At 42.4% G+C, this 62,741-nt stretch overlaps 2 protein-coding genes across 4 annotated transcripts; both read left to right on the top strand.

Moving 5' to 3' along the window:
* Positions 1-14,022: 14,022 nt before the first annotated feature.
* Positions 14,023-29,740, top strand: LOC311138374 (zinc finger protein 362-like). 3 transcript variants are annotated; one of them, XM_084173038.1, is made up of 9 exons: positions 14,023-14,076; positions 20,094-20,157; positions 20,717-20,969; positions 22,980-23,105; positions 24,682-25,018; positions 25,136-25,360; positions 28,007-28,085; positions 28,657-28,815; positions 29,074-29,740. In XM_084173038.1, the coding sequence occupies exons 2-9, from the start codon at positions 20,095-20,097 to the stop codon at positions 29,188-29,190; spliced, it is 1,359 nt and encodes a 452-aa protein (XP_084029164.1). In that variant the 5' UTR covers positions 14,023-14,076; position 20,094; the 3' UTR covers positions 29,191-29,740. The 3 variants fall into 3 exon arrangements, with proteins under 3 accessions (XP_084029164.1, XP_084029166.1, XP_084029165.1); XM_084173040.1 differs by having other exon boundaries at positions 14,027-14,076; positions 20,717-20,846; XM_084173039.1 differs by having other exon boundaries at positions 14,044-14,131.
* Positions 29,741-41,279: 11,539 nt separating this feature from the next.
* Positions 41,280-52,506, top strand: LOC311138700 (alpha-1,3-galactosyltransferase 2-like). Its single transcript, XM_084173489.1, has 6 exons — positions 41,280-41,359; positions 41,658-41,714; positions 42,148-42,240; positions 42,520-42,615; positions 51,075-51,212; positions 51,327-52,506. Exons 2-6 carry the CDS (start codon positions 41,710-41,712, stop codon positions 52,012-52,014), a joined length of 1,020 nt encoding a protein of 339 aa, XP_084029615.1. The 5' UTR covers positions 41,280-41,359; positions 41,658-41,709; the 3' UTR covers positions 52,015-52,506.
* Positions 52,507-62,741: the final 10,235 nt, after the last annotated feature.

The following is a 62,741-nucleotide window of genomic DNA, read 5'->3' as shown; positions in this document are numbered from 1 at the left end:
TCATTTACAACTGCGACCTGGCCAAGATAAAGCAAAGCAGTGCGATAAAAACAACAACACAGAGTTACATATGGGGTAAAACAAAACAAAGTCAAAAATACAACAGAAATACATATATATACAGTGTGTGCAAATGTAGCAAGTTATGGAGGTAAGGCAATAAATAGGCTATAGTGCAAAATAATTACAATTAGTATTAACACTGGAATGATAGATGTGCAAGAGATGATGTGCAAATAGAGATACTGGGGTACAAATGAGCAAAATAAATAACAATATAGGGATGAGGTAGTTGGGCGGGCTAATTTCAGATGGGCTGTGTACAGGTGCAGTGATCGGTAAGGTGCTCTGACAACTGATGCTTAAACTGATGCTTAACTAGAGAGCAGCTAGAAGATATCAGTATGAGAGATTTGCCAATGCTTGTTAGCATACATTCTGTGTCAAGGTGCATATTTCAGCTGAGATGTGCCAGCTCTGTGAAATCCTCCCCGGCACGGCAAGCCAGAGACTATGTACTCCCTTTGTTCTCTGTTCATCTCATTCTCATGCTGAGGCATTTCTCAACTAGATGAATACAAATCTGAGAGTAACCCTGTGATGGATCACACTGTCTGTCTGAACACAATACAACCTCACTGCACGGGAGAGCCTTACTGTGCTGTCTGCCGGGAGTTATCCCTCACTCACTGTCTCTGCTGTCTGTCCACTGTATCTAGTGAGAATGCCTGGAGATCTAAGAATGCCTTCAAAAAAAATTAAGAGATTTGAGTTATCATACTATTTTTATGAAGCCGTTTAAAGTGAACATCGGAAGTAAGAAGCAACGGTTAGCCAGATATTTGATATCAATGCTGTTGTTGGAGGCAAGGTTATGATGGCAGAGCTGCTTGTAGTGTGATGGCCTCATGCACAATTATTAATGCTAATTTAGGGCAGATTGATCCCAGTTGCATCATTATTACAGGGGAACTGTTGACCTGGCAACAGAGCAGTCAACAACAGAGAGCCTTTGTTCATGTCAGTCAGTCAGACCACCAGGACGACATCTCAGTCATCTACATTACAGATTTCTCCCCTCACTTACACTCCTGTAATGAAGCTAACTATTTAACTTCATGTCAGGAGAAGTTGTCCATTAAATTGAAAGAGATCTTTTGCCATGGGGAGATCTTTATGAAATCCTCACCACATACAGTTGAAGTCGGAAGTTTACATACACCTTAGCCAAATACATTTAACTCTGTTTTTCACAATTCCTGACATTTAATCCTAGTAAAAATTCCCTGTCTTAGGTCAGTTGGGATCACCACTTTATTTTAAGAATGTGAAATGTCAGAATAATTGGAGAGAGAATGATTTATTTCAGCTTTTATTTCTTTCATCACATTCCTAGTGGGTCAGAAATGTACATGCACTCAATTAGTATTTGGTGTAGCATTGCCTTTTAAAATGTTTAACTTGGGTCAAACGTTTTGGGTAGCCTTCCACAAGCTTCCCACAATAAATTGGGTGAATTTTGGCCCATTCCTCCTGACAGAGCTGGTGTAACTGAGTCAGGTTTGTAGGCCTCCTTGCTCGCACACGCTTTTTCAGTTCTGCTCACACATTTTCTATAGGATTGAGGTCAGGGCTTTGTGATGGCCACTCCAATACCTTGACTTTGTTGTCCTTAAGCCATTTTACCACAACTTTGGAAGTATGCTTGGGGTCATTGTCCATTTGCGACCAAGCTTTAACTTCCTGACTGATGTCTTGAGATGTTGCTTCAATATATCCACATCATTTTCCTTCCTCATGATGCCATCTATTTTGTGAAGTGCACCAGACCCTCCTGCAGCAAAGCACCCCCACAGCATGATGCTGCTACCCCCGTGCTTCACGGTTGGGATGGTGTTCTTCGGCTTGCAAGTTCCCCCTTTTTCATCCAACATAACGATGGTCATTATGGCCAAACAGTTCTGTTTTTGTTTCCTGAGCGGTATGACGGCTGCGTGGTCCCATGGTGTTTATACTTGCGTACCATTGTTTGTACAGATGAACATGGTACCTTCAGGCATTTGGAAATTGCTCCCAAGGATTAACCAGACCTGTGGAGGTCTACAATTATTTTTCTGAGGTCTTGGCTGATTTCTTTTGATTTTCCCATGATGTCCAGCAAAGAGGCACTGAGTTTGAAGGTAGGCCTTGAAATACATCCACAGGTACACCCCCCAATTGACTCAAACGATGTCAATTAGCCTATCAGAAGCTTCTACAGCCATGACATCATTTTCTGGAATTTTCCAAGCTGTTTAAAGGCACAGTCAATTTAGTGTATGTAAACTTCTGAAGTGAAATAATCTGTAAACAATTGTTGGAAAAATTACTTGTGTCATGTACAAAGTAAATGTCCGAAACCAACATGCCAAAACAATAGTTTGTTAACAAGAAATGTGTGGAGTGGTTGAAAAACGAGTTTTAATGACTCCAACCTAAGTGTATGTAAACTTCCGACTTCAACTGTAGGTAACATGTGGCTCAGGTGGGAGTGTAGTGAGTGCTGTTTGTCTTCAGACTGCCCTACAAAGGAAGGGTGAGTGAATGGTAAAGTTGGGCTGTTCTCTTACAGGTACAATAACTGTAGTGACTCTGATTGAGCTGGAGAGAGCGCCTTCACTCAATCAAATCATGCCTTAGACATTATTAGTAGACCAGATACAGTGTTTGCCCAGAGTTTAGATCAGGGAGTACATGAATACAAGTAAACACAGTGACCTTGAGCAAGATGACGAATGGAACTCTGCTTACAATGATAATATTTTGTTGAGTGTAATCAGCATGCTCTCATGGTTTGAACAAAGGCACGGTCTGAACATAAGCTAATTATTCAGACGATTATTGGAATAAATGTAGAGCCTGCAGGGCATATTCAGTCCTTATACAGCAGTAATGGTTGTGTGAGATGTTTTCCGTGGGAGTGATTCTGCCTTAGAGGGGAACATTTGAGAAGGTAGTGTATTGAGAATGAACCACACAGAGATTAAGTATATTTTAATAACATCCCTGATAGCAGTGTTGTGCATTTCCACATTAGCATAATGTTTTGGAAGTTGGCGTACTGTCAAATGAAAGCTGCATTTCCCACCTGGAATGCCTTACTTCAGTCTGTGGACTTCATATTCCTTATAAGTGTTTTGATTTGACATTCATTTGAATACATAATTTATGACACAGTATTGATATTCTGTTCTTGATTGAGTCAACCTGCCCTGTGTTAGTAGTAGCAGCCAAGACATTTCATCATTTCATCAGCTCCTTTGTTCTTCACAGTATGTCAGAGCCACACACACACTCACTCACAAGTACATATACAGTATAATAGTTACATATTTATGTATTCATATACAGTACCAGTCAAAAGTTTGGACACCTACTCATTCAAGGGTTTTTCTTTATTTTTACTATTTTCTACATTGTAGAATAATAGTGAAGACATAAAAACTATGTCATGTAGTAACCAAAAAAGTGTTAAACAAATCAAAATATATTTTATATTTGAGATCCTTCAAAGTAGCAACCCTTTGCCTTGATGACAGCTTTGCACACTCTTGGCATTCTCTTAACTTTTGACTGGTACTGTACATAAATATGTAACTACTATACTGTATATGTACTTGTGAGTGTGATTGTGGCTACACTGAGTGTACAAAACATTAAGAACCCCTGCTCTTTCCATGACATAGACTGACCAGGTGAATCCAGGCGAAGGCTATGATCCCTTATTGATGTCACTTGTTAAATCCACTTCTATCATTGTAGATGAAGGAGAGGAGACCGGTTAAAGAAGGGTTTTGAAGCCTCGAGACAATTGATACATGGATCGTGTATGTGTGTCATTCAGAGGTTGAATGGGCAAGACAAAATATTTAAGTACCTTTGAACAGGGTATGGTAGTAGGTGCCAGGCGCACCGGTTTTGAGTGTGTCAAGAACTGCAACGCTGCTGGGGTTTTCACACTCAACAGTTTCCCATGTGTTTCAAGAATGGTCCACCACCCAAAGGACATCCAGCCAACTTGACACAACTGTGGGAAGCATTGGAGTCAACATGGGCTAGCATCCCTGTGAAACTCTTTCGACACCTTGTAGAGTCCATACCCCGGTGAATTGAGGCTGTTTGAGGGGAGGGGTGCAACTCAATATTAGGAAGGTGTTCCTAATGTTTGGTATACTCAGTGTATATTCAGTCATTGTTTATAATATTGAGTTGCACCCCCTTTTGCCATTCCCAAGCCACACCTCAGTATCTAACATTACCACCATCCAGGTTTATTGTCCAGTACACTGACTTTATGCTGGTGTTACATTGACTGGGAGACCCCTCTGTTTGGCTTCTTTGGGTGCGGCCAGTTCAATCGAGGACAGGCTAACTGAATGAACAACAGAGACAGTGGAATATGAAAATGTATTAAAATAGTTTTGGGGATAGTCTCGTCTCTGAGGAATGATCTTCGGAGATATGATGGCAGGTTGCCAGCCCTGTTGGAGGAAACTGGCATGGAGACCCTCCTGCTGGGAGAAAATAGTTTGATGACAGGCCTTAAGCTACCAACAATGCCCATAGAGAGGAAACAATATGATATTCAGACCGCCTTACTGATTGAACTTACTATATCAACTACATTAAGAGCTTCAAACTCCACTCCAGCATTGTCTCTATGTGCCTGATAAGTAGGATGTTCACACTGAGGTTTAGAGGTAACACACAGACAGTGAGCAGACACACTAACCATGTCATTATATTCACCCCCGGGCAGGAAAAGCCCCACTGCCCCAGCCCACGCTGGCTCCTGTAGGTAGAGTCTGTGTGTTCCTCCACAATACCAGTGAGAGGTATGTCTCCTAGTCCTTTTGTCTCTTTGTGTCCCTCTAGTCTGTCTGCTGACAAAAACTCTAGGGATAAGAGGACAGAGTTTCCATGGTGACCCAGTGACAGCTGCATGTTGTTCCCAGAACATGGGCTGTGAACGGAGCATCTGGACCATGTTGTCTCTGGGTCAACAAACCGTGGGGATGACGCCGCTGACATCGCAGGGTTCACAGCCTTGCATGGTGCAGAGAGTGTTTGAACAGGCAGTTGAATGTCAGAGTCATGTTCCTCCTTTTGTGTCGGTGTGGTTGTGGGTGTGTGTTGGTCCGTCTCTGTGTGTGCCAGGTGTCGTCTGAGCAGGCCCCAGCCCACCGTCAGCACCAGCAGTAGAGCCAAGGCCACAGTGGCCAGGCCCAAGCTGGGCTCATCCAGAGCAAGCAGGACAGTGTTGCGGAGGCTGGGGAGGCACAGAGTGAGGGAGCTGGTCCTCTCCAGGCAGACCTCCACCCACAGCTCCTCTAGTTTCCAGCCCTGACCCCCACAGACGCCACAGAGAGCCCACACCAGCAGACAGCAGAGGAAGCCAAGTATGTGGGACAGACACCTTCCCTGGTCCTGGTCCTCTCTCCCTCCTCTCTGCGTGTCTGTGTCCCTGCTCTGCCAGTTCTCTACCTCCACTGTCACACCGCCGTGAGGTGCAGGATTTTTACTCTGTTCGTCCACATCTCCGTCCACTGCTCCACCACCACAGACCTGGGGCCACTGCAACCTCACGGCGGTCTCCACAACAACCAGAGGTGTGGTCATCAGCAGCACCGCCCAGTAGATGTAGCTGAGGAAGAGCAGGAAGCGCAGAGCGATGACATCAGTGGACGTGGAAAATGGAGGTAGCCAGGGCTCTGCAAACCAGAGGACAACCAGGAAGGCTGGGGGACAACAAAGACCAATCAATCAAATTGAGAAATGCGGAGGATGGGACTGGCAGCATGAGGATTGGGACACTGAAGTAGCCTATAGATATTTTACATTTAAGTCATTTAGCAGACGCTCTTATACAGAGCAACTTATAGTAGTGAGTGCATACATTTTCATACTTTTTCGTACTGATCCCCCGTGGGAATTTAACCCACAATCCTTGCGTTGCAAGTGCCATGCTCTACCAACTGAGTCACACAGGACACTATAGGAGTGTAATGGGGAAATTTAAGATCACAAAAGTTCATATTTAGTTTAGAGTGATTAACACAATGTTTAGCATGTTAATATATTTGCCCTTTCTGTAATACATGATTTCCAGTGTTTGTGACACTCAAGGTGCCAGTTGATGGCCACTAGACTTGATACTGAATCATATGGATGATTCTCATATCTGTTGATAGTAATTGACACCAGACTGAATGTACAAGGACCGAGGACACTGATTATTCACTGTTGTATTGTACTGATGACATCCTGTGAACACTGTGTGATTCTATAGCAGCTGACAAGGTCACTCACTGCCTTTTGTTTTGACTTTCTACAAAGGGCCTGTCTCCAAGGGCATTCTTTCTGCTTCTGTGCTGTGTACGCAGGGTGCTTCTGTTCCCTGTTACCAGATTGGGATTACTTAAATGCCAATAAAGTGACATTTAAGTAACAGGGTTGAGGTTTTCATCTTAAAACAGCCATAAATCCCCTTGTGACAGGGGGAATGGAAGTGTGTGTGCAACAGATGCAAGCTTCACAAAACAAATTTAAATTGTTCAAATATGCTCGACATGCTCAGTTTTCCACCACAAAAAACTTTAATAATCTTTAGAAATGACTGTAAAAGCAATAACATAACTAGGGCTTTACAATGATAGTGAAAACGTTGAGACATTTTGGGGTTAAGTGGGTTAAAACCTTTCTAGAAGTCAGAAAAACATGACGAGGGGCATGTCAAAATGCTGATTTTAGCAAGTCTTTATTCATATTTAAAATCTGATTCATTGAATGTTCCATGTGGTCTATATTAAAGGGCACTTCATTTAATATAACAGGCTTTTAAAATTCAATATTGGTGCACAATTTCTACTTAAAATATCAAAGGGGCGCAAAATGTACTCTATTCATGGAACGACCTATTGATTTTTGATTGACTTAAAGTCTGCTGTCCTTTTTGTTAAACTGGAAATTCCTATTACAAGGAGTAACAGGTAGTTGTAGCTCTGATGTACACAGCAAAAATAGGGTTAGAGATGGACACTTACTTGTGACTGCGAGGTCTGTGAAGAGCAGCAGGCAGCTGCAGCAGAAGCTGACCGCACTGAGAGAAGCAGTGACCATGGGCAGGAAGAGAAGACTGCAGGCCAGTTTACACACACACACCACAGCTGCTCCCTCTAACACACCATCCATGGCTAAGACAAAACAACACAGACAGAGGACTATATTACAAACCATTATTGGATTATGACTGGATTATTACTCTGACTCTTCCCCTTGGAACATACACTTATCATCACCCAGGTCTTATCACTATATAGGACCTGGGTGTTTGGACTCTAGGATGCCTTTCAAAATAGAGTTCCAAGGTCAACATTCACTGTATGAGACAGCATATGTATAAAACATAGCAGCTAAACCCAATGTATTAGGCCACTGGAATGACTTAAAGGCCCATTGCAGCTGTTTTTATCTCAATATAAAATCTGTTTATCCACTTGTCCTTCAGACACGGAGGTGACTGAAAATGTTGTTGTGTTGTTTGATGCAAGAAAACACTTTACAAAATAAAATGCATTATTATTCCCATACCATTATTACAGAGAATCAGACAAGTTATGCTACCTTCTGCCTATTGGCTACTTAGCTTATTCAAGCCTGTCTCAAAATACAACACTGCCCCTTTAAGACAAAAAAAAAGCTCTTTACCTGACTTGCTTTTCAAAGATGTCTAGAAATGTACATGTTTTGTGCTCTTGTAGGGAGCAATCACTCCCCTATTGCTGACTACATATGATCTATAACTGGGCTAATAACTCACTAACTAGCAAAGAATATGAACTAAATGTGCTCATGTGGCTACATGCAGCTCTCGCTTTGATCTAAAAACTAGCACATCTACTCACGACCACTCATGGTGAAAAACAAAAGTTCACTTCAAGGTAAATGGCACAGATCCATATATGACAATGGCTATTTGCAGCTCTGATTGTTTATGCCGCACTGGCTTGTGTAGAGTATGGGCTCATTAGTGTGTGTCAATCACAGGAGGTTGGTGGCACCTTAATTGGGGAGGATGTGCTCGTGGTAATGGCTGGAGCGGAACAGGTGGAATGGTATCAAATACATCAAAAACATGGTTTCCACGTGTTTGATGCCATTCCATTTGCTCCGTTCCAGCCGTTATTATGAGCCGTCCTCCCCTCAGCAGCCGCCACTGGTGCAATAGAATCCTACTCTGATGCGTTCTGCATACAACAAAATCTCTTGCATAGTTTGTTTTGTTTCAGTATGTTGCATTGAAAGTGGATAATATTGCGTTGATTCGATCACAATTGCCACAGTAAAGCGAAACGTTGATAGTGTTAACAGGGAAAACTCTAGAACAGTGGTCACCAACCTTTTCTGAGTCAAGATCACCTTGAGTCAAAACGGAAGCCGAGATCTACCGCTCAGATTTTTTTAACATGACTTAAAAAACATAAGCCTGTGCAACATTAACCAATTAAAAACAGTACTGTAGCAGTGAGGTTTGTTCAGTAGGCTATAGGCCCAATACATTATCACCACATATTGGCTTTGCTTAAATTGCCCTGCCAATGCATTGATGTTCGGGCCATTTTTAAAAATTATATTTCAAAATTTGAGGTAGGCTATATGATCACACCGGTAATAGATCCATTGTTGTATTACTTGTGAAGCACAGCTGAGTGATCAGACATTTAAATAATTTGCTTTTTATTTTTATTTTACTGGGCTGATGGTGCCTGCATCTGATGGTCAGTCTCAGCAGAGGGAGAGGGCAGCAGACTGATGGTCCGCCTCTCACCATCCCTCCGCTCTTCCTTTCCTCCACCGACACTGACCAAAAAGGGACACCGTCTTCCAGCTAATGGCAAAAAACTTGAGTCACACCGCATTATTTCTGCCTCATGCACAAATTCATGTTGTTACTCCTATGAACAGAGAAAGTGAAATATTCCTCGATATTAAAAAAGACACAAGCTGCTGATAATAACAACGCAAGCCTATTGATACACTTTCCTCCTCATTCATTACTGCTGCAGTGCGTGTTGTAGCGCTCAGTGGAAGTAGAAAGAACACGCATTTTATGGCTTATAAAAGTGTTGACAGTGCTGAGTAAGAACTTTGCTGTATTCGTTGACAATCTCTCTAGTCATGGTTTTAAACGTTTTGAAATCTCACAGTATCAACTTTGCTGTAGCTTTCTTTTATGCCTGGTACGTTACTGCAGACACCGTCGTCTGAGCCATACAATTGGCCAGCGGTAGTCCTATAGTGCACTTGATTTGCTCTCTGGGCCCGCAGGGAAAGCAGAGTTTATACCTTCAGACACATGAAATGGTTCAAAAAGCAACAATTCGCCTACCCGGTGCGCAGGGTAGCTGAATCGGGTGCACCTACCGCCAACAGCCCGAGACGAATAAAAATAAATAGGAACACAATGCTTTATTGTTGGGTTTTTTACAGAAATGTTTGGCGATCGACAAGGAATGCCTTGGAGATCACCAGTGGATCGTGATCGAGCGGTTGGTGACCACTGCTCTAGAAAGTTGAGTGAAATTCAATCTCGTGCTTCTCTATGTGGGCTGATATTTCTGCGCGGCAGTCCCGGCAGAGCTGCGCGGCAGTCTCAGTTTAGAGGGAACATTGGCTAGGAGTGGTCTGAGTGGGGAGGGGAAAACTGAAAAATAGCTGTTATTGGCAGAGAGGTTTGGAACTCTCTTTGTTATTGGTCAATTAAAACTTACAGTGGGGAAAAAAAGTATTTAGTCAGCCACCAATTGTGCAAGTTCTCCCACTTAAAAAGATGAGAGAGGCCTGTAATTTTCATCATAGGTACACGTCAACTATGACAGACAAATTGAGAAAAAAAAATCCAGAAAATCACATTGTAGGATTTTTAATGAATTTATTTGCAAATGATGGTGGAAAATAAGTATTTGGTCACCTACAAACAAGCAAGATTTCTGGCTCTCACAGACCTGTAACTTCTTCTTTAAGAGGCTCATCTGTCCTCCACTCGTTACCTGTATTAATGGCACCTGTTTGAACTTGTTATCAGTATAAAAGACACCTGTCCACAACCTCAAACAGTCACACTCCAAACTCCACTATGGCCAAGACCAAAGAGCTGTCAAAGGACACCAGAAACAAAATTGTAGACCTGCACCAGGCTGGGAAGACTGAATCTGCAATAGGAAAGCAGCTTGGTTTGAAGAAATCAACAGTGGGAGCAATTATTAGGAAATGGAAGACATACAAGACCACTGATAATCTCCCTCGATCTGGGGCTCCACGCAACATCTTACCCCGTGGGGTCAAAATGATCACAAGAACGGTGAGCAAAAATCCCAGAACCACACGTGGGGACCTAGTGAATGACCTACAGAGAGCTGGGACCAAAGTAACAAAGCCTACCATCAGTAACACACTACGCCGCCAGGGACTCAAATCCTGCAGTGCCAGACGTGTCCCCCTTCTTAAGCCAGTACATGTCCAGGCCCGTCTGAAGTTTGCTAGAGTGCATTTGGATGATCCAGAAGAGGATTGGGAGAATGTCATATGGTCAGATGAAACCAAAATATAACTTTTTGGTCAAAACTCAAAGAATGCTGAGTTGCATCCAAAGAACACCATACCTACTGTGAAGCATGGGGGTGGAAACATCATGCTTTGGGGCTGTTTTTCTGCAAAGGGACCAGGACGACTGATCCATGTAAAGGAAAGAATGAATGGGGCCATGTATCGTGAGAATTTGAGTGAAAACCTCCTTCCATCAGCAAAGGCATTGAAGATGAAACGTGGCTGGGTCTTTCAGCATGACAATGATCCCAAACACACCGCCCGGGCAACGAAGGAGTGGCTTCGTAAGAAGCATTTCAAGGTCCTGGAGTGGCCTAGCCAGTCTCCAGATCTCAACCCCATAGAAAATCTTTGGAGGGAGTTGAAAGTCCGTGTTGCCCAGCGACAGCCCCAAAACATCACTGCTCTAGAGGAGATCTGCATGGAGGAATGGGCCAAAAAAACAGCAACAGTGTGTGAAAACCTTGTGAAGACTTACAGAAATCGTTTGACCTGTGTCATTGCCAACAAAGGGTATATGACAAAGTATTGAGAAACTTTTGTTATTGACCAAATACTTATTTTCCACCATCATTTGCAAATAAATTCATAAAAAATCCTACAATGTGATTTTCTGGATTTTATTTCTAATTTTGTCTGTCATAGTTGACGTGTACCTATGATGAAAATTACAGGCCTCTCTCATCTTTTTAAGTGGGAAAACTTGCACAATTGGTGGCTGACTAAATACTTTTTTTCCCCACTGTATATGGCCTGGTGATGCAACCAGGCAAGACAAAACTCCACCCATGCAAAACCTGCTGATTAGAAGGTCCTGTGTAGATTGTATTTTTCAACTAGCAACTATCAGAAAATAACACTGATCATTTTTTTCACACTTTTACAGTGTTAGTTTCATCAGCTGTTGTACAACAATATGATACAAAACACAGGAAAAAATATATATTTTTTTTACTGTACTGGGCCTTTAAACTAACTCAAGACCCATCATGTGAAATACTGTAGCAGATATGTTGTATTATGCAAGCAATACTTTTAAGATACTAATATGTTGTCATCCAAATGATGTTGATCAATATATCTCGTTGTGTACATCAGCATTGGACCATGGCCTTCTCAGCCACCCATTACTGTTTTTGGTCACTGAAATGTCAATAGAGAGAAATTAGATCAGTGTATGATTTTTTGGGTATTTTGTTGGCCTTTCATCTTTTGAGAAACATAGCAAACTTAAAGAATGATCATCCACCATGCAAATGTCATGACAACTCTTGCACACAAACCGACACTCCTCCCTGATGTCTGACTTGTTTGGAGTTATGCTTTACTGCCAGATTCTGTCTTCATGCAAACTAACAGTCAAGCCCATCTCCACCGCCCTACTGTAAATCCTGATAACAACAGAACATATCTAATTTACAGCCCACGGCATTGCATAGAGGTGGTGGGTCAATGAGACCATTTCAATCAAGGAGTGAGTTTATGTTAAAATAGTTGTGAAGTTTGAGTTAGCGCCTTACCTGTGCACACAAGAGCCTCCAGCAGAACAGCACATCAGTGTGAGCCAAACAGCTCTCATCCTTCCTGTACACCTCCCCTCACCCCTCCCCCCGTGGGATTGGTTCAGGCACTCACTCCTCTCCTCACCTGGCCTGGGTAAGTGTGAGGGCATGTGTGCATTTAGATAGAGGGTGTGGCAGTGTTTGCACAGACAACAGGGAATCCAGTTTGACAACCTCTGTAATGGGGGGGGGGGGGGTCTTTCTGGCCGTGTATCTGTGTGTCAAATCAAATCAAATCAAATTGTATTTGTCACATGTGCCGAATACAACAGGTGAAATGCTTACTTACAAGCCCTTAACCAACAATGCCGTTTTAAGAAAAATATGTGTTAAGTAAAAATTAGATAAGTAAAAAATAATAATAATTAAAGAGCAGCAGTAAAATAACAGTAGCGAGGCTATATACAGGGGGTACCGTCAAAGTGCGGGGGCACAGGTTAGTCAAGGTGATTGAGGTAATATGTACATGTAGGTAGAGTTAAAGTGACTATGCATAGATAATAAACAGAGAGTATCAGCAGCATAAAAGAGGGGGTGGCCAATAGTCCGGGTAGCCATTTGATTAGCTGTTCAGGAGTCTTATGGCTTGGGGGGTAGAAGCTGTTAAGAAGCCTTTTGGACCTAGTCTTGGCGCTCCGGTACCGCTTGCCGTGCAGTAGCAGAGAGAACAGTCTATGACTAGGGTGTCTTTGACAATTTTTAGGGCCTTCCTCTTCCTCTGTGTCCCTCTGTCTCTGCATCTGTTTGTCTAGTGTCAGCTGGCACCATGGGGTGTCCTTTGTAGATGGATGTGTTCTGTTGGGAAATGACAGCTTGTTGTTGGGCAACATTGCCATTGATAGTAGGCTACTGTCTGTATCAGGCGTTCATCACTCAGATACTGTTATCTAATAGTGCAGTGCTGCCATCTCTTGCTGAAGCATGCACAGAGGATTCAAGTTACACTACATCTCCGCAGCCCCCAGTATTAGTTGGAAAATATAGTTTTAAGAGTTAGTCTGCCATATCTTGTGCTTGACCAGCTTGAGGGGGTTTATGGAATGAAAAGTGGCTAAATGTATGGTTCACCATAAAAAGTTATTACAGCTCGGAAACTAATGGTAATATCATGGTATAATACTTATATTATATCTATTTAGGCCTGTTCAACATTTTAAAAATACATTATTATATCCCTTCTTCGTTGTGGTATAATTATTATTATTTCAGGGTAAAACACCAAATAGGCTACTCTGTCCCATAGAGGTATAACATGAACAGTCTAACAGAGACCCCCATTTTCAACCCTCATCCTCAAACCTTTTATATTTGAGAAGTAGCCTATTGATGAGAGATAAAGACACTATGTGAGCGTCAAGCAATGAGGATGTTTGCTACCTGAAACCTCCAATGACTGATTTTGTTTTCCACTCACACAGACCAATAGGATATGCAGCCCCCCTGACAAGGGCCTTCAAAGAGCAGGACCTGTACAATTTACAATGTATACATCTGCGATAATTCAGGGAAGGATGGGCATTGTTGCAAAATTAGTTGAGAATTGTTTCATTGTATCCATTAAATGCAGCTTCTTTCTTTCCACTCCTGATCACATACTGTAAATATGTGCCTTGAAATGATGGTGCAGACAGTTTACTTCCTGTCACACCAAAGGCTTGTCAATTATGTCACTACAATTACGCATAATCTCCTGAACCAAGTTTATGTCGCGCCAATATGTTAATTCTGAATATCTATATTTGTACTTTTGTAGGCCTATTTCCGAAAATCTGTTTAAAACTGACTGCTTCAGTGAAAACAATTCCTCGCTTGCAGCACCCAGAAGTGAACAGAAGGGGAACCGGAAGGTCTGAAGTAACCCCGACTGAAGGCAAGCAAAAACAACCTTTTATCAAATATAATAAAATCTACCATCGAGGTGTCAGGTTTGTATGCATTTTTTCTCCGATTATATTCTGTGTGGCATTCTAAAAACGTTCGGCTGCCTCAATGCTATTTTGAAAGCAGTTATTACTACCATTTAAGTCGTCAAAAAGTTTTAAAAATAAATAAAAATACTAGTCTATTACAAATGCATGTTTGAAAATGGCAACATTCTAGTCCTATTGTGCATGTAGCACAAATAATGCGGTAGATGAAATGCAGTTACGCTAGCTACTTCGGGAATAAATTGTGGATTTGGATAGCGAGCAGTTGCCATAACGCATTGCATTTTGCATGGCATGCTTTGTTTGGGGAAGTGTCTTCTTTTTTTTCTTCTTCCTCGAGCCGGGCTATTCAAACCTGTAAATCTAAGTAAACAATCATTCGAACACTTAATGCAAATAAACGGATGACAAATTTGCGTGCATCGAGACTCGTCTCGTTTTTAAGGCGAATTATGACTGTAAATGTGGGATCTGCAGAATATGGCGTCCTGACCTTATAAAAATAATACAGGCTGCCATTTTTGTTTTCCTTTTGTCTGAAATGTTTTAATAAAACTGTCTGAGAATGTGGGAGAGGCTGTGGAGCGAGGCATCAGCTAGTGGGATCGGAGTTGCTCTGCAGTCAAAATGCACCTTATTGGTTGTTTTTATGTGTTTGCATTTTAGGATCTAAAGGTATTTTTTTATCTGGAAATAAACGCTGACTTCCCGATAGAATAAAGGACAAGTTAAGTAACTTTTGTTTTAGTTTACAAGTCTGGACCACCCTCAAGTGATTTGTCATCCCTTGTTATAGCCTAATAATTGATCACTTTGTTTTTGAGAAAATGATTTATAGAGCAAATAATAGCCTATATTATTCTTACTGCAAATGTGACGTTGGGCTAATGTTGCACGATTCATTTACTAATTTGCCGCTAATTGTCTGTAGCTAGCCTGCAGCCTATTCTTTTTAATTTCCTTAAAAACACGACCAGCCCTATACGTTTCCATAGGCTACAGTAGTCTAATTGTTTTCTTAGTACATCTGACTGTCTAGACAGCAATAGACTAAATGTTGAGTGCGAAACAGGAGTATTTGGGGTTTTACTGCTTTGGGGCATGACACAACGATAAATTCAGATTTATTTAATCAGTGTTGCGGATTTATAATAGACACATTTATTTCAGACGGCGGTTCTCAATCTCACCAGATGTTTTCAGCATGCAGCCATTTCTGCTATGACACAAATAGTTATAAACGGATCCACCGTGGCTATTTCACTAATGCAAAATATTGTAATATTTCAACTGAAGACATTGCTTCCTCAATACAATTGCAATGTTTCAATATTGCATACTGTAAAAAAAGAAGAAGGGGGGGGGGGGGTTAAACACATTTTAAAACCACAGTCTGTATGATTAGTTGTTATGAGACTTCGAACAAATGAAAAGTAATATTCCTCTCATTGAATGGCAACTTCAACACTACTTATACATAATAGAAATCAAGTGATATTTGCATGTGAAAAGGTCATGGGATACATTTGCTCCATTGTTGTTAAACATTTTGTTGTTCCACTTGTTGATGATAGGCATATCTTCAAGTGGCTCAGTCAATAACAGGAGTGAAGTGTGTTTAATTTCCCAACATTGATCCTGAGATCCAACAGTATGGGACTATGTTGGATTTTACTCCAGCTGAGTATCGATTAGAAACATAGTATATCAGATTGGCAACCTATCATCTGAAAAACACTCGTAATCACCTATCCTCTCTGCAGCTTTAGTTATCTGGAATAGTTAAGATAGTAAGATTTCATCAATTTGATTGTCTTGCTAATGGGAATTGGTTTGAACTTTAGATTGAAATCTGCATACACAGGACATTCTGGGGACTGACTACTTTTTATAGATCTTGCAGCTGGACTAGATCCAGGGCTCGGTTCTCCACCATGTCCCTGTTATCCCAGAAATAACCTCAGAAAGTCTGTCAGGTTAGTGTCCAATGAAATGTGATCAACCATCATACATAAGAGGAACCGATCTAGACAAAGTCAAGTTACAAAATATTTAGGTAATACCATGATAATACAGCATACAGTCTTGGTTCAGGGGGTAGCCATGGCAAATACTGATTTTGTCCAGTCTGATCAGATAGTTGAAAATAGCAGTTATGCCTGTTGTAGGCTGGATGTCCATTGAGCCAATGGTTTACAATAGAATGGCTGAGAAGAATCCCCATACAATCACCATCAGGCAGGATGCTCTACACTTTGTCCATCTCAAACACACAAAGGACTCTCTTTAATATAGTTTGACACTACTCTCTGTCGCCGGATAAGATGGTTGGTTATCATCACCAACATCAAACATGGCATATCAAAGACTGAGCTGTCATATGGTGGATATAATCAACTCAAGTCTGTATTCAGCTGAAGCCCAGGAGACTCAGAGTACCTCCAGGAAGTGAAATTGACACCCGTCGGCATCATTAGGGAAATATTTTCTGGGTTTAGGTTCATACGCCTGGACATATCATTTTTGTTTCTTTTGGCTCATGCAAATGGACTGTGTTACGCTGTGCTAAGTCAAACAGACTTCAGAATGGTGGTCTGTGCCAAAGCACGCAATGCAAAATGTCATGAAAAAATTCATAAGGCTTGAAAAGAGAAGCAGTGGAAAGAAAGACCTCCACAGATCTCAGACGGTTATGAGCAAGCAGCAGGCTCTAGCATGGGACAAAGAGAAGCAATGTCCTTTGCCCCAAATACTTCCAAATTGGACTTTTGTATATAGAGATATTGGAATGAAAAGCAAATCAATGACATAAACTCTAAATGGATTAAATGGAACATCAGGAAGCGGGGATGGGGGGTATTTTGTTCCCTATGAAAAAAGTAGGCTACAGAAAGACCATATCTTTTTCAAACGCCTCAACCATTTATACAATTCTATCTTCAATCACAAAATATTATAGGAAACTGCCAATATGCCTCTATATAGTTTTTGGACTAGCTCATATACAGTGGCTTGCGAAAGTAGTCACCTCCCTTGGCGTTTTTCCTATTCTGTTGCCTTACAACCTGGAATTAAAATGGATTTTTTGGGGGTTTGTATCTTTTGATTTACACAACATGCCTACCACTTTGAAGATGCACAATATTTTTTATTGTGAAACAAGAAATAAGACAAAAAAACAGAACTTGAGCGTGCATAACTATTCATCCCCCCAAAGTCAATAATTTGTAGAGCCACCTTTTGCAGCAATTACAGCTGCAAGTCTCTTGGGGTATGTCTCTATAAGTTTGGCACATCTAGCCCCTGGGATTTTTGCCCATTCTTCAAGGCAAAACTGCTCCAGCTGCTTCAAGTTGGATGGGTTCCGCTTGTGTACAGCAATCTTTAAGTCATACCACAGATTCTCAATTGGATTGAGGTCTAGGCTTTGACTAGGCCATTCCAAGACATTTAAATGTTTCCCCTTAAACCACTCAAGTGTTGCTTTAGCAGTATGCTTAAGGTCATTGTCCTGCTGGAAGGTGAACCTCCGTCCCAGTCTCAAATCTCTGGAAGACTGAAACAGGTTTCCCTAAAGAATTTCCCTGTATTTACCGCCATCCATCATTCCTTCAATTCTGACCAGTTTCCCAGTCCCTGCCGATGAAAAACATCCCCACAGCATGTTGCTGCCACCACCATGCTTCACTGTGGGGATGGTGTTCTCGGGTTGATGAGAGGTGTTGGGTTTGCGCCAGACATAGCGTTTTCCTTGATGGCCAAAAAGCTCAATTTTAGTCTCATCTGACCAGAGTACCTTCTTCCATATGTTTGGGGAGTCTCCCACATGGCTTTTGGCAAACACCAAACGTGTTTACTTATTTTTTTTCTTTAAGCAATGGCTTTTTTCCTGGCCACTCTTCCGTAAAGCCCAGCTCTGTGGAGTGTACGGCTTAAAGTGGTTCTATGGACAGATACTCCAATCTCTGCTGTGGAGCTTTGCAGCTCCTTCAGGGTTATCTTTGGTCTCTTTGTTGCCTCTCTGATTAATGCCCTCCTTGCCTGGTCTGTGAGTTTTGGTGGGCGGCCCTCTCTTGGCAGGTTTGTTGTGGTGCCATATTCTTTCCATTTTGTTATAATGAATGTAATGGTGCTCCGTGGGATGTTCAAAGTTTCGGATATATTTGTATAACCCAACCCTGATCTGTACTTCTCCACAACTTTGTCCCTGACCTGTTTGGAGAGCTCCTTGGTCTTCATGGTGCCACTTGCTTGGTGGTGCCCCTTGCTTAGTGGTGTTGCAGACTCTGGGGCCTTTCAGAACAGGTGTGTATATATACTGAGATCATGTGACAGATCATGTGACACTTAGATTGCACACAGGTGGACTTTATTTAACTAATTATGTGACTTCTGAAGGTAATTGGTTGCACCAGATCTTATTTAGGGGCTTCATAGCAAAGGGGGTGAATACATATGCACGCACCACTTTTCCGTTATTTATTTTTTAGAATTTTTTGAAACAAGTTACTTTTTTAATTTCACTTCACCAATTTGGACTATTTTGTGTATGTCCATTACATGAAATCCAAATAAAAATCAAATTGTAATGCAGCAAAATAGGAAAAACGCCAAGGGGGATGAATACTTTTGCAAGGCGCTGTAAGACTGTATGAAAAACACATGCAACCTGTCTGACTCAGTCTAGACTCGGGCCTCCCATCACGTATGCTGGCTGTCATAAACCAAACTAATTTCATTGGCTGACCTGTCATCATTTGAGATATCATTCATGTCCTGTTCATGATGATGTATTTGGAGGAGAGAGAGACAATGTGCTTGTCCTGTTTCCCATGAGACTACCTGATGACCCCATTGTTGGGTGAACATAGAGGAGGAGGGACAGTAAAAGTTCAGCTGTGAGCTTACTGTCTCTGTATTTTAATAAACATTTCTGCTTTCTCAGATAGCAGATTTCAAGTGTTCCTTTAACAAGCTATAGCCCAGCTATCATGTGATGCGATGGTGTTTTCTTCTGGGAGATGCCCATCAATCAGTGTGGTGGGTAAAGATCCTGCTGACGAGCTGACAGAGGGAGAATAAAGGCCTCCTGGGTATTTCCGTTCCTAGGAGACGATCCCTGTGACTCACAAGCTTTCTCTTCTTTGAATAATTACTTGCTGAATTGAACCTTCTGCAACTTTTCAGCTGTCTGTGGGCAACTTTAGAAAGTAGTGACTCAGAACAGGTGAGGAGGAAGTTCTATACTTAGCTACATTGCATGTGGAAACAAACTTTTGTCATGGACCTGGTGAAGGAAGAGAAGGGGAGAGAGTTAGAAAGTAGTTCCATTTACTTTGAAATTGTGAGGCTAGAATACAATACATTTACAAACATAAGCTCAGAATTTGGCATGTGGCTAAATGGCAAGCATGAACTATATAAGTCTATTGCAATAAGTATTAGAGATTTATAAACTATTTATAAACTCATAAGTGCTGCAAACATTTGCATTAATTTTATGATGCTGAATAAACTGTTGTTGGAGGGCGGCAGGTAGCCTAGCGGCAGGTAGCCTAGCGGCAGGTAGCCTAGCGGCAGATAGCCTAGCGGCAGATAGCCTAGCGGCAGGTAGCCTAGCGGCAGATAGCCTAGCGGCAGGTAGCCTAGCGGCAGGTAGCCTAGCGGCAGATAGCCTAGCGGCAGGTAGCCTAGCGGCAGATAGCCTAGCGGCAGATAGCCTAGCGGCAGGTAGCCTAGCGGTTAGAGCATTGGGCCAATAACCGAAAGGTCGCTGGTTTGAATACCCGCGCTGACAAAGTGAAAAATCTGTCGGTGCCCTTGAGCAATGCACGTAACCCTAATTTGCTCCAGGGATGCTGTACTACTATGACTGACCCTATAAAACAACAAATTTCACTGCACAATAAAAACATTTTCATTTATTAATATAATATTTTATTTGGTTTGTTTGTCACAGAATGGCTGAACCTCGTTTTAATAATCCCTACTTCTGGCCTCCACCCCCCACCATGCCTGGCCAGGTGAGTACTAACTGTAGACTCTACCCTCTCACATTCAACAACAGGATGGTTAGTATAGACGATAATGAGGAAGAAGAAGATTACAGTGGGCAGTAGATTGGGAAGATTTTAAATTATTATTCTAGGCAGTGTAACGTTGAGACCCATAAGCAATGAGAGATATTTTGCCTGCTTGATTGTCATGCAAATTTCCATGTAAAGTATACACAATTTTTTACAGATCACCTGAAGAGAGGACATCAATTATTGTAAATGTACTTAGGTTACATTGTTGAGTTATTTCCCTTTGAATCCATTGGAGGGAGCTAAAGCAGCACAAGTAATTGTAAGCCCACTCAAAGATGTTAAAGAGGAACTTAACCGAAAAAAAAAAAATAAGTATCTGGTTGAAAACGGCCTATGTGTCATTGGTAGTAGTCATAAACATCAGTTATAGTCCCAAAATTGACTGACAAGCGTAAGTAGGAGAACTTTGATCATAGTCAGTATTTTTTTAAATGAGAATGTCTGAGATTTAACTGACTGTTCTCCTGTCTCTGTGTTGTCTACCTGCTGTCAGCTGGATAATCTCGTATTGATCAACAAGATCAAGGAACAGCTGATGGCTGAGAAGATCAGACCACCCCACCTGCCGCCTTCCACAGTTCCCTCCCAACAGCAACTACTGGGAAATCCTACACAGACAGAAGGTGGGCAGCATGTCCAGATGTCAGTTCAGAAACTGCAGCAGATGCAACAAGGTCTCCATGTACACAGCCCGTCCCAGCCAGACATTGCCCTGCATGCCCGGCCGGCCTCCAGCTCAGTCGCAGGTACAGTTGAAGTCGGAAGTTTACATACATTTAAATTCAGTTTTTCACAATTCCTGACATTTAATCCTAGTATAAATTCCTTGTCTTAGGTCAGTTAGGATCACCACTTTATTTTAAGAATGTGAAATGTCCGAATAATTGTAGAGAGAATTATTTATTTCAGCTTTTATTTCTTTCATCACATTCCCAGTGGGTCAGAAGTTTACATACACTCAATTAGTATTTGGTAGCATTGCCTTTAAATTGTTTAACTTGGGTCCAATGTTTTGGGTAGCCTTCCACAAGCTTCCCACAATAAGTTGGGTGAATTTTGGCCCATTCTTCCTGACAGAGCTTGTGTAACTGAGTCAGGTTTGTAGGCCTCCTTGCTCGCACACGCTTTTTCAGTTCTGCCCGCAAGTCTTCTATAGGATTGAGGTCAGGGCTTTGTGATGGCCACTCCAATACCTTGACTTTGTTGTCCTTAAGCCATTTTACCACAACTTTGGAAGTATGCTTGGGGTCATTGTCCATTTGGAAGACCCATTTGCGACCAAGCTTTAACTTCCTGACTGATGTCTTGATATTTTGCTTCAATATATCCACATAATTTTCCTTCCTCATGATGCCATCTATTTTGTGAAATGCACCAGTCCCTCCTGCAGCAAACCAACCCCACAGCATGATGCTGCCACCCCCGTGCTTCACGGTTGGGATGGTGTTCTCCGGCTTGCAAGCCCCCCTTTTTCCTCCAAACATAACGATGGTCATTATGGCCAAACAGTTCTATTTCTGTTTCATCAGACCAGAGGAAATCTCTCAAAAAAGTACGATATTTGTCCCCATGTGCAGTTGCAAACCATAGTCTGGCTTTTTTATGGCGGTTTGGAGCAGTGGCTTCTTCCTTGCTGAGCGGCCTCTCAGGTTATGTCAATATAGGACTTGTTTTACTGTGGATATAGATACTTTTGTACCTGTTTCCTCCAGCATCTTCACAAGGTCCTTTGCTGTTGTTCTGGGATTGATTTGCACTTTTCGCACCAAAGTAAGTTAATCTCTAGGAGACAGAGCGCGTCTCCTTTCTGAACGGTATGACGGCTGCGTGGTTCCATGGTGTTTATACTTGCGTACTATTGTTTGTACAGATGAGCGTGGTACCTTCAGGCGTTTGGAAATTGCTCCCAAGGATGAACCAGACTTGTGGAGGTCTACAATTCTTTTTCTGAGGTCTTGGCTGATTTCTTTTGATTTTCCGATGATGTCAAGCAAAGAGGCACTGAGTTTGAAGGTTGGCCTTGAAATACATCCACAGGTATACCTCCAATTGGCTCAAATGAAGTCAATTAGCCCATCAGAAGCTTCTAAAGCCATGACATCATTTTCTGGAATTTTCCAAGCTGTCTAAAGGCACAGTCAACTTAGTGTATGTAAACTTCTGACCCACTGGAATCGTGATACAGGGAATTATAAGTGAAATAATCTGTAAACAATTGTTGGAAAAATTACTTGTGTCATGCACAAAGTAGATGTCCTAACCGACTTGCCAAAACTATAGTTTGTTAACAAGAAATTTGTGGAGTGGTTGAAAAACGAGTTTTAATGACTCCAACCTAAGTGTATGTAAACTTCCGACTTCAACTGTACCATGACCGCTTCCACCTCACCAGGCAAGGCTCCACTGTCATTGTCCACCACCACCCCTCACTCAGTTAGTGATGTGCAAGACATTCACCCATTCTCAGAGGTGGTTCACATCAGAATGCAGCTCTACTGTATGTCATGTGATCACTCTCCCTCCCATCCTCGTCAGTCTCATCAAATGATTGGCACACATCCCCTCACTTTTTGTAAATACTTTTTATTGTCTCTTGTAATTACTGTAATACTTATAATATTTTTATTTCCTTGATGGATGGATAGGAAAAATTGTTATTGAGTCTTATATGAGCCAAGGCTTTATATTTCCTGTAAATGTTCTATGGTAAATATATTTCTGGTAAATTATGTGAATTTTCTGCACATCTCTAACAGGACGTATTCTTGGTGATGTAAACTTGAATCTGGACGATAAGACGGCTATAAAAGCTAGAGGATTGTGGGAAGACTGGCATTTGCGTCAAATCATTGACCAACCCTCTAGAACGAATCACCTATCGGGTAACGGCATTATTTTTTTGACATGTGTGCTGCCTGGCACATACACGGAAAGACAGGCAGACTTCCACAGCCTTTTTCCAGAATCCTGTAATGTTGGCTTGTAGACTAATCCAGGCCTCTCAAAATGTGACATGACTTTTGGCATATCGGTGTGATTTCAAACTACTTCATCCAAGGACCAGGCACAAAGAGTATTCCTATGTTGAGAGACTAATAACTAAAAGGGAACATGTCAATAAGTCATTTTCAGCATTGTCTCTGAAAAAGTATGCACAATCTTAAAAAGTACACTACATGACCAAAAGTATATGGACACCTGCTTGTCAAACATCTAATTCCAGAATAATGGGCATTAATATGGATTTGGTCCCCCTTTGCTGCTATAACAGCCTCCACTCTTCTGGGAAGGGCTTTCCAATAAATGTTGTAACATTGCTGTGGGGACTTGCTTCCATTCAGCCACAAGAGCATTAGTGAGGTCGGACACTGATGTTGGGCGATTAGGCCTGGCTCGCAGTCTGTGTTCCAATTCATCCCAAAGGTGTTCGATGGGGTTGAGGTCACGGCTCTGTGCAGGACAGTCAAGTTCTTCCACGCCGATCTCGACAAACCATTTTTGTATGGACCTCGCTTTTTGCACGGGGGCATTGTCATGCTGAAACAGGAAAGGGCCTTCCCCAAACTGTTGCCAGAAAGTTGGAAGCACAGAATCGTCTAGAATGTCATTGAATGTTGTAGCGTTAAGAATTCCCTTCACTGGAACTAAGGGGCCTAGCCCGAACCATGAAAAACAGCCCCAGACAATTATTGCTCCTCCACCAAACTATACAGTTGGCACTATGCATTGGGGCAGGTAGTATTCTCCTGGTATCCACCAAACCCAGATTCGTCCGTCGGACTGCCAGATGGTGAAGCGTGATTCATCACTCCAGAGAATGTGTTTCCACTGCTCCAGAGTCCAGTAGCGGCGAGCTTTACACCACTCCAGTCAACGCTTGGCCTTGCGCATTGGTGATCTTAGGCTTGTGTGCGGCTGCTCGGCCATGGAAACCTATTTCATGAAGCTCCCGAAGAACAGTTCTTGTGCTGACGTTGCTTCCAGAGGCAGTTTGGAACTCGGTAGTGTGTTGGAACCGAGGACAGATGATTGTTACGCGCTTCAGCGCTCGACGGTTCCCTTCTGTGAGCTTGTGTGGCTTACCACTTCGCGGCTGAGCCGTTGTTGCTCCTAAACGTTTCCACTTCACAATAACAGCACTTACAGTTGACCGGGGCAGCTCTAGCAGTGCAGAAATTTGACAAACTGACTTGTTGGAAAGGTGGCATCCTATGACGGTGCCACGTTGAAAGTCACTGAGGTCTTCAGTAAGGCCATTCTGCTGCCAATGATTGTCTATGGAGATTGCGTGGCTGTGTGTTCGATTTTATACACCTGTCAGCAACGGGTGTGGCTGAAATAGCCAAATCTACTAATATGAAGGGGTGTCCACATACTTATGTGTATATATTCAGTCTTACATTTACAGTTTTCTGTTAAATCTAGTTTGTAAGTCATTTTCACCTCTTGACTTGCCAGGTCTGGCGCTTTCCTCTCGAACGGGCAACCATAACACCTCAGAGGCCGTCACTCTGACCACACCCACCTCCAACAGCCAGAGCCGGCTAGGCGGAGCCCCCTCGCCTCATCATGTCCTCTCCAGCTTGGCCAGTGGCCCTGGGATGGAGCAAATCAAAAGTAACGGAGGCCTTGCTGGACTGCTGGGGCCCCCTCCCAAGATGGAGGGGCGAGGGCGTAAGAAGATAAAAGCAGAGAACGGTGGTGGCCCTCTGTTGGTGGTGCCCTACCCAATCCTCGCTTCAGGCAACGACCAATCCTGCCACACCATCACCCCCAAAGAGGGCAAATGCTACAGGCATGAGAACACATTCAACTTTTACTGACTGCTACATTTTGATTTCACTCCAAATGTCTTACTGTCATATTGATTGCTTACGGTTTATTCCGTGTGTGTGTGTGTGTGTGTGCGCAGGTGTAAATCGTGCCCGCTGACCTTCTTCTCCAAGTCAGACATGCAGATCCACTCCAAATCCCACACAGAGGCCAAGCCTCACAAGTGTCCCCACTGCTCCAAATCTTTCTCCAACGCATCCTACCTGGCTCAGCACCTCCGCATACACCTGGGCGTCAAACCTTATCACTGCTCTTACTGCGAGAAATGCTTCCGCCAGCTCTCCCACCTGCAGCAGCACACCAGGTTAAATCTATGGACTTATTTGATCACAAGTTTGATACTGTTTTCATGTACCCTATAAAGATCTTTATAGGTGCTCTACCAGGAACACCAAAAAGGAAAATAAGTCGTATAGTGTAGTGATGGGGTCACTTAGAAATGTCCTTGTTTTCGAAAGAAAAGCATTTTTTTTGTCCATTAAAATAACATCCAATTGATCAGAAATACAGTGTAGACATTGTTAATGTTGAAAATGACTATTGTAGCTGGAAACTGCTGATTTTTTTATGGAATATCTACATATGCGTTCAGAGGACTATTATCAGCAACCTATTATGGCACATTGTGTTTGCTAATCCAAGTTTATCATTTTAAAATGCTAATTGATCATTAGGAAACCCTTTTGCAATTATGTTAGCATAGCTGAAAACTGTTGTGCTGATTAAAGAAGCAATAAAACTGGCTTCTTGAGACTAGTTGAGTATCTGGAGCATCAGCAATTGTGGGTTTGATTACAGGTTCAAAATGGCCAGAAACAAATAACTTTCTTCTGAAACTCATCAGTCTATTCTTGTTCTGAGAAATGAAGGCTATTCCATGCGAGAAATTGCCAAGAAACTGAAGATCTCGTACAACACTGTGTACTACTCCCTTCACAGAGCAGCGCAAACTGGCTCAAACCAGAATAGAAAGAGGAGTGGGAGGCCCCGGTGCACAACTGAGCAAGAGGACAAATACATCATTGTCTAGTTTGAGAAACAGACGCCTCACAGGTCCTCAACTGGCAACTTCATTAAATAGTACCCGCAAAACACCAGTCTCAACGTCAACAGTGAAGAGGCGACTCCGGGATGCTGACCTTCTAGGCAGAGTTGCAAAGAAAAAGCCATATCTCAGACTGGCCAATAAAAATAAAAGATTAAGATGGGCAAAATAACACAGACACTGGACAGAGGAAGATTGGAAAAAGGTGTTATGGACAGACAAATCGAAGTTTGAGGTGTTCGGATCACGAAGAAGAACATGAAAAGATGCGGGAGGAGTGCTTGATTCCATCTGTCAAGCATGGGATGTAGCTCAGTTGGTAGAGCATGGCGTTTGCAACGCCAGGGTTGTGGGTTCGATTCCCACGGGGGGCCAGTATTAAAAAATAATGTATGCACTCACTAACTAAGTCGCTCTGGATAAGAGCGTCTGCTAAAATGTAAAATGGTGGAGGCAATGTGATGGTCTGGGGGTGCTTTGATGGTGATCAAGTGGGAGATTTGTACAGGGTAAAAGGGATCTAGAAGAAGGAAGGCTATCACTCCATTTTGCAACGCCATGCCATACCCTGTGGACGGCGCTTGATTGGAGCAGATTTTCTCCTACAACAGGACAATGACCCAAAGCACAGCTCCAAACTATGCAATAACTATTTAGGGAAGAAGCAGTCAGCTGGCATTCTGTCTATAATGGAGTGGCCAGCACAGTCACTGGATCTCAACCCTATTGAGCTGTTGTGGGAGCAGCTTGACCGTATGGTACGTAAGAAGTGCCCATCAAGCCAATCCAACTTGTGGGAGGTGCTTCAGGAAGCATGGGGTGAAATCTCTTCAGATTACCTCAACAAATTGACAACTAGAATGCCAAAGGTCTGCAAGGCTGTAATTGCTGCAAATGGAGGATTCTTTGACAAAAGCAAAGTTTGAAGGACACAATTATTATTTCATTAACAAATCATTATTTCTAACCTTGTCAATGACTTCATTTCCTATTCATTTTGCTATATTTCATATTCAAACTCATTTCATGTATGTTTTCATGGAAAACAACGATATTTCTAAGTGACCCCAAACTTTTGAACGGTAGTGTATCTTTCCCAAAACCCTTACACTTTAAGGGCTGGATTCTATCTAAATGACGCCTACATATTGGTTGTTTTGGCGGTGTCGGAGGTGGAACTGCGTTAGAGCTGTCCAATCCACAAGCGGCTCCCGGCATTATACCTAAAGCGGACATTGCCATTGGCTGCTCTGAGTCGCATTGAGAAATCCTATGCAGTCTTGATTACAAGTTTGAATACTGGAATGTGAGTTGTAATCTACACCTCTAAGGCTGATAGAAATCGTTGTTTTGTTTAATGATTTTCAATTTGAACGTCATTATTTCTATATTGCCTATACTTTCTAATTCTGAACTAACGTGAGTGGGACGGGTGTGGCTTCTTGACAATGATCACAAGAGCAGCTGCTCACCGATTTGACAGCTCCAATGCAGTTCCACCTCCGACACCGCCAAAACATCAGCTATGCAGGTGTCTACTATGGCCGGTTAATGCTTGATCTGATTGCATCTAGACCTACGTTTATTTACCCTAGTGTTATTTGCCTTTATAGATGATCTCAAAAAGGAAAAGGGTCGTATGGTGTAGTGGTTATGTATCTTTCCCAGAACCCCAATGTGTACTACACTTTGTACATTTATTTACCCTGGTGTTAATGATTTGCCTTTATAGATGATGCCTTTTTTATATATTTCTTTAAGGTATTTTATGACTTTATTGAACTGAGAGAGAGAGAGGTTGTGTCAAAGGGCATTAGGCCAGATTTGAACCTATGCCGACGCCGTAGACATGTGTGCCGGATGCTGCGGCCTCATTTAATCTCCTATTTACTATATATTTTACAGAATTCACACTGGAGATCGGCCCTATAAATGTGCCCATCCAGGTTGTGAAAAAGCCTTCACCCAGCTCTCCAATCTGCAGGTAAGAACTGGAGGGTATTTTCAGTTAAACTCATGCTCAGGTTCTAGATTTGAAGCATTGATGCTGGGTTCTTTACCACTGTGGTTTGAATAAAATATCTCCTATAGTTCAAGTTTCAACTTTATTTGTCACAGAGAGGGAAATTGATTTTACAGCAGAGGAGCACATAAAACATATAAAATCCACAGTCAAAGACAACATTTTACATTTTCATTTTAGTCATTTAGCAGACGCTCTTATCCAGAGCGACTTACAGATAGTGAGTGCATACATTTTCATACTGGCCCCCGTGGAATGCTATTCATTCCTCTTATATTTCACACACGTTATTATACCTGAAAGTATTGACAACATTTGTAAAGAATTGTATTTTTACTGTAGTATGTTTAGATTTGGAACATTATTACATTTTCAGCATGATTTTCCTCCATTCCCTTATCTTAGAATTTTGGTCATATGATGGCCTGGTTTGACAGGAAGTGTTTCCCCACCCTGAATGTCTAGACAAATACAGTAGGTCTGTGAATAATTGTATAAGGTAATCACTGTGTCCGTCTCTTCCCTGCCCCAGTCTCACCAGAGACAGCACAACAAAGACAAGCCCTACAAGTGTCCAAACTGCTACCGTGCCTACTCGGACTCAGCCTCATTGCAGATCCACTTGTCTGCGCATGCCATCAAAAACGCCAAGGCCTACTGCTGCAGCATGTGTGGCAGAGCCTACACCTCAGTGAGTAGGCTATACCGCAGCATGAGCTGATGTTTTCACAGGATATGGGAAACCAGTTTAGCTTGTGATCAGTTAGCGGTGACAGTTTAGCTTGTTATCTGTTAGCAGTTGACAGTTTTTTGTTTCCTCATTCTCAGGCAATATGAAAATTTTATTGGCAGATCATCAATCAAGAATGTAATTTTAGTGAAGCATTTATACCTCTTCGTCTACTGAGCCTCGATGTTGACTGAACCTTTCTTTGATGTTTGTCCTCAGGAGACCTACCTTATGAAGCACATGTCTAAACACACGGTGGTGGAACACCTGGTGAGCCATCACTCTCCACAGAGGACCGAGTCTCCCAATATCCCCATACGGATCTCCCTCATCTGAGCACTTCACCCTGACACCCGACCCCTGACCCCCATGGAGGAACCCTCTGTAAGGTCACCCCTCCACTTAAGCGTAATCAATCCCAGATATTGGCTTTTATTTGTTTGTTTTCCCCTATGCGGGTTCCAAAAATGTGCCAGACTGTATTTGTACCTTATCAAAAGGTAGACTCTTGATTTTTATTTATTTTTTGTATTTTGTCATCTGTAGTTGGGGAATGTTTGGGACATCCAAATATGATTTTTAGGCCTCATAGTATTGGCCGAAAAAGTTTTTACTCTACTAAGACAATAAAAAGCATTGCTCCAGGCATCTAAAACATTTACCGTAAAGCATTAAAGGACCACTTTTTATATTGTTATTCTCTCTTTACTCTTTGCAAAAGTATATTTGCATTGATACATTTGTCTTCCTTTTGGTTGGGTCAACTGGCCAATGGCCATGAAGATGAATACCTGAATCATTTATTCAAGTATTTTTTGTACCACTCCTAATGTCAATGTTTGCATCATTTTGTTACTTAAAAATAAAATGTTCTCACGTAAGCTTTATCACGTTTAAGTATGTCCCTTAGACAACAATGCACACAAAATACCTTCCAATTGGAGGGTCAATACCTATGTTTTATTGTTGTAGTTATATTGTTCATCTTGTTATTGTCCATGGTATTAAAAAGGAAACTGCTCAAGGCTATCCTGAAGAGCACTAAAATATATTTGGAATCTGATGCTGGTATTTGTAGAAACTTCAATATTTTGGTTTGCCGAATTAGTAAGCACTGCCATGTATTGAAGAAATGTAGCACTGAAAATAGTCAGTTTTGGAACTGACATACAGTGCATTCGGAAAGTATTCAGACCCCTTCCCTTTTTCCACATTTTGTTACGTTACAGCCTTATTCTAAAATGGATTAAATAAAATCTACACACAATACCCCATAATGACAAAGCGAAAACTGTTTTTTAGAAATGTTTGCACATTTATTACAAATAAAAAACAGAAATACCTTTCAGACTCTTTGCTGTGAGGCTCTAAATTGAGCTCAGGTGCATCCTGTTTCCATTGATCATCCTTGAGATGTTTCAACAACATGATTGGAGTCCACCTGTGGTAAATTCAATTGATTGGACATGATTTGGAAAGTCACAGACCTGTCTATATAGGGTCCCACAGTTGACAGTGCATGTCAGATTTTTGAAAACAAGTCGAAGGCAATGTCTGTAGAGCTCCGAGACAGGATTGTGTTGAGGCACAAACCGGGTGAAGAGTACCCAAAAATGTCTGCAGCATTGAAGGTCCCCAAGAACACAGTGGCCTCCATCATTCTTAAATGGAAGAAGTTTGGAACCTCCAAGACTCTTCCTAGAGCTGGCCGCCCGGCCAAACTGAGCAATCGGGGGAGAAGGGCCTTGGTCTGGGAGGTGACCAAGAACCCGATGGTCACTCTGAGTTCCTCTGTTGAGATGGTAGAACCTTCCAGAAGGACAACCATCTCTTCAGCACCCCATCAATCAGGCCGTTATGGTAGAGTGGCCAGACGGAAGCCACTCCTCAGTAAAAGGCACATGACAGCCCGCTTGGAGTTAAAGACTCTCAGACCAGAAACAAGATTCTCTGGTCTGATGAAACCAAGATTGAACTCTTTGGACTGAATGCTAAGGTTCACGTCTGGAGGAAACCTGGCACCGTCTCTACGGTGAAGCATGGTGGTGGCAGCATCATGCTGTGGGGATGTTTTTCAGCGGCAGGGACTGGGAGACTAGTCAGGATCGAGGGAAAGATGAACGGAGCAAAGTACAAAGAGATCCTTGATGAAAACCTTCTCCAGAGCACTCAGGACCTCAGACTGGAGCGAAGGTTCACCTTCCAACAGGACAACGACCCTAAGCACACAGCCAAGACAATGCAGGAGTGGCTTCAGGACAAGTCTCTGAATGTCCTTGAGTGGCCCAGCCAGAGCCCTGACTTGAAGTCAATAGAACATCTTTGAAGAGACCTGAAAATAGCTGTGCAGCGACGCTCCCCATCCAACCTGACAGAGCTTGATAGGACCTGCAGAGAAGAATGGGAGAAACTCCCCAAATACTGGTTTGCCAAGCTGGTAGCGTCAATCCCAAGAAGACTCAAGGCTGTAATCGCTGCCAAAGGTGCTTCAACAAAGAACTGAGTAAAGGGTCTGAATACTTATGTACATTTGATATTTCCGTTTTTTATTTTTAATACATTTGTTTTTACTTTGACATTATGGGATATTGTGTGTAGATTGATGAGGGGAAAAAATAATTTCATCAATTTTAGAATAAGGCTGTAACGTAACAAAATATGGAAAAAGTCATGGGCTCTGAATACTTTCCGAATGCACTGTATGTACTTGTTGGTTCAAGCCATTCCAGCAACTGAGAGACTTTTAACAAGTTTGTAATTAAAGCAGACAAACTCATTTAAAAATTGAAATGTACGAAATATCTTCACACACACATTCCATTATATGTAACATTTTCATGTGACTTGCCGAATGAACCCCTTTACCATTTGGAATGCTGTGGTAAAGTACATGCATGAGCTCTGCCTGTGTGCTACATATATTTGTTTACTTACATTGATGAGGGAAGGGGTACCCTCATATTCCGTTCTATTTTACCTATGAACCAAGTAGTTGTAATCCCTAACTGTTTGAATTGGAATATTTTCCCCGTCTGCCAGTGATGGATATGGTGTGCTATCTGGTTGAAAATGGCAGAGCATATTACAAAATGTGATACCTCCTGGCCTTTCATTGGTTTACAACTGTGAAACTCTGCCAAGAACAACATGTGCTGCCTCCTCACTGTCTCCTGGGTTGTTGCACCTCAAAAAGCACAAGAGAGGATTTCAACACCAACCATCTGAGATTGTTCTGAAATTGTTTCTGTAGTTAGTAACAGATAAGATTATCATTTCTGAAACATTATTTTGTTTAAATATAATTTAATCTCTGAGAAATGTAGCTAATTGATTGGACCCAAACTGGCCATTTTAATTTGTAGGATTCAGATAATATTCAATAAATATAGTACCCAACATACGATTTGGACCAAACGTAATAAAAATACAAAAATTCCTCCATGAAAGCAATTCAGTTTGTCCTTCTCTTAGCAACCTAGTGCTTCAACCAAACTCTCTTTGAATAGTCCAACAAGTGGCCGCTCTCTGAGAGAGCTATCCTTATACAATTCTTAAATGAAGACTTCCCTACAAGCCCAAATCTTTGATGGAGAAATGGGCTAGGGACTAAAATGTTGTGACAACCCTAATAATATAATTAATTGCATGGCAGTCTTATGTTTTTCAATAAAATTATCAGGAAACAGCTCTGTATGTATTGTGACATTTACCATTAAACCCAACACAATCCAATACCAATTGCAGTGTGTGTTTGGGATGTGCACCATTGAAAACCATTAGAGACCATAACATTGAAACCATTAGAACTGCTGTAGCCTAATAATTTGCTTGTTCACCAGAAATGGTCTAACAGTAACTAATCCAGACCTTTTTTGAAGCGAATGAACCACACACAAAGGGCCGTTTCCTGGACACATATTAAGAGTAAAAGAAGGACAAACTGATTTGTTTTCCTGGAGGACTGGCTTGAATTGTGAGGATGACCACAATTCATCCTTAGCCAAATATATTGGTTTTCTACCCAAAATTGCAAAGGAAATGTTGGGATCTATTTAATAAACACAAGAGACCAGCAAAATTGATAAGAGTGTGGAGGTATAGCAGGAACAGCAGCATCTAGTGGTCAAAACCTGGTACTTTCACACTACTTTATGGTAAATAATGCAAGCGACTTCCATCACTAATTTCAATGAACAGGGAAAAATACTAACATTCACAGGGAAGAAATTACATAGTATGGAAAAGCAATACTCACAGCTTCATACTACTTGGGATTGGCATGGGGTGTCCGTGGGTGACTTTAGATTATGATTTATTTTTTCATCATGTCTTAATCATTGGTAGGAAGAAGTTTGGTCCAAAATGGATATTGGGTACTATATTTACTGAAATTAAAATGGCCAATTTGGGTGCAATCAATTAGCTTAATTTATCTGAGATTCAATTAAATCAACAAAATAATGGTTCATGAATGCAAATCTTATCTGTTTCTAACTACAGAAACAATTTCAGAACAATCTGAGATGGTGGGTGTCATGGCTTGCTGAAATGACATGGAACGACTTTTCTACTGAGTGATTATTTTTTACATTTATTCTGCAGCTATGTCCTGCAGGATATTATATGCCCTTTAATGTTTAAATAGAAAATGAGTAAATTCCTGTTTTGGGTGTCCCATGAAATACAGTGGGGGAAAAAAGTATTTAGTCAGCCACCAATTGTGCAAGTTCTCCCACTTAAAAAGATGAGAGTGGCCTGTAATTTTCATCATAGGTACACGTCAACTATGACAGACAAATTGAGAAAAAGAAATCCAGAAAATCACATTGTAGGATTTTTTATGAATTTATTTGCAAATTATGGTGGAAAATAAGTATTTGGTCACCTACAAACAAGCAAGATTTCTGGCTCTCACAGACATGTAACTTCTTCTTTAAGAGGCTCCTCTGTCCTCCACTCGTTACCTGTATTAATGGCACCTGTTTGAACTTGTTATCAGTATAAAAGACACCTGTCCACAACCTCAAACAGTCACACTCCAAACTCCACTATGGCCAAGACCAAAGAGCTGTCAAAGGACACCAGAAACAAAATTGTAGACCTGCACCAGGCTGGGAAGACTGAATCTGCAATAGGTAAGCAGCTTGGTTTGAAGAAATCAACTGTGGGAGCAATTATTAGGAAATGGAAGACATACAAGACCGCTGATAATCTCCCTCGATCTGGGGCTCCACGCAAGATCTCACCCCGTGGGGTCAAAATGATCACAAGAACGGTGAGGAAAAATCCCAGAACCACACGGGGGGACCTAGTGAATGACCTGCAGAGAGCTGGGACCAAAGTAACAAAGCCTACCATCAGTAACACACTACGCCGCCAGGGACTCAAATCCTGCAGTGCCAGACGTGTCCCCCTGCTTAAGCCAGTACATGTCCAGGCCCGTCTGAAGTTTGCTAGAGTGTATTTGGATGATCCAGAAGAGGATTGGGAGAATGTCATATGGTCAGATGAAACCAAAATATAACTTTTTGGTAAAAACTCAACTCGTCGTGTTTGGAGGACAAAGAATGCTGAGTTGCATCCAAAGAACACCATACCTACTGTGAAGCATGGGGGTGGAAACATCATGCTTTGGGGCTGTTTTTCTGCAAAGGGACCAGGACGACTGATCCGTGTAAAGGAAAGAATGAATGGGGCCATGTATCGTGAGATTTTGAGTGAAAACGTCCTTCCATCAGCAAGGGCATTGAAGATGAAACGTGGCTGGGTCTTTCAGCATGACAATGATCCCAAACACACCGCCCGGGCAACGAAGGAGTGGCTTCGTAAGAAGCATTTCAAGGTCCTGGAGTGGCCTAGCCAGTCTCCAGATCTCAACCCCATAGAAAATCTTTGGAGGGAGTTGAAAGTCCGTGTTGCCCAGCGACAGCCCCAAAACATCACTGCTCTAGAGGAGATCTGCATGGAGGAATGGGCCAAAATACCAGCAACAGTGTGTGAAAACCTTGTGAAGACTTACAGAAAATGTTTGACCTGTGTCATTGCCAACAAAGGGTAAATAACAAAGTATTGAGAAACTTTTGTTATTGACCAAATACTTATTTTCCACCATAATTTGCAAATCAATTCATAAAAAATCCTACAATGTGATTTTCTGGATTTTTTTTCTCATTTTGTCTGTCATAGTTGACGTGTACCTATGATGAAAATTACAGGCCTCTCTCATCTTTTTAAGTGGGAGAACTTGCACAATTGGTGGCTGACTAAATACTTTTTTCCCCCACTGTATGTGTAGATATCTTTATGTACAAAAATACCTCCTTGTCTCTTGTAATCCTTTTGCTCTCATGTCTAAATACTAATGATTGAAAGGAAAACTCTACACACTGCTACTCATGCAGCAGACCCTTAGGTCTTCATCAGGGTTGAAACGTTGTTATAAATAAATATCACCAGGGAGCATGAGCAGCAGTGTGCAGCGTTTTCCTTTCTGTTTTTCATGAATTTTGCTACAACTCCAGCACCTGCGGAAAGTACCTGGATGTGCCTATGTTCCTCAGCTTTTGTAAATATTAATGATTAACATTTTGTTATTTTTATATACGCATTTAAGCCTTAACTTTATTATAATTGTATCATCACATTTTATTTGTCCCATATTGATGCTTCTCTTATGCATTTTGATTTCATAGCATGGAATAATATACTGTAAATAAACTATATTAACTGTTAACCCCATTTCTATAGTAAATTATTATATTCAGTGGGGAGAACAAGTATTTGATACACTGCCGATTTTGCAGGTTTTCCTACTTACAAAGCATGTAGAGGTCTGTAATTTTTATCAAAGGTACACTTCAACTGTGAGAGACGGAATCTAAAACAAAAATCCAGAAAATCACATTGTATGATTTGTAAGTAATTAATTTGCATTTTATTGCATGACATAAGTATTTGATCACCTACCAATCAGTAAGAATTCCGGCTCTCACAGACCTGTTAGTTTTTCTTTTAGAAGCCCTCCTGTTCTCCACTCATTACCTGTATTAACTGCACCTGTTTGAACTCGTTACCTGTATCAAAGACACCTGTCCACACACTCAATGAAACAGACTCCAACCTCTCCACAATGGCCAAGACCAGAGAGCTGTGTAAGGACATCAGGGATAAAATTGTAGACCTGCACAAGGCTGGGATGGGCTACAGGACAATAGGCAAGCAGCTTGGTGAGAAGGCAACAGCTGTTGGCGCAATTATTAGAAAATGGAAGAAGTTCAAGATGACGGTCAATCACCCTCAGTCTGGGGCTCCATGCAAGATCTCACCTCGTGGGGCAGCAATGATCATGAGGAAGGTGAGGGATCAGCCCAGAACTACATGGCAGGACCTGGTCAATGACCTGAAGAGAGCTGGGACCACAGTCTCAAAGAAAACTATTAGTAACACACTACGCCGTCATGGATTAAAATCCTGCAGCGCACGCAAGGTCCCCCTGCTCAAGCTAGCGCATGCCAAGGCCAGTCTGAAGTTTGCCAATGACCATCTGGATGATCCAGAGGAGGAATGGGAGAAGGTCATGTGGTCTGATGAGACAAAAATATAGCTTTTTGGTCTAAACTCCACTCGCCGTGTTTGGAGGAAGAAGAAGGATGAGTACAACCCCAAGAACACCATCCCAACCGTGAAGCATGGAGGTGGAAACATCATTCTTTGGGGATGCTTTTCTGCAAAGGGGACAGGACGACTGCACCGTATTGAGGGGAGGATGGATGGGGCCATGTATCGCGAGATCTTGGCCAACAACCTCCTTCCCTCAGTAAGAGCATTGAAGATGGGTCGTGGCTGGGTCTTCCAGCATGACAACGACCCGAAACACACAGCCAGGGCAACTAAGGAGTGGCTCCGTAAGAAGCATCTCAAGGTCCTGGAGTGGCCTAGCCAGTCTCCAGACCTGAACCCAATAGAAAATCTTTGGAGGGAGCTGAAAGTCTGTATTGCCCAGCGACAGCCCCGAAACCTGAAGGATCTGGAGAAGGTCTGTATGGAGGAGTGGGCCAAAATCCCTGCTGCAGTGTGTGCAAACCTGGTCAAGACCTACAGGAAACGTATGATCTCTGTAATTGCAAACAAAGGTTTCTGTACCAAATATTAAGTTCTGCTTTTCTGATGTATCAAATACTTATGTCATGCAATAAAATGCAAATTAATTACTTAAAAATCATACAATGTGATTTTCTAGATTTTTGTTTCATGCTTTGTAAGTAGGAAAACCTGCAAAATTGGCAGTGTATCAAATACTTGTTCTCCCCACTGTAGGTCTATAACAAAAAAATCCTTTGTCCTGCAAGGTGGTACCATATACAAGGTTACATTGGCTGCATTACACACAGTCAAGACTAAGGGAGAATGGACTTTGTGTAAGAATGAGCAAAAAGTTAAAGTATGAAAATGTTCCAATAGTTTTGGATTCTTTTTATTGGCCAATATGTCCTTACATAATAATGTATAAATTAAACTTCAAACCAGTAAAGGCGCTTGTTTTTTTTCTTTTATCTTTTTTCTTGTTTTTTCTTGGGGGTAGATCAGCTTAATATTGCAGATAGATTGTTACTTCTATCAATGTAATTGTCTGCATCACTTCCAATCCCCCATGTTTTTTATATATATACTCCCCTTTATTACTTTTCAACCCCGCCATCCTTTCCCTACTTGGGGTAAATTAGTGAACAACAATGCCCAGGCCTCTACTTCCAGCCTATACTTACTATCTACACCTTATGGACACAGTCAATTTTACAATAATTCTATTTTATTAGTTTTTTTTGTTTTTGCTCCTGAACTTCTTCTACTCTCAACCTCTCCGATCATTTTCATGATGTCCATCCGGTTTTCTTCTATATGCCATATCTTTCTAACTGTGCTCTTTCCCAAAAGCTCCCAACATACAACCTATATACTTATTATGGACACAGTATGCTTACATTATTAGTTATCTTGTTATTATTTGTTGTTATTTGTTATTAGTCCCATCCTTCAACTCCATTCAAACCTCCCATCTATCTCTTAACACCATCCATATAGGATTTCTATTTGCCATACAGTGGGGAAAAAAAGTATTTAGTCAGCCACCAATTGTGCAAGTTCTCCCACTTAAAAAGATGCGAGTGGCCTGTAATTTTCATCATAGGTACACATCAACTATGACAGACAAAATGAGGAAAAAAAATCCAGAAAATCACATTGTAGGATTTTTAATGAATTTATTTGCAAATTATGGTGGAAAATAAGTATTTGGTCAATAACAAAAGTTTCTCAATACTTTGTTATATACCCTTTGTTGGCAATGACACAGGTCAAACGTTTTCTGTAAGTCTTCACAAGGTTTTCACACACTGTTGCTGGTATTTTGGCCCATTCCTCCATGCAGATCTCCTCTAGAGCAGTGATGTTTTGGGGCTGTCGCTGGGCAACATGGACTTTCAACTCCCTCCAAAGATTTTCTATGGGGTTGAGATCTGGAGACTGGCTAGGCCACTCCAGGACCTTGAAATGCTTCTTACGAAGCCACTCCTTCGTTGCCCGGGCGGTGTGTTTAGGATCATTGTCATGCTGAAAGACCCAGCCACGTTTCATCTTCAATGCCCTTGCTGATGGAAGGAGGTTTTCACTCAAAATCTCATGATACATGGCCCCATTCATTCTTTCCTTTACACGGATCAGTCGTCCTGGTCCCTTTGCAGAAAAACAGCCCCAAAGCATGATGTTTCCACCCCCATGCTTCACAGTAGGTATGGTGTACTTTGGATGCAACTCAGCATTCTTTGTCCTCCAAACACGACGAGTTGAGTTTTTACCAAAAAGTTCTATTTTGGTTTCATCTGACCATATGACATTCTCCCAATCCTCTTCTGGATCATCCAAATGCACTCTAGCTCTAGAAAAATTTAAATTCAATTCACGTGGGAACCCCAAACTGTTTAATGAGGCTTGGGCTCCATTCCGGTCTTACTTTAAACAGTCCATCCTCTGATAGCATTCCTATTAAAACCAAAATAAGTCTGTATTTGACCCCCCTGTGACTTAGGGGTTGGATGAGCATTTCTCTGTGTTTTTTTTCTGGGGTGGGGGTGGGGGGCATTAAGGTTGATGTGCTTATTGATTGTGACCTGCGGATGCCCTGTTCATCTCGCCCGGGCAGAGACTAAGGTGTGAGCTTGTTTTTCCCAGTTATTTTTATTTTTTTAATTCTGTTCACGCCTACATAAAATTATCAATATTCATTTTTTATTTTAAAGCATTGTAACTTTTTATTTTTGGTCCAGTGGATGATTGGTCTGTGGCCTTGACTGTCTGTGAGTGGTATTTGCTCTGTCCCTATACTATAGATTGCCCTTTAACCTTTTGTAGCCTTCTGCCTGGTGTGTTTAACTTGTCTAAAGTATGGTATCTTTAAAGTTATTTTTTTTATTTTTTTATATGTATTATTTGTATTTTTGTCTAGTTGAGTATATTATTTATATTGCTTTGTCTTGTCTGTGTGTGTGTAAAACTTAATAAACAGAGTTCTCAAATGCACTCTAGCAAACTTCAGATGGGCCTGGACATGTACTGGCTTAAGCAGGAGGACACGTCTGGCACTGCAGAATTTGAGTCCCTGGCGGTGTAGTGTGTTACTGATGGTAGGCTTTGTTACTTTGGTCCCAGCTCTCTGCAGGCCATTCACTAGGTCTCCCCGTGTGGTTCTGGGATTTTTGCTCACCGTTCTTGTGATCATTTTGACCCCACGGGGTGAGATCTTGCGTGGAGCCCCAGATCGAGGGAGATTATCAGTGGTCTTGTATGTCTTCCATTTCCTAATAATTGCTCCCACAGTTGATTTCTTCAAACCAAGCTGCTTACCTATTGCAGATTCAGTCTTCCCAGCCTGGTGCAGGTCTACAATTTTGTTTCTGGTGTCCTTTGACAGCTCTCTGGTCTTGGCCATAGTGGAGTTTGGAGTGTGACTGTTTGAGGTTGGGGACAGGTGTCTTTTATACTGATAACAAGTTCAAACAGGTGCCATTAATACAGGTAACGAGTGGAGGACAGAGGAGCCTCTTAAAGAAGAAGTTACAGGTCTGTGAGAGCCAGAAATCTTGCTTGTTTGTAGGTGACCAAATACTTATGTTCCACCATAATCTGCAAATAAATTCATTAAAAATCCTACAATGTGATTTTCTGGATTTTTTTTCCCTCAATTTGTCTGTCATAGTTGACGTGTACCTATGATGAAAATTACAGGCCTCTCTCATCTTTTTAATTGGGAGAACTTGCACAATTGGTGGCTGACTAAATACTTTTTTCCCCCACTGTATATATTTCAACCGTACTGTGATGTTTTACAAAAATTCTGAACCTTTCTATTCTCATTGCTTCTACAGATTGTGAATTAAAAATAAACATTTTTGCTAAAAGTATTATTATATTATTGATCGATTGAATATGACTTTTCTGATCACCCAGTAATGCTATCTGCAACGTTAGCTCCAGGTAAATATTGCAATCCTTTAGCCATTCCTGGACCTGTGTCCAAAAACAAGCTACAAATGGACAGAACCAAAACAAATGATCTAATAATTCTGTCTCTTCACAGCAAAAAAAGTATAGGCGCTTGTTATCAACTGTTGTTCCTTGGCAAACACTTATTTCAAATAGGCATATGATGTTGGAGATACCATACTTTTCAGTTACCTGTGGAAAGTATGAACTGCAGTTGGTTGGTTAAGGGCTTGTAAGTAGGCATTTCACTGTAATGTCTACACCTGTTGTATTCGGCGCATGTGGCAAATAACATTTGATTTGATTTGATCACCTCATACACTGAATCAAAAGATTCCCGAATGCCTTTTCATGCCCCAAACGGACTGGTATAAGACCATTCTATGACCTTTTGATACCAATAAGCATTTGAAATTGGTCTATGATACACACCTGGTGATGTTCAGCACCGCGCTTTGGTCTTTTTATATCTCACTGTAGTTTTGCATGTTGTTTATTTTCCATTTGTGCTTTCTATAGAACGTCATAATCTCGAAAGCTATCTCGCAAATCGACGTTTATTGTCATGAGTTTTGTCCTGGAGGCAGACCTGAGCGCTCTCCCCTATAGATAGGCCAGCTGCAAAGTCAAAATTGTTTATATTGTAAATGTTAATGAAAACAAAATAGCTTTTTAGTTTTTAATTTATTATTAGGGTTAGCACTGTGGTTAGGTTTAACATCTGATTGTATGACTTTGTGGCTGTGCCGGCTTGTGACCACTCTGCAGAGCTGCCCCCAGAACAAGATTCATGACGAAAAACGCAAACCGGTAAAAGCTGTTCAGGAAAAAACGACGTTGGGTTGATTCTCTACTTCCATGCTTTGGGTGTAAATAATTCTCCCCTCGCAATATACAGGAAACTACTCTTGAGATTAAGTGTTTCATAGACGCATCAACCAGCCAGGTGTGTTAACAAGCAAAGCAGGTAGGCGACAACATTTCCATTTACACCTTATTACATTGTTGCTGTTTTTAATTTGTGTAAACGCTCTCTAATTTATATTTGTTTTATATTAGTGTCTTACAGACAGTTTGCAGTCCATTGCATTGCATTTATTATTATCCCTACTGTATTTAGGATACTTTAGAATCACAGATGTATGATAAATGTTTTTTTACCCTAAATTCAAGGAATAATTAATTCTTTATGTTGAGCTGTTCATCATTGCCAGAATAACATTCGTTTGATATTCACATTAACATTGAAATTGTAATTCCTTCAGCATATTCGTTTCACTCAGTTTCACCATATGAAACAGAGTTCCTGGCTACACAATGAGGTATGGCTTCTGTGATAATGCAATGTCATCAACGTTAATAGACTCATTTTAAGATAAAGGAAATGACCAGTTATTTATATTCATTTATTTTGACTTGATTTAGAGTATTCAACAAAAACAAAACCCACCTTGACTGGAACCATGCTAATCCAAACTCATATTAGGCCTAAATGTTTGTTTTTTTAAATCCCTCCCATAACCCATGAACTAATTACATTGATCACAATAAATTAAAGGGTCACAATGTTGGGGTCAATGATTTCTTTGTCAGATCAGACTGTTGAAAAGAAAAAGAAAATGTCCTGGTCTTTTACATCCTTGGTCTTTTATGATGTGTTTTCAGGTGAAAAATGAGATTTGGGCCTTATAATGACAGTTATTGCATTGACTCTCTATTGCACCTTTTGACAGAATGTTCTTGTCTATTATCCAGCAGAGTATTGTTCAAGGGAAAGCGTGTATTAACATGTGCAGCATGTGCCTCTGTGCTGCTCTTCATAGGCTACTTCACACCTACAGCAGTAAGGTGTGTATTTTCTAAACAATTGCACCCTGATTCAGTGATTCAGAGGTTGGGGTAAATGTGAAAGTTGAATGCATTCAGTTGTGCAACTGACTAAGTATTTCCCTTTCCCCTGCTATTCCCCTACTCCAATTATTCACTTCTTATTGTGCAACATAAGTTTGGGAAGAAGGACCATAGGGCTGTTCTATATGAATTCAATCAGTTGAAACTATCCATACATTTAACCTAGAAACAGAAAGAGTAGTGTACGTTTTGACCCAGCATGTTGTTGTGTTGCAGGTACTTGGAGGGGTTAATCCCCATGAACCGATGTCCTCTAGCCCCTGGAGAGAAGCTGAAGCTGGGGAATAGTATAGATGCTTCCCTAGACCTTTGGTAGGAACCATTTTTATATAGATTATTGGCTGCACAATGACATGCTCAGAGCATGCTTTCACTTTTATTGTGTTCATTACTTTTATTTATATTGCGTTGGAGTCTGACAATGAAATCTAGAGATAGTTTTAATGGCTTTTTTATTGGTAAAAATATGGGGCTAAGCTCACTGCAGTTCCTCACCACAAATACTTCCTTCTATGAGGTCTCTTGTGGCCAAAATGCTGTGTTAGAATGGGCATTGCCATTGAGGGCTTCCACTATTTGAATGTAGTCAACTGGGCGGGACTTCCAACTTTATTGGCTGATCCCTCCTGGTGACCCTGTTGTCATGTCTTCAGGAGGGATCAACCAATCGTTAAGGAAATGGACTACTTCAAAATGGAGTTTTCCTCAATGGCGCTGCCCATGCTGTCACAGATGTTCCGGACTTCGTAGGGTAAGAGTTGAATACCCTGCTCTATCTTGTTAAGTGTGTGTGTTCAGGTGTGTTGGCCGCTCCCACTCATTGTTAATGAGTTCTTGTTTTCTTTGAAATGCGGTCTGTTTGAATAGACTAAAATGAACAGCTTTATTTGCATCGTTTTTTTTGCATGGTATCTAAAATCAAATCAAATCAAATCAAATTTTATTGGTCACATGCGCCGAATACAACAGGTGCAGACATTACAGTGAAATGCTTACTTACAGCCCTTAACCAACAGTGCATTTATTTTAAACAAAAAAAGTAAGAATAAAACAACAACAAAAAAAGTGTTGAGAAAAAAAAAGAGCAGAAGTAAAATAAAGTGACAGTAGGGAGGCTATATATACAGTAAAATAAAGTGACAGTAGGGAGGCTATATATACAGGGGGGTACCGTTGCATAGTCAATGTGCGGGGGCACCGGCTAGTTGAGGTAGTTGAGGTAATATGTACATGTGGGTAGAGTTAAAGTGACTATGCATAAATACTTAACAGAGTAGCAGCAGCGTAAAAAGGGTGGGGTGGGGGGGCAGTGCAAATAGTCCGGGTAGCCATGATTAGCTGTTCAGGAGTCTTATGGCTTGGGGGTAGAAGCTGTTGAGAAGTCTTTTGGACCTAGACTTGGCACTCCGGTACCGCTTGCCGTGCGGTAGCAGAGAGAACAGTCTATGACTAGGGTGGCTGGAGTCTTTGACAATTTTGAGGGCCTTCCTCTGACACCGCCTGGTATAGAGGTCCTGGATGGCAGGGAGCTTTGCCCCAGTGATGTACTGGGCCGTACGCACTACCCTCTGTAGTGCCTTGCGGTCAGAGGCCAAGCAGTTGCCATACCAGGCGGTGATGCAACCAGTCAGGATGCTCTCGATGGTGCAGCTGTAGAATTTTTTGAGGATCTGAGGACCCATGCCAAATCTTTTTAGTCTCCTGAGGGGGAATAGGCTTTGTCGTGCCCTCTTCACGACTGTCTTGGTGTGTTTGGACCATGATAGTTCGTTGGTGATGTGGACACCAAGGAACTTGAAGCTCTCAACCTGTTCCACTACAGCCCCGTCGATGAGAATGGGGGCGTGCTCAGTCCTCTTTTTTTTCCTGTAGTCCACAATCATCTCCTTTGTCTTGGTCACGTTGAGGGAGAGGTTGTTGTCCTGGCACCACACGGCCAGATCTCTGACCTCCTCCCTATAGGCTGTCTCATCGTTGTCGGTGATCAGGCCTACCACTGTTGTGTCGTCGGCAAACTTAATGATGGTGTTGGAGTCGTGCCTGGCCATGCAGTCATGGGTGAACAGAGAGTACAGGAGGGGACTGAGCACGCACCCCTGAGGGGCCCCCGTGTTGAGGATCAGTGTGGCAGATGTGTTGTTACCTACCCTTACCACCTGGGGGCGGCCCGTCAGGAAGTCCAGGATCCAGTTGCAGAGGGAGGTGTTTAGTCCCAGGATCCTTAGCTTAGTGATGAGCTTAGAGGGCACTATGGTGTTGAATGCAGAGCTGTAGTCAATGAATAGCATTCTCACGTAGGTGTTCCTCTTGTCCAGGTGGGAAAGGGCAGTGTGGAGTGCGATAGAGATTGCATCATCTGTGGATCTGTTGGGGCGGTATGCAAATTGGAGTGGGTCCAGGGTTTCTGGGATTATGCTGTTGATGTGAGCCATGACCAGTCTTTCAAAGCACTTCATGGCTACAGACGTCAGTGCTACGGGTCGGTAGTCATTTAGGCAGGTTATCTTAGAGTTCTTGGGCACGGGGACTATGGTGGTCTGCTTGAAACATGTTGGTATTACAGACTCAGTCAGGGACATGTTGAAAATGTCAGTGAAGACACTTGCCAGTTGGTCAGCACATGCTCGGAGTACACGTCCTGGTAATCCGTCTGGCCCTGCGGCCTTGTGAATGTTGACCTGCTTAAAAGTCTTACTCACATCGGCTACGGAGAGCGTGATCACATAGTCGTCCGGAACAGCTGGTGCTCTCATGCATGCTTCAGTGTTGCTTGCCTCGAAGCGAGCATAGAAGTGGTTTAGCTCGTCTGGTAGGCTTGTGTCACTGGGCAGCTCGCGGCTGTGCTTCCCTTTGTAGTCTGTAATAGTTTTCAAGCCCTGCCACATCCGACGAGCGTCAGAGCCAGTGTAGTATGATTCAATCTTAGACCTGTATTGACTCTTTGCCTGTTTGATGGTTTGTCGGAGGTCATAGCGGGATTTCTTATAAGCGTCCGGGTTAGAGTCCCGTTCCTTGAAAGCGGCAGCTCTACCCTTTAGCTCAGTGCGGATGTTTCCTGTAATCCATGGCTTCTGGTTGGGGTATGTACGTACGGTCACTGTGGGGACGACATCATCGATGCACTTATTGATGAAGCCAGTGACTGATGTGGTGTACTCCTCAATGCTGTCTGAAGAATCCCGGAACATGTTCCAGTCTGTGCTAGCAAAACAGTCCTGTAGCTTAGCATCTGCGTCATCTGACCACTTTTTTATTAGCCGAATCACTGGTGCTTCCTGCTTCAGTTTTTGCTTATAAGCAGGAATCAGGAGGATAGAGTTATGGTCAGATTTGCCAAATGGAGGGCGAGGGAGAGCTTTGTATGCGTCTCTGTGTGTGGAGTAAAGGTGGTCTAGAGTTTTTTCCCCTCTGGTTGCACATTTAACATGCTGGTAGAAATGAGTTCTATCTACATCCTGGTGGCGCAGTGGACTAATTCCATGGATAGAAAACGGAAGATTATAGGTTCGAATCTCACTAATGCTGTGTCACAAAAAAAAAAAATTAATGTGTTTGCTTGGTTAATGCCTAAGGAAATACATTTATCTGGCTGCATTTACACAAGAAGCCCAATTCTTATTTTGTTTTAACTAATTGGTCTTTTCACCAATAAGATCAGCTCTGAAAAATATCTGATGTGCAAAGATCTGATGTGATTGGTCAAAAGACCAATTAGTGAAAAAAATAAGAGAATCGGGCTACCTGTCTAAAAGCAGCCCATGTGTCTTATCTGTGCTTGGTTCAAAATAACTAACCCAAAATAAGCTAGCAATAGCTAGGTTTCCATCCAATTGGTGACAGATTTTCAATAGAATATTCTAGAATCCTCATAAAGAAAATATGATGTGCACACAAAATGTAATTTTTCGCATTAGTTTTCATGTACCGAATAAAAATTTAAAGTTCAATGTGTTTACATTGCATTTTCAACTCTACCGATAATCTTGTCACAAAACCTGTTGCATTAAAAAGCAAATGTGCCTACTCTGGTCTTGGCATGTGCAGTCTAGCCAACAGCTCGCAGATACAGTGTGGGTAGGCTAGTCTACATGATGAGATTATTATGGGTAAGCGCGAGAATATATATTTTTGTCAAATGGCAGTCAAGCATCAATCATCATGTCACCAGAATAAGACCCTCGATATTATTGGAAAGGAGCATCAAGATCACTGTGCACTTTCACCACCCTGTGATGTTTATCATAACTTATTCCATCTCTAGCCTAATAAACTGCACGCTTTCCCAAGTCGTAGTTGGAGTACCACACACCATACCATCGCGTGACTCCAAGTTTACTTCGATATGATGGTTATTATAACAATATTTGCTCATGAAGGTGTTTCACCGCCATTTCTCACATAATACATTTTACAGAAATAAATGGATCCAACCATGTCTAACAAACAAATTATCTGTCGGAATTGATACATTTGTACCGAAACTTCCTGTTTCCATCAAGATGTCTTGATTGTATTTATTTTTTCATCACAGCTGTCATGACTTTACACACATAAAAACTGTGGATGGAAACGTAGTTTATGTTATTAAGTCTTGAAACATTCCGTGAATGTTTTTATTTGTTGTATTTTACCCCCTTTTTCGATCTTCTCTCATTGCTGCAACTCCCCAACGGGTTCAGGAGGCGAAGGTTGAGTCATGCGTCCTCCAAAACATGACCCGCCAAACTGCGCTTCTTAACACCCACCCACTTAACCCAGAAGCACCAATGTGTCAGAGGAAACACGTTCAACTGACAACCGAAGTCAGCCTGCAGGCGCCCGGGCCTCCACAAGGAGTTGCTAGAGCGCGATGAGCCAAGTAAAGCCCCCCAAGCCAAACCCTCCCCTAACCCAGACAACGCTGGGCCAATTGTGCGCCGCCCTATGGAACTACAGATCATGACACAACCTGGGATCGAACCCGGGTCTGTAGTGACGCCTCGTGCACTGCGATGCAGTGCCTTAGACCGCTGCGCCACTCGGGAGGCCTTCAGTGAAAGTTTTAATAAAACCTCCCAGGAAAACATTCAAGGAACCAGAGTAAAACGTTCTCAGAACCTCCCTGCAACCTAAAAATGTACAGTACCAGTCAAATATTTGGACACACCTACTCATTCAAGGGTTTTTCTTTATTTTACTATTTTCTACATTGTAGAATAATAGTGAAGACATCAAAACTATGAAATAACACATATGGGATCATGTAGTAACCAAAAAAAGTGTTAAACAATTCAAAATATATTTTATGTTTGAAATTCTTCAAATAGCCACCCTTTGCCTTCATGACAGCTTTGCACACTCTTGGCATTCTCTCAACCAGCTTCACCTGAAATGCTTTTCCAACAGTCTTGAAGGAGTTCCCACATATGCTGAGCACTTGTTGGCTGCTTTTCCTTCACTCTGCGGTCCGACTCATCCCAAACCATCTCAATTGGGTTGAGGTCAGGGGATTGTGGAGGCCAGGTCATCTGATGCAGCACTCCATCACTCTCCTCCTTGGTAAAATAGCCCTTACACAGCCTGGAGATGTGTTGGGTCATTGTTCTGTTGAAAAACAAATTATAGTCCCACTAAGCCCAAACCAGATGGGATGGCGTATCGCTGCATAATGTTGTGGTAGCCATGCTGGTTAAGTGTGCTTTGAATTCTAAATAAATCACAGACAGTGTCACCAGAAAAGCACCCCCACACCATAACACCTCCTCCTCCATGCTTTACGGTGGAAAATACACATGTGGAGATCATCTGTTCACCCACACCGCGTCTCCAAAAATCAAAAATTTGGACTCCAGACCAAAGGACACATTTCCACCAGTGTAATGTCCATTGCTCGTGTTTCTTGGCCCAAGCAAGTCTCTTCTTATTATTGGTGTCCTTTAGTAGTGGTTTCTTTGCAGCAATTCAACCATGAAGGCCTGATTCACACAATCTCCTCTGAACAGTTGATGTTGAGATGTGTCTGTTACTTGAACTCTGTGAAGCATTTATTTGGGCTGCAATTTCTGAGGCTGGTAACTCTAATGAACTTATCCTCTGCGGCAGAGGTAACTCTGGGTCTTCCATTCCTGTGGCGGTCCTCATGAGAGCCAGTTTCATCATAGCGCTTGATGGTTTTTGCGACTGCACTTGAAGAGACTTTAAAAGTTATTGAAATGTTCCGTATTGACTGACCTTCATGTCTGTAATGATGGACTGTCATTTCTCTTTGCTTATTTGAGCTGTTCTTGCCATAATATGGACTTGGTCTTTTTTCCAAATAGGGCTACCTTGTCACAACACAACTGATTGGCTCAAACGCATTAAGAAGGAAAGAAATTCTATAAATTAACTTTTAATAAGGCACATCTGTTAATTGAAATGCATTCCCGGTGACTACCTCATGAAGCTGGTTGAGAGAATGCCAAGAGTGTGCAAAGCTGTCATCAAGGCAAAGGTGGCTACTTTGAAGGAACTCAAATATAAAATATATTTTGATTTGTTTAACACTTTTTGGGATACTACATGATTCCATTCACTGCTATTGTACATTGTAGAAAATAGTAAAAATAAAGAAAAACCCTTGAATGAGTAGGTGTGTCCAAACTTTTGACTGGTAGTGTATGTTCCCAGAACAGGCAAAATATTCACTTCCGTTCTCAGAACGTAAAAAAAAAAAAAAAACTTTTATCTGTCAAGAAACATATGGTTTCGTTCCCAGAACCAATTGGAAAAGAAAAACGTACGTTCCAACAACTTCCAAGGAACCAAATGTATTACCTGCGACGTATGTTTTTCAGACCCTATACACTGAGAATACAAAACATTAAGGACACCTGCTCTTTCCATGACATAGACTGACCAGGTGAAAGCTATGATCCCTTATTGATGTCACTTGTTAAATTCACTTCAATCACTGTAGATTGAGACAGGTTAAATAAGTATTTTTAAGCCTTGAGACAATTGAGACATGGATTGTGTATGTGTGCAATTAAGAGGGTGAATGGGCAAGACAAAATATTTAAGTGCCTTTGAATGGGGTATGGTAGTAGGTGCCAGGCGTGTCGATTTGTGTCAAGAACTGCATCGCTGCTGGGTTTTTCACGCTCAACAGTTTCCTGTGTGTATCAAGAATGGTCCACCACCCAAAAGACATCCAGCCAACTTTGGGAAGCATTGGAGTCAACATGGGCCAGCATCCTTGTAAAACACTTTCGACACCTTGTCGAGTCCATGCCCCGACGAATTGAGGCTGTTTTGAGGGCAAAAGGGGGGTGCAACTCAATATTAGGAAGGTGTTCCTAATGTTTGGTATACTCAGTGTATGTATGTAGCACAAGAGGAAGAATTAGCCAGCCAGCCAACAGTCAAATAAATGCTTCATGCTTTGTGTATACAAGTCCAGCATTATTCAAATGCACTAAAATGGGCTTTGAGCATTGACAGCATGTTAACCCATCTCTTCCACTCTCTCACTCTCTATAGAAAAAGGGGTTAACTACCCTTATTACCCTCTTATTCTATATAATTTCCTCCATTTTGTTTCCCTGAACTCTCTGATTTTATATACTACACACAGCTGTTGTTGTTTGTTCTGAAACCCAGAGCTCTCCCAGCTAGCACATTTGGTTTCTTAGAAGTTGTGTAAACCTAAATTTTTGCTGGGAACGAAGCCATACGTTTCCGAACTGGTAAAACTGAACATTTTGTAAATGTTCTGAGAACAGAAGTGAACATTTTTAGATTACAGAGAGGTTCTGGGAACATTTTACTATGGTTCCCTGAAAGTTTTCCTGGGAGGTTTTATTAACGTTCTGAGAACTAAAATTATAGATTATTTGAAGGTTTATGAATAACTTCCTTAACTTTCACTCAATGTTTCAGTAAGACTTTTAATAACACTGCTAGCTTAGTTTGGGTTAACTGTTTTGAACTCCAAGCACAGATAGGACACGTGGAAATTATTTTGCTTAGGTATTAATCATACAAACATATTTATGTTTTTGTGGCATGGCGTCAGTGAGATTCAAACCTATGATCTTCTGTTCCATGGAATTAGTCCACTGCGCCACCAGGATGGAGATGGCGAGCCATGTTTTTTAAAACTCATACAAAGCTGTTCATTTTAGTCTATTCAAACAGACCCCATTTCAAAGAAAACAAGCACTCATTAAGATCAGGTGTGACCAATTAGTTGGTGCGGAAAACACACAAGGCTAGAGAGTTTTGATGACACTGAGAACGGAATGTATGTGATTAAATAACATTCTTAGAACATACTTTGAACATTACTAATGTTTTCTTGTTTTTATGGAAAGTTCTCAATGTTCTGAGAACATTACATTAAATAGAACCATAAGTAAACCTGTAGGAAACGTAATGCTGAAGTATTGAAATTCCCACAGAAGAACCTTGTTTCTTAATGTTCTCTGAACTATTTGAAAACATTCCCAATGTCAAACCAGTTGGATAACGTTCTAGAACATTACCAAACATTAAATGAAATGTAACCATGTTTGAACTGTTAGTATTTCATTACTTTAACAGAACGTTTCCTAAGAAAATAACGTTATTTTGTCAAGTTCCTTAAATGTGATGAGAATGTTCCAAAGCCCAAAAACTATCCTGCACCATTCCCAGAACGTAGTGGGTAGGTTGTATGCAAAATAACCATAGGTCAACCACACTCTCACCAAGCTCTAAGAAACATGGTTCTCAGAACATTATGTGCTAGCTAGGCTCTTTGTTCGTACCAGGTCCAGAGGTGATGTTCAGACCTGCACTGACTGGGGAGCCCCTTTGATCTGGGATGGAATGTTTGACCCAGATCATTACGACCAGGAGCACAAGAGGAACCACTCCTCTGTCTCTCTCACTGTATTCGCTGTGGGCAGGTCGGTTTTTCATCTTCGTGACAACTATTTTCTTATGAAACACTTCTGTCACTTAAGCAACATATTTGGAGATTCTATTCTTAAACCTGAGGTTTTACTCCTTCCCATCCCAAGGTATCTAGATGCCTACCTGGAGGCATTCCTTCTCTCTGCTGAGCGTCACTTTATGGTGGCTTTACCTGTGACATACTATGTGTTCACGGACGTTCCCAAGAGGGTACCAGACATCCATCTTGGTCCTGGGCGGAGCCTGAAAGTTGTGAGGGTGCAGAGACACTCTCGCTGGCAGGACATCTCCATGATGCGTATGAGGTCCATCGCAGATGCCATTGAGTCAGAGATTCGTCACCACAGCAGCTACGTCTTCTGTTTTGATGTGGACCAGGTGTTTGTGGGTCGGTTCGGCTCAGAGGCTCTGGGAGACTGTGTGGCTCTGCTCCACGCCTACTACTACCACCGACCACAGTGCCTGTACACCTACGACCGCAATCCCAGGTCCAGGGCCTACATGGAGACTGGGGACTTCTACTATCATGCTGCCGTGTTTGGAGGCTCGTGGCAGACAGTGAAAAATATGACGGAGACCTGTTACCAGACCATCATGGAGGACAAGGAGAACCAGGTGGAGGCTCTATGGCATGACGAGAGTCACCTCAACAAGTACCTGTGGCTCCATAAGCCCAGCAGAGTGCTGTCTCCTGAGTACTGCTGGAGCAGTGACATTGGTTACCGTGATGACATGCATGTGACCCGCCTGCTCTGGGCAAAGAAGAAATATGACACACTCCGGTTTACAGATTGAGTAATCAGAACCTGTGTGCAAAAACCCCTGAAGCTTCAAACAGTGCAGAGCTGCGACAGTCTATTGACCGATATGAGTTACGCCCACACCTTGTGCAAGTCAATACAGTTTGTAAGTATAACATGATGGGCCATCAGACTATTGCAGCTGTGAAACCTTTGGGTTGCGTGTTGAAACAGGAATTTCCAAGTAGTTAGTTTCCTGGTTCTCATGTGTCACATACATATTCTACATTTTAGCACATGCTCTTATCCAGAGCGACTTACAGTAGTGAGTGCTTACATTTTTCATATTTTTTCGTACTGGTCCCCCGTGGGAATCTAACCCACAACCCTGGCGTTGCAAGTGCCATGCTCAACTAACTGAGCCACACCAGATAAGTGCAGTGACCTATGTAGGCAGGAACTAATGGGAAATCTATGCAAATGATTTAACATATTATTTTTTTGTATGATTTATATTTGTGGATTATGAAGTAAAAATGTGTTTTATAAAGTTGTGTGTGTGTGTGTGTATATATATATATATATATATATATATATATATATATATATATATATATATATAATAAAAAATCCTAAATAAAGAACTTGTCAAAAGGATCCACCCATAGCAACCCCACTCCAAAATAAGGGCTAGATTCGAGCCGTACCGCAGAAGATCCACCTTATTATGTTATTTACATTTTTAAAGGTAATTTCTGATTTAACCGTCATATGCAGCATTTACTGTGAATGCATTCCCTGCTAACGCGAGAACATTGCCTTTAAATTTAAATTGCGCTATAGTGCTACGGATTGAATCTAGGTCTCTGTTTCAACATGTCTCCAATGGAATTACTGGCCACTTCTCTTCGAATACCAACATTCTTAAAGGGGGTAAATAACACAAAAAAATAGATTTATAAAGAATAAGTCTCGTTCTTTCAACATAACATTGGTGATGATTGGTAGTTCTGCTGTCTGTAAAGAAATGGGCAGGCTGTAGGTTGATTCTGCTGCTATGATTGAATAGGCTGAGCTGTGCGCCGGATGATGTGGACGCTGGCAGCAGTCCTGTGTGGGCAGGATTGAAATCTAAACCCAAGCTAAGGAAAACTGTGACTTTCTTGGTTCTTTAAATCTCACATCTGTTTTTGGAAAATACTGATTTTATCACCAAAATTATCCTATTTACACTTTGTAGTCAATTTTGGCACTAGAGTAGATGTTTCCGACTAATATCAATGACACATAAGCCATTTTCAACCAGAGAAGTTTTTGTTTTTGGTTCAGCTCTCCTTTAAAGTCATTGGTCATGGTTTTCTAAGTCTAAATACTGCTCTACTAATTCTACTGTACTGGTTCTAGTTCCTCTCCTTGGTTTTAACTTAAATACTGACAATTTGAAAATATCACAAAAGCTGTATAATGACACACAATATAAACTTCCATAGAATGTTATACCACAATGCATAGAATTTATGTAATATAAAATTAAAACTATTAGTGCTGTCATGGCATTATTAATTGCAGCATTCCCTTGCTAAATTTGGCTGTCTCTGCCTGTCTGTCCTCACACCTCGTCACTGTCCGAGCTCAGTGAGTCTGAGAAGGTCAGCCCTGGTCAGAGGGTAGGTTGGGTTCAGATTGTCACACACCCCCGGCGATGAGGTCAGGTTCAGATAGCCCACCTCCACAGGCTACCTGGTCAGGGTGGAGAGGTGAGGGAAGAGCGTAGAGGTGGTGTCCTCTGTGTGACTGGCCTTGCTCCTCTGGATGTTGTCCAAAAGGTTTCTCATGTCAAATGATCAAGGCAGAAATCTGTTGATCACAGGAAACCTTGAGGGAATTAAAACCAAGACTGCATGTAAGATGCTCTGTGTAACATCAACATTCTAAGTGAAGTGTTTAAGGTATCCTTTCATAGCAATGGAGGTTGCAACACAAAACAAAAACGGAAACACAGTAACATCAGTACATTTTCTACTTGGTTTCTAGATGTGTAGGTGTTAGTAGTGAGTTCTCAACATGAGAACATGAGTCAAAATACCCCTTGCAAACTCACACCAGGCCCTGCACTTTAAACCACATCCTGCACCCCGAGCGAACATTCTCCAGTCACAACTTTATCTATATTCATACACGCACAATCCATTATTCTCTCTCTTTCTCTCTGTTATGTGCAATGTTTCAGGTCTTAGATTAAATCATACAACAAATTCAATATAGCAAGAATTCATGCAGTATAGGTCTGGGCTCTAAGGGATACTAATTGCGGAAACAGTTGTTTCTTGAATACCTTAACCAGTTTTCAGATCTCTAGCAACTACTTTTCAGGCTGCCTCAGAGTTTTGTCAGACGGTTTTAATAGCATTTAGCGATTTTTCGCAAATGAGAGTGGGAGAAGCTGCCTGCGCAACAGAAGTCACAGGAAATGTCACACCCAGGCAGAGAAGCACAAGGGGAGGGGGTGTGCGACAGAGGAGGAGAGGGAAACCACAGTGATCGCATGACCACTCACACTAAATTTGTTCACTACATACTTTAGTCTGAGACTGCCATCATTGAAGTCATCTGTGGTGACGAGGAGTACGAGAGGTGTTGTACAAAACAAAGTCATCATCGATTGGATCGTCTCTAACCATCAAAGCCAGTGCTGAATTTTCGAACTGCCGCTTTACCCACATGTGTTCTGGCTCTGGCCCAACCGATCGGTTTCTTGACGCTAGCTTTGTCAAGAGTGGCTCTTCATGTGGTTGCTAGCAAGCCGACAACATGCTGGTTAGTGCTAGCTATCAAAAGCCAATCCAATAAGGGCTGGAAGCTATAGTGAGCTTCGATTGGATAATCGTGCCACGATATCACCAACTACTTGCATAAAGTTCAGCTTTCTCCAACTTAAGTCCCGCCCTGCTCACACTCTGCGGGAGAGGCTATATGGACATGCCTGGTGCCCAAATTGATGACGTACACTACCGTTCAAAAGTTTTCTCACATGGAATTGCCTTCATTTCTCAGAACAACAATAGACTGACGAGTTTCAGAAGAAAGTTATTTGTTTCTGGCCATTTTGAGCCTGTAATCGAACCCACAATTGCTGATGCTCCAGATACTCAACTAGTCTCAAGAAGGCCAGTTTTATTGCTTCTTTAATCAGCACAACAGTTTTCAGCTGTGCTAACATAATTGCAAAAGGGTTTTCTAATGATCAATTAGCCTTTTAAAATGATAAACTTGGATTAGCAAACACAACGTGCCATAAACACGTATGGCTCATTAACATTTACGGACCAAATAATGATGATCCACACTTCAGGATATATATAAAATAAATGATCAACCCTGCAAGCAATTCAAGACAATATTATTATGGTGGGGGATTATAATACTGTTTTAAATAGCTCAATGGACCATAAAGGAAATCACACCACAAACAATCACCCACATGCTCTTAAGGAAATCGTGAATGTCATGGATACATTAGAACTAGTAGATATATGGAGGCTTAAATATCCTGATCTAGTGAGATATACATGGCGGAGACTCAATCAAGCTAGTCGTCTTGACTTCTTTCTTATCTCATTCTCGTTGGCACCAAAAGTTTAAAAAGTGTTGATAGGGGACAGAATGCGGTCGGACCATCATATAATTGGCATATACATTACTCTTACTGAATTTCCACCTGGGCGAGGGTATTGGAAATTTAATCAAAGCCAATTGGATGATAATTTATTTTTAACTAGGACAAAGGAATTTATAACTGACTTTTATTTGTAAACTACATGGCAATGTAAAAATCAAATGTTTTATTGATCCAATACATAATATAGTACATTTGTCATAATTTGGTTGTAATCCAGAGAGGTTAGAAAATGTATCTAGATCCTCTATGAGGCTGTGGAGTGATTCTAGTTGTGGATTAAAAATAAAAAGGTATAATCTTTGTAAATGATATAATTGGTAGGACTGGTGGAGTTATGTCGCACATGCAGCTAACAGAAACATATGGAAATGTCTGCTCTACCCAAAATTACAACCAAATAATTGCAGCCTTACCGCAAAAATGGAAGATGAAAGTGGAAGGAGGAGAAAGTAAGGAACTTTGTCTGTCGGCCTTGCACTTGTCTGTCGGCCTTGCATTAAAGAACATAATTGGTTAAGGAAAACTGTGATAAATTAAAAAGTATATCAGTTTCATTTAAGGACAAAAGGATTGACAGCCGTCCCAAATATACTATAATGGCGCCGGAGAAGATTGCTGCCGTTTTACAGCCCTCTAACCAATTGTACTATTATGTGTGTTTTTCCGCGTTATTTTTAATTTATTTTGTACATAATGTTTCTGCCATCGTCTCTTATAACCAAAAAGAGCTTCTGGATATCAGGACAGCGATTACTCACCTCGTATTGGACGAAGATTTTTTCTTCGCGGGAAGGATATCCTACAGACACCCGATAAGGCCCAAATCCCCGTCATTCGCATGAGGAAGAGACGGAGATATCGTGGAAGTAGGTCGGGGTGCCTTGTAAGGATCCAACGGCGAGCGAGTAAACTGCCTCTCCCATCAATCCTATTAGCCAATCTTCAATCATTTGAGAATAAATGGGATGACCTAAGATTACGGTTATCCTACCAACGGGACATTAAAAACTGTAATATCTTATGTTTCACCGAGTCGTGGCTGAACGACGACATGGAAAACATACAGCTAGCGGGCTATACGCTACATCGGCAGAATAGAACGGCTGACTCCGGTAAGACAAGGGGTGGCGGTCTGTGTATATTTGTAAACAACAGCTGGTGCACAAAATCAAATACTAAGGAAGTCTCAAGGTTTTGCTTGCCTGAGGTAGAGTATCTTATGATAAGCTGTAGACCACACTATTTACCAAGAGAGTTTTCATCTATATTTTTCATAGCTGTCTATTTACCACCACAAACCAATGCTGGCATTAAGATTTCACTGAATGAGCTGTATAAGGCCATAAGTCAACAGGAAAACGCTCATCCAGAGGCAGCGCTCCTAGTGGCCGGGGACTTTAATGCAGGGAATTTTTGTTTTGTTTTTGTTTAAATCTGTTCTACCTAATTTCTACCAGCATGTTAAATGTGCAACCAGAGGGAAAAAAACTCTAGACCACCTTTACTCCACACACAGAGATGCATACAAAGCTCTCCCTCGCCCTCCATTTGGCAAATCTGACCATAACTCTATCCTCCTGATTCCTGCTTATAAGCAAAAACTAAAGCAGGAAGCACCAGTGACTCGGTTAATAAAAAAGTGGTCAGATGACGCAGATTTTAAGCTACAGGACTGTTTTGCTAGCACAGACTGGAACTTGTTCCGGGATTCTTCAGATAGCATTGAGGAGTGCACCACATCAGTCACTGGCTTCATCAATAAGTGCATCGATGATGTCGTCCCCACAGTGACCGTACGTACATACCCCAACCAGAAGCCATGGATTACAGGAAACATCCTCATTGAGCTAAAGGGTAGAGCTGCCGCTTTCAAGGAGCGGGTCTCTATAAGGACGCTTATAAGAAATCCCGCTATGCCCTCCAACAAACCATCAAACAGGCAAAGAGTCAATACAGGACTAAGATTGAATCGTACTACACACAGAGGACTGAGCACGCCCCCATTCTCATCGACGGGGCTGTAGTGGAACAGGTTGAGAGCTTCAAGTTCCTTGGTGTCCACATCACCAATGAACTATCATGGTCCAAACACACCAAGACAGTCGTGAAGAGGGCACGACAAAGCCTATTCCCCCTCAGGAGACTGAACAGATTTGGCATGGGTCCTCAGATCCTCAAAAAATTATACAGCTGCACCATCGAGAGCATCCTGACTGGTTGCATCACCGCCTGGTATGGCAACTGCTTGGCCTCCGACCGCAAGGCACTACAGAGGGTAGTGCTTACGGCCCAGTACATCACTGGGGCCAAGCTTCCTGCCATCCAGGATCTCTATACCAGGCGGTGTCAGAGGAAGGCCCTCAAAATTGTCAAAGACTCCAGCCACCCTAGTCATAGACTGTTCTCTCTGCTACCGCACGGCAAGCGGTACCGGAGTGCCAAGTCTAGGTCCAAAAGACATCTCAACAGCTTCTACCCCCAAGCCATAAGACTCCTGAACAGCTAATCATGGCTACTCAGACTATTTGCACTGCCCCCCACCCCCACCCCCCACCCCATATTTTTACGCTGCTGCTACTCTGTTAATTATTTATGCATAGTCACTTTAACTCTACCCACATGTACATATTACTTCAACTACCTCAACTAGCCGGTGCCCCCGCACATTGACTCTGCACCGGTACCCCCCTGTATATATAGCCTCCCTACTGTTATTTTATTTTACTTCTGCTCTTTTTTGCACTTTTTTGTTGTTATTTTATTTTTATTTTTATTTTTAAAAATAAATGCACTGTTGGTTAAGGGCTGTAAGTAAGCATTTCACTGTAATGTCTGCACCTGTTGTATTCGGCGCATGTGGCCAATAACATTTGATTTGATTTGATTAGATTTTTATAGATTGCAAAATAGTTGGGAAGAGATTTCTGACGTACCGATCCCATGGCATAGTGTTTATGAACTGGTACGCAAAACGACATCAGATTCAAAACTTAGAATCTTTCAATTTAAATTATTATATAAAATTCTTGCTACCAATAGAATGTTATTTATATGGGGGATACAATCTTCCCAGCTCTGCAGATTTTGCAGGAAAGAGACAGAATCATTAGATCATTTGTTTTGGTACTGTCCATTTGTAGCTTGTTTTTGGACACAGGTCCAGGAATGGCTAAAGGATTGCAATATTTACCTGGAGCTAACCCTGCAGATAGCACTACTGGGTGATCTGAAAAGTCATAGTCAATCGATCAATAACATAATAATACTATTGGCAAAAATGTTTATTTTCAATTCACAATCTGTAGAAACAATGAGAATAGAAAGGTTCAGAACTTTTGTAAGACATCACAGTACAGTTGAAATATATATGTCAAATAGAAATCCTATATGGATGGTGTTAAAAGATAGATGGGAGGTGTTGAATGGAATTGAAGGATGGGACTAATAACAACTAACAACAAACAATAACAAGATAACTAATAATGTAGGCACGCTGTGTCCATAATAAGTGTATGGGTTGTAGGTTGGGAACTTTTGTGAAGGAGCACAGTTAGAAAGATATGGCATATAGAAGCAAACCGGATGGACATCATGAAAATGATCGGAGAGGTTGAGAGTAGAAGAAGTTCAGGAGAAAGAACAAACAAAATGTAATTATTGTAAAATTGACTGTGTCCATAAAATGTAGATAGTGGGTAGGGGCTGGAAGTAGAGGCCTAGGCGTTGTTGTTCACTAGTTTACTCCAAGTGGGGAAAGGGTGGCGGGGTTGGAAAGTAATAAAGGGGAATATATATATATTTTTAAAGGATGTGTATGTATGTATGTGTGTGTATGTATATATATATATATAAAACATGGGGGATTGGAAGATACAATCTATCTGCAATATTAAGCTGATCTACCCCCCCCCCCCCCCCAAAAAAAAACAACGCAACATGCTATTGGTACGTACACAGGACTGTTGGTTGCTGATAATGGGCCTCTGTACGCCTATGTAGATATTCCATTCCAAAATCAGCCGTTTCCAGCTACAATAGCCATTTACAACATTAACAATGTCTACACTGTGTTTCTGATCAATTTGATGTTATTTTAATGGACAAAAAAATTGCTTTTCTTTTGAAAAAAATGACATTTCTAAGTGACCCCAAACTTTTTGTCACACCCTGGCTCTGGGGACTCTATATGTTGAGCCAGGGTGTGTAGTTTCTATGTGTTTTGTTCTATGTTCACAGTCTAGTTCTTGTATTTCTATGTTGGCCAGAGTGGTTCCCAATCAGAGGCAACGAGTGTCAGCTGTTGCTGGTTGTCTCTGATTGGGAGCCATATTTAAACAGTCTGTTTTCCCTTAGTGTTTGTGGGATCTTGTTCCTTTCGGTGTGTTCCGTGTTTGTTCTGTTTAACATAGGACGTCACGTTTCGTTTGTTGTTTTGTTGTTTGTGCATTCATTAAAATAAAGAAGTATGTTCGTTCATCACGCTGCGCCTTGGTCTACTCCCTTCGACGATCGTGACAGAAGATCCCACCATACCAGGACCAAGCAGCGTGTCCAGGAGCAGGCAGCCTGGACATGGGAGGAAGCGCCGGGAAAGGAGCTGGAGAGGTTGGCGATGGCCCAGGTGGACAAAGTGTGGTCCTGGGAGGACATGCTCGGGGGAAAAGGGCCATGGGCTAAGATTAAGGCCCTGGCGAGAGAGGAGCAACGGCGTCAACAGTGTCGTCGTCTGACGGACGAGAGGCAACCCCAAAAAATGTTTAGGGGGGGGGCACACGGCATGGGCGACTGGGCAGTAGGAGGCTGCCACAGGGCGAATTGGGAGGTTGGCAGAGGAGGCCGCCAGGTTACGGGGGCCACTGGTCAAAGAGGGGAAGGAAGATGTAGAGGCACGGCGAGAGGTACTGGGGTGTGTTACCAGTCCGGTCCGGCCCGTTCCAGATCCCTGCGTAGGGCCAGTGGTGTGTGTCCCCAGTACGGTCCGGTCTGTTCCTGATCCCCGCACCAAGGTAATGGTGCGCGTCGCCAGCCCGGCCCGTTCCTGCTCCTCGCACCAAGCCTACGGTGCGCGTCGCCAGCCCGGCTCGGCCTGTTCCTGCTCCTCGCACCAAGCCTACGGTGCGCGTCGCCAGCCCGGCTCGGTCTGTTCCTGCTCCTCGCACCAATTCTACGGTGCGCGTCGCCAGCCCGGCCTGTTCCTGCTCCCCGCACCAAGCCTACGGTGCGCGTCGCCAGCCCAGCCCGGCCTGTTCCTGCTCCCCGCACAAAGCTAACGGTGCGCGTCGCCAGCCCAGCCCGGCCTGTTCCTGCTCCCCGCACCAAGCTAACGGTGCGCGTCGCCAGCCCGGCCCGGCCTGTTCCTGCTCCCCGCACCAAGCTAATGGTGCGCGGCGCCAGCCCGGCCCGGCCTGTTCCTGCCACTCGCACCAAGCCTACGGTGCGCGTCGCCAGCCCGGCCCGGCCTGTTCCTGCCACTCGCACCAAGCCTACGGTGCGCGTCGCCAGCCCGGCCCGGCCTGTTCCTGCCACTCGCACCAAGCCTACGGTGCGCGTCGCCAGCCCGGCCCGGCCTGTTCCTGCCACTCGCACCAAGCCTACGGTGCGTGTCGCCAGCCCGGCCTGTTCCTGCCACTCGCACCAAGCCAGGGGTGCGAGTCGTCAGCCCGGTCCGGCCCGTTCCTGCTCCACGCACCAAGCCAGGGGTGCGCATCGTCAGCCCGGTCCGGCCCGTTCCTGCTCCACGCACCAAGCCAGGGGTGCGAATCGTCAGCCCGGTCCGGCCCGTTCCTGCTCCACGCACCAAGCCAGGGGTGTGCGTCGTCAGCCCGGTCCGGCCCGTTCCTGCTCCACGCACCAAGCCAGGGGTGCGAGTCGTCAGCCCGGTACGGCCCGTTCCGGCTCCACGCACCAAGCCAGGGGTGCGCATCGTCAGCCCGGTCCGGCCCGTAGCTGTTCCACGCACCAAGCCAGGGGTGCGCATCGTCAGCCCGGTCCGGCCCGTTGCTGCTCCACGCACCAAGCCAGGGGTGCGCATCGTCAGCCCGGTCCGGCCTGTTTCTGCTCCACGCACCAAGCCAGGGGTGTGCGTCGTCAGTCCGGCACAACCCGTGCCTGGGTCACCGGTGCCTGGTCAGGTACCGGTCAGCTGCTCCACACCGGAGCTGAAGCAATCCGCTCCTACGATGTCCAGTCCAGCTCCAGCCAGCGGGGCCAGACCGGACCAGGGGCGCTACGGGGGGATTATTGGAAGGTGGTGGGCAAGCCCGGAGCCGGAACCGCCTCCGAGGAGGAATGTCCACCCAGCCCTCCCCTGTTTGGTTTATGTGGAGGCGCGGTTGCAGTCCGCGCCTTTGGGGGGGGGTACTGTCACACCCTGGCTCTGGGGACTCTATATGTTGAGCCAGGGTGTGTAGTTTCTATGTGTTTTGTTCTATGTTCACAATCTAGTTCTTGTATTTCTATGTTGGCCAGAGTGGTTCCCAATCAGAGGCAACGAGTGTCAGCTGTTGCTGGTTGTCTCTGATTGGGAGCCATATTTAAACCGTCTGTTTTCCCTTAGTGTCTGTGGGATCTTGTTCCTTTCGGTGTGTTCCGTGTTTGTTGTGTTTAACATAGGACGTCACGTTTCGTTTGTTGTTTTGTTGTTCGTGCATTCATTAAAATAAATAAGTATGTTCGTTCATCACGCTGCGCCTTGGTCTACTCCCTTCGACGATCGTGACACTTTTGAACGGTAGTGTATGTAACGCAGCGAGAATCGAATGGAGACTAATGGATTCAGTCAGTCGTCCTGATGAGCCCTTCCCAGCTAGCTAGTTTATGCTTGTGGCTAGAAACTTCTGCAAGAATTTGAAACTTGTCTGCTGAAGTTGGGACTTGGGAGAGTATTCAAAATCAATGTGTGCAAAGCTGTCATGCAGGCAAAGGGTGGCTATTTGAAGAATCACAAATATAAAATATATTTTGATTTGTTTAACACTATTTTGGTTACTACATGATTCCATATGTGTTATTTCATAGTTTTGATGTCTTCGCTATTATTCTACAATGTAGAAAATAGTTTAAAAAAAAAAAATAACTTGAATGAGTAGGTGTTCTAAAATGTT

The sequence above is a fragment of the Coregonus lavaretus genome (genome assembly GCF_964263955.1).
Source record: "Coregonus lavaretus genome assembly, chromosome: 12".
NCBI lineage: Eukaryota > Metazoa > Chordata > Actinopteri > Salmoniformes > Salmonidae > Coregonus > Coregonus lavaretus.
Note: the sequence above shows the minus strand (reverse complement) of the source record. Positions and strands in the feature narration are given on the sequence as shown.

Excerpts from the sequence above, each read along its gene's own strand:
- LOC311138374 (XM_084173038.1), top strand. The coding sequence starts at position 20,095 with ATGGCTGAACCTCGTTTTAATAATCCCTACTTCTGGCCTCCACCCCCC. Across the intron at positions 23,106-24,681 it reads TAGAACGAATCACCTATCGG|GTCTGGCGCTTTCCTCTCGA; the intron begins GTAACGGCATTA and ends TTGACTTGCCAG. Across the intron at positions 28,086-28,656 it reads CCCAGCTCTCCAATCTGCAG|TCTCACCAGAGACAGCACAA; the intron begins GTAAGAACTGGA and ends TCCCTGCCCCAG.
- LOC311138700 (XM_084173489.1), top strand. Across the intron at positions 42,616-51,074 it reads GATGCTTCCCTAGACCTTTG|GTCCAGAGGTGATGTTCAGA; the intron begins GTAGGAACCATT and ends TGTTCGTACCAG. Across the intron at positions 51,213-51,326 it reads ACTGTATTCGCTGTGGGCAG|GTATCTAGATGCCTACCTGG; the intron begins GTCGGTTTTTCA and ends TCCCATCCCAAG.